Source organism: Primulina eburnea, chromosome 9 (assembly GCF_022965805.1).
Source record: "Primulina eburnea isolate SZY01 chromosome 9, ASM2296580v1, whole genome shotgun sequence".
NCBI classification, from domain to species: domain Eukaryota; kingdom Viridiplantae; phylum Streptophyta; class Magnoliopsida; order Lamiales; family Gesneriaceae; genus Primulina; species Primulina eburnea.
The window spans coordinates 1,957,201-2,013,909 of NC_133109.1; the positions used below are offsets into that span (position 1 = coordinate 1,957,201).

Sequence of the window (56,709 nt, forward strand, 5' to 3'; positions counted from 1 at the left end):
TATGGATTTTATATTGTCCATGATGTATCGAGAATAAATATGTGGCTAAATGGTGATAGTAAGACCTGTGTAGATAAAGTAGTGTAATAGAAGTTGGTATTGAAATGCAGAAAATGAGATGAAAAATATGACAGTTCTTACAGTTTTTCGCATTTATTTGACTATGAATCACATTGATAGGAAGTCAAATTCATTAAAAAGCTAATTGGAGTAGGGTTACAATTTTTATGTTTTGAGTTTTGTTCAAATCATTGTGGAAGACAGGCCAAAAGCGGCCTAAAATGTATCGTGTGTATCATCGTTCCTGGACAGAGACATTTTGGTAGAATGAGCATAACGCTTTACTCAGATATTCAAATGACATGAAACCAATTGGAGATGCAAGCTAAACAAAGAACTACAACTTTTATGTTGACCATTTTTGAAAATTCGGAAGGGAAAAATGAGTTTTCGGGCAAAGAATGTGGCGCTTGAACTGTAAGATTTGACCGCCCAAGCGCCACTGAAGTGTTCCTTTATTCTCGGGTAGAATGGTCCTCGCCTGAGCGGTAAAATGTTACCGCTCGAGCGCCCTGGACAAAAGTGTGAGTTAGAAACATGATTTTTGTGATTAAAATGGATAAGGATCGATTGTTTTAGCCATTTTCACCATTTCACCATCAAAAATCAAGGTAGGAACAAGGGAGAAAACAAGAGTTTGTCAAGTTCTTCCTTCAATTGATCATCAATCTCTTCTTCTTTCTCAAATTGAAGCTAGAATTGAATTCTCACTACAAGAGCATCTTAGGGTTGTAAATATTCACCTATTGAATGTTAGTTTTCATATGTAAAGGACCATATAGAGTGACTTTCAATCATATACTTAAGTATAAAGATAGTGATTGAATTATTGATGTATTTTACAGCGTAGGACCAATGAACTATATTCCATCGATGTTCTTACGCTTGGCAAGTAAGTTGACATGTTCTTGAAGTAATACATGAGTAATATTATGAGTTTCAAATATTACCTATTGATTATTGTTATATGTACTTTTTTAGTATGCTTATTGATGAAAACACAGAACCATATACCATTATTATGTATTAGAGATGAATGATCATGAATGTTCAAGAGATGTGTTATGTCATGAACATGAAAATGGTACGAAATGAATGCAACATGTTGTGATATGATATATAAGCTCGTTGACTTCATGGGTGGTTTTAAGTCCACCAACTTTATTGGCCAATATATATTCATGGATCGTGGGGTTGTCACAGGGCACCAGGACGGTCATCACAGTAGTAGCTATATAAAAAGCAAGCACGATAATAAAGGTCAACTAATGGGGCTCAAGTACAAAAAGAAACTTGTTTACATGTTATGGATGGAATTTATGATATTAAATTATTTAAGAATTCATTGTTGATCACGACTTTGATACGTATATTCCTTCTACGCATATTGATATGTATAAATGCCAACTTATTGAGTTTTATAAACTCACGTAGCTCATGTATTACAGGATCAGGTAATGAAGGTGAATAAGATGCTGGTTCAACAATGGACACTTGTGAAGTGTCTTAACTCGACAAGAACCTGGACATGATATTGAAATGGATTCCGCATATATGTATTATAGTTGATCTTACGCTAAGGTTTGAAATAAGTTTTATGTTGTCTATGTCTATACATATAACGGTGAAAGTGTGTGTTCGTATATAGAATGGATTGAGAAAAATTGTGGACGAAATATCTGTCTTGTGATCATATTGATGTAAATATGTTAATGTTTATATAAATAAGTTTTGGAATATATGTTATACTAATTTAGCTATTACTTAGATTATTGGATTGTCCGAAATATAAGGGCATCATGTCAAAATTTTTATAAACCATCAAATTAATGCCCATGGGTTGGATTAATGTTCGATTGGATTAATGTTCGATGATATATGTATATCTATCAAACTCTATTTTAATTATGAGCGTAATCATCATTAATCATGTCAAACATAGAACAAGGGTGTTACAACAACCTTCTACCTTCCCACTGCCTCTCTTAGGGCAAACTTTTCATTAGTATCTGAAATTACTAAAAGCTTTTCAGTAGTTGAATGCAATAACATGAATGGAATCAGTGCTTTTGAACCATTCAATAAAAACTTCATATCAACAATTAATTCGCATTCGCCAATTCCGACGAGGTTTTTCCCAGCCCTCCAGCATATGAGAATTCTCATGAATTTTAATAATAGCTAGAATTGTCACCCTCGATCCGTTCCATTCGTTGCAATTAGGAAAGGAGTCGGGAATTTCAATTCGCGTGGCATTAATTCGATATTTTAAAATAAATCATTATTATTAAAATATATATATATATATATATATATATATATATATATATATATATATATATAAATATATACTGAAAACAATATATGAATATGAAATATGTTCACGTAGTAAAATATGTTACTACGTGAACATATTTCATATATTTGTTGAAAATACTGGATCATACAAATAAACATGGACCATATAAAATGTTTGTGCTTATATATAATTGATAAGTGAATATAATATAACATATATACTTAGCGGTGAAGCAAAAAAAATTAAAATGAATGAATTAATTTATATTTTATTAATTATCCTGATTTATTAGTTAGGGTTTGTTGTCCGATTATTAGAATAAAACAATAGGCATAAATTCTGACAAACCAACTAGAATAAATTAATTAAGAACCATATCAAGGTACGATGGATCTAAGAATTTTGATATTGAGATGACTTAAAAGTTTTAATAATAAGGTTTTTGGATGGATATTTCTACATGAATTTTGTGGATGGAAATAGTTCAATCGTATTAATTATTTTCTCAAATCGTGGATGGAAATAGTTCAATCGTATTAATTATTTTCTCAAATCGTCATGTATCTTGTCTATCGTTAATTACTTTATTTCTCTAAATTTTTGTGGTAAAACATGATTCTGTTTCTGTATATGAGTACATAAATACATGTGTATCATCTTCAAATACCAAAAAGTATTCTTTATATCAAGAGCAATATTCCAAATATTAGTTCGAATAATAAATCGAAACGTGTCGTTGAAGATGTAGATGATAGTGTTTTGCACCACATGAAATTTAAATAAGATATGAATGTGTACAACTTTCGATGGTGGTGCTTATGAAAAATCAAGTAGTGTATCATTTTCTGACAAAACATCACTTTCTTATCATGTAGATGAATGTTCATTTCTAAACAAAAGCAAAGAAAAAATTAATGTTTGGGGAAAATAATTTTTTGGTATACTAACTTTGCTTATTTGAGTTTGAAAAAGTTTTTTGTGTGACTGTCCAACAGGTCTATATACATGAGATATGTCAATCAGACTTGAATAATGATATTTTGGCGTAAAAAACTGTTTTCATGAGTTTGGTTGGGTTGGAGATCTGATCCGTCTCACAAAATTGACCTTTAAAATGTTCTTACAGGAGTTTTTTTAATTGAGTTTTGGTATGTTAAATTTCAAATTTTGGTTGTGAGGGGCTAACCTTGATTTTTTTGTCTTTTGATCCAATTTTTCCGGAGTTCTGACGTGGAACGAGAAAATGTTGATGTGACAAAAAATGCTGATGCAATATCAGAAATTTTTGAATTGTCAATAAATTTGTATTATTATAATTTTTTTTAGCAATTATAGTCTTTTCGATTTATGCGGACTTTCTATAAACTTCGTGTAAAGATTTCGATGTTTAAAGCTCATATATATTTCGTTATTATCATAATTTGGTGGAATTTCAAGTGAATTTTATTTTGAATGTTTAAATTCCATTTAGTTTCACACATGAAATGTACACTAAATTAATCTTTGGATCAACAATTTAATTCAAAATTAAAGAGGACTTTTTCTATTTTGAGCAGCCAAAAAGTTATATTTATAAAAACAAATTACAAATGAAAAAAAAAATTCAATTTATATGAAGAGTACAACATCATGTGGTCCCATTTTCCACTTTGTCGTGCAATACTCATTTATCAACATATATTCTATTTTCAGTTCCAAGGCTATCTAGTCGATTTATTACAAAATTGACTGAATAAATCTACTCCAAAATTAGTCACACGAATTATTAGTAGGATCAAAAAGTTTATATTTTTATCGGGAAAATTGTTTTTTTCGTTTCTATATTTCGCTCTTCGTAATTTCGGTGATCTATTTTATAAAAGAGTTGGTGAGACCGTCTCACGGATCTTAATCTGTGAGACGGGTCAACCCTACCTATATTAACAATAAAAAGTAATATTCTTAGCATAAAAAATAATATTTTTTCATGGATGATCCAAATAAATATCCATCTCATAAAATACGATCTGTGAGATCATATCACACAAGTTTTTGCCTTTATAAAAACATAAGATAGTTTATTTCATCTAAATTTGACAACACAAAACAATCCCAATTTATAATGGGCCTGTTTATACAATAATGGAAATTGTTTTCAAGTTAGTAAATTTGGTTTCTTGAACCACAAATGGGTATCAAGCCCAACAATGCATATGAAATTCTAACACCAATTACAAGTCAATTTGTCTCTTTTACATTGTAAATTTAACACATAAATGTACCAATTGTCATCCATTGCAACAATTGAAATTTAGTTACATACCATCAAGGGTTGTTTGCTCCACTCCAAATTGGTCAGAAGCAAGTAAAGATGCAAGAAATTCTTGATCTTCGCGCTGTGTAATAATAAAACAAAAAAGGGTTATAAAACCTAATTCGATACGCACGCGTGCGCGCACACACACATGAGTCCATTACAAGTGAAAAGATAAATAACGAGTTATTTTTTCTATACGAAAAAAACAAATGAACAATGTATACCTCACTCGGAGAGAGAAGGGTTGCACTGAATTGTGAAGGAGCATAGTTGATTGTATCGCTGGCACCATTTTGCTGTTAGATGTATGTCCATCAGTAAAAATTGGTAGAAATAACAAAGAATATAATGTACTTTTATATATATATATATATATATATATATATATATATATATATATATATATATGTCTATATGTGTGTATATATATATGTATGTATGTGTATATGTATATTTGTATATCTGCACCAAGAAGAGAAAATTAAGCTTCAAAATGTACCTGTAACATGGACTGTTCCGAGGAGATGGTATGATGATCAAATGCAACAAAATCAGGACCAAACAGAGATTCTTGAGTTCCCCCTCCATTTTCCATTTCACCAATCAAGCTACCTAAATTAGAAGGACTGATCAACATTTGGTAATCTGCAATAACATCGGACAACTGTTTTCCACCATTCGCATCAGGTGCGAAACATGAAGAATCCCCTATAGACTCCAGCAATCGATCCAGGGCCGTATCATCGTTCGGAAAATGTTGATCAGCAGCATCGAGTATATTTCCCTGGAATTCAAATCCAGGCAGGGTTTCCATTCCGCTGCAAGGTTTCGTCCCCTTGTTTGTCTTACTCAGGCCTGACTCAGTAAGTTGCTTCAAATTCGACATTCTTAACCCGACGTAATTGGTCTGATAAGCGACAGGGTTGGATGGCTTATAATTTGTAGAAACAGTATCATTTGTTAACACATTGATCTCTTGGCGGGGTGAATCTTCATAAGTAAGGCTTGCAATATTGAACCCGGCTGAAGATAACAGTGATGTCTGGAAACAAGTGGGCAGGCTCCCTGGGAGATCTTCCAGGCCTGATGCTGCAGAAAGATTACTACTTTGAGCAAAATTGAGGCGTGACAGCTCGGTGTCCTGAATCAGGAGGCTTGAATTTGTGATGTTTGGTCTCAGAAAACCTCCTGACTGGGAAAGTATTCGGGACCGTTCAATTCCAGGTGTGACGCTGCTGCTGGAAGAAGCTGCCTGATTTTGGAAGAATATGCCATTTTTCGCACCTGGATTTTGATGCTTGTTGTTCATGAAATTGTTGAGCATTAGAATTGAAGGGTTTGTTCGTGATGATGTTAAAATCGATCGAAAGCTTCTGCTGAAGCCATTATCCATGGCATAATGAATTTTATAGTCTGCACCAGAAACCCGTCTCAGGAAGATCCTGTATTTCTGCATTCATACGCATGTAAATGAGGAAACAAGAAAAAATTTATAATAAAAAGAATAAATGAAATCAGAAGTTTTAAGGGAATATTTTTCCTTAGAATCAATTGTTTATAAAAAAAAAAAATTGAAGAAAATATAATTGTATCAGAAGATTCATCCATAATACTTTCATAACAAAAAAAAAAAACTAAAATATAATAGTTAGTAACTTTTTCTCATAGTATATTGTTCTTGATTAATTCTTAAAATAAATTATTTTTCATGCTCTAAAAACATTTTATAGATAATAATTATGTTAATTAAAAAAATTATTATACAAGAAGATCAATATATTTTATCATAAACTTGTACGTGAACAAATAAAAAATATCTCTGTTTAAAATTGAAATTAATACTCCATATCATAAACTTTGTTCAAGCTAAATTAATTTTAAAAAAATCGTGTTCATGATAAATTTCATTTCAGTTAAAATATAAAATTTGTTAAATAAATATAAACACTAATACGACTAATATTGTTTCATATAAATACATATTTACCTAAAATTAATCAATTATTTTGCCATTTTGGATAAATTAATAAATGTTAATATGTTGATCTTGTTTAAATTTGGTTAAACAAAGGCTAGAATGGATTTTTAATAAAACGATGATCCTTTGATTGTGAATTTGAAAAGTTTACTTTAAGGATTTGTAATAGTTACTGAAAAAAGCGTATATGATATTAAACTATCTACTTTATGGGGAAAATATCTTCATTTTTTTTGTATTATTAAATAAAAATACATGAACTTAAAATAAATAGACTATGGTTTTTTCCCTTTCATATATAGTTATTCAAAGGGGGAAAAGGAATTATGCATTAACTATTTATGAAATCATAAATATATGATCATATAATATAATACAATGTGATACTGTAACTAATTCTCTTGAGAAATAAAATATATCGAACCTGCAAATGACTTGCTATATTTTCTCTAGTTAATCCAGGCACATTCATTACCTCCAGGATTTTCTTTGGAACAGCCCCTGTACAAAATACGAAAAAAAGAAAATAAACATATATATCAGAAAAAAAAAAAATAAGCACATATATAATGTATGTATATTCATGTATGCACACTTATAATCACATGTATGTTTGTGAATTTCCATATATGATATATGTGTATGTGTGTATATACACATACATACATGATACATACATATAGATATGTATATATAAATATTTACTTACTATCAAATCCAATGCTTCTGATAGCGTCCAAGAACCGGTTGTGTAATGCATTAGTCCAAACAACTTTAGGCTTTTTTTGTGAAGACTCGGAAACTTCTCCTCTTTTTCCATCAGCAGGCCCTTCTTTTCTTGGAGATTTTCTTGGATCTTTCTTAATTTTCCCATCTTCATCAAGTGTCGATGACTCGGAAATATCGTTGATTTCATCGACAGATGTTTTTTCCTCAATAAGAACTTGATTTTTCTTGTTATAATACATGGATGCAAATTGCCATAAATCCCTTAAGTCATCTGCAGATACCGGCTTTAAGATGAAGAACGCAGCGCCATTTCGCAATCCTTTTAGTGCGACAGCTTCTTCATTATCTGCTGACATTACTGTAAAAGTGACACAATATGTTAAATCTATCAGATTTAGGACATGACATAGATAAAAAAAAATTATCAAAAAAATTTAATAGTTTGAATGTTAGAAAATTTTCATGTAGCTCATAAAAAGTACTATATATAATCTCAAAATCAAACATATAAAAGAAAATCAGATCGAATAAATGGCTCGAAGAACATGTTAAGGAATTAGGGTTCTCATAACCAGTTGTGCGATGTATCAACGTAATTAGTTACAAAATCTATGTCTGTGTGATTATCTTCAACCGATTCCACGGATTCGCTACGTAGCATATACAATTAACTCACAAACTACAGGCAAATTGAATTCTTGAGCAATGACTTTTTGTAACTCGAATCCATTCATATCTGGCATATGAACATCTGATACCACCAAGTCAAAGGCACCCCCTTTGATTCGAAGTGCGCATAAAGCATCGCTCGGGTGTTTGACTGTGACAACTGAAATTGAATATGTAATCAGTTAGAATGTTATTAATAAACTGATACTTCACAAAACAGAACCAAAAATCTTGATTCCGAGATATAAGAACTACTCAGAAGACATGCCTCATGGAACTAATTAAGACAAGTTTGTTTGTCTATGTTTGACATAATCTAGTGTAGATCACTGAATCTTGTGGAATTATTTTCTGTGGCCTGAGTTTTGAACAATTTTGATGAATCTTAGAAATAAAACTTGAAATATTTTCCGTATTTAACAACCATTTTTTCATGTTGTTTTCTCTTATTCTTCATGGAATTTATGAAGAAATTAAACAATGATTGATTAGGCCATTTCAATTACACGTCCACATTTCTTGAAGATTAAATATAGGTCTTCAATGAACTCCTTTGTAACCCTAAAATAAAGAAAAGATTCCAAATCCACTGAAAAATATTTTAAGTAAATCCCATTAAAAAAGAGAAACATATACCCAAAACAAGAAAATCGAATAAAAAATTCTTTCAAGATTTTTTTAAAAAAATCTTGAAAACCCCTCAAAGTAAAGGATATGTTTCATGAACTTCACACAGACAGACACACATTTATCCAACAATAATTCACCTTCATATTTGAATTTCTTGAGTATAGCAGCAACAATGGAGAGACATGTCGTATCATCATCAACGACCAAAATGCTTAGCGCATCGAACGATTTTTCCGACCTGGAAATGGTGTTGCTTATGGTAATAGTTTCACCCTCCATGTTAATCTCTTTCTTTTTGACAACAGCAGTTGACAAAAATACAAAGGATGATGATATATATATGTATATAGATATAGATATATAGAGGTTTTGTGCACTTAGTCAACTGTGGAGATATAAAAAAGGTGACACCAGAATAAAGCCTTCTAAAATCTAGAAAAAAATGTAGGTGTGTTTCTTGTTTTTATTTGAAACCCCTTTTTCATTTTCTTGGTTTCCCCACTCAATTTAACTTCCATTTGTAACAAAAAATAAATTGGGTTTTTAATTTTTTTGGTGGCTCTTTAATTGTATGATGTTATATATATTTAGTGAACAAAATCTGAGACTAATATTAGCATTTAAAGAAACATTCCATATAATAAGATGTTCATTTTTAAGCTTCTTTTCTAGGAAGATTTTATAAAATAAAATTGATTCTAATATCAGATATTTAAAGTAATTTTGTATTTATAAATATATAAATTAATTAAATGTCTATTAATGTGTTATTTGAAATATATATCATGGTCTTTCAAAATAATTTATTGGCGCCACTAATTGTCCTTAGACCTAGTTGAAAAACATTGGTTTTTGGTGAAATGGAAAAATTTTCAAATTTTATAAATAGTTTTGTAGAAAGTCTTGAGTAATTTTGCACGTTTCGCTTGGTTTTTATTCTTCACCCTTGACTTTAATAAAGCTTTTAAATCCTATAAGTTATTTTATATGTTTGTGGGTCAATTCATGACTCCCCTCAACTCCCAATTAATGCTATTTTTATCCCTTTATCAAAATCTTAAATATCGACAAAAATGGACAAAAGGTTACTGTTGACCCTTTAAAATATGATTAGGTGTTCTGTGCAATGATCTCGCGAGTATTTATTTGTGAGACGGATCGATTCAGGTCCACATTTACGGTGAAAATTAATGTTTTTCACTGAAATCATCATATGTTACACGATATTTCCACAACATAACTAACAAAAACTATTATTTTACCGTGGAAAACAATAATTTGGACATGAAATGTAATAATTTTCATGTGCCGTACACTTTTCACTCAAACCAACATATTTTACACAATATTTTTTCATAACATAACTAATAAAAAAACTAATACTTTTGTTGAAGAAATTACTAATTTGGATATAAAAGTAATATTTTTTTATGGGATTGGATCGGAGATCCGTATCACAAAATTGACATACGATCTCATATATATAAATATATATATATATATATATATATATATATATATATATATTTATATATATATATATATAATTTCTCAATATAATATATCGAGATGAATTCCGAGTTTTTTTACATTTCGTCAATATCTAGTAATTTTTTTTTTTTTGAAAAACTAATAGGTGCCAAACCTGATGAAGTGATTATCAACCGCAAACAATTAAAAAGTAAGCATATTTAGTTAAACTTCTTCACATGATCAATCAAGTCTATGAAATGAGTAGGTGTCTTGTGAGACGATATCATGAATCTTTACCTGTGATACGGTCTCACTAATATTTGTCTGTGAGACGGGTCAATTCTATCGATATTCACATAAAAAGTAATATTCTTAGCATAAAAAGTAATATTTTTTCATGGATGACTCAAATAAGTGATATGTCTCACAAAATACGACATGTGAGACTGTCTCACACAAGTTTTTGCCGTAGGAAATATATACACACACTTAACTCAAGGGATTTTTTTTATTTGCATTAAGATATTCTAATCATTGATCCGAAAATTTCTACAATAAATTGGGTATGTCGCTCGTATAATTCCATAACCACGATTATGCTATTTACTGGAATCATTTTACTAGAATGTTATAGGATGAAAATCCAGAAAATGAAATAAATCAATTGTCAGTTGTCGATCTTAAAGTAATCTTTTTATCGATGGATGCTCTTATTATACTCATAGTCTCCTGTCCAAACACGCCCTTATGTTAAACTATCCACAAGTATAACCTTAAAATCAGTTAACTACGAATTAGTAAAACTAAAGATAGGCCCAATGTTATAGGGCCTGAATTCTGGCCTACCATTTGGACATTACATTCCAGGGTTACAAGTCCATTATGCTCCAATTCAATTATTTTCTGATCACATCAACAATAATTTTGAACTTAAAATAAAGACAAAAACTTGTGTAAGACGGTTCTACGAGTCGTATTTTTTGAAAGAGATCTATTATTTGGGTCATTCATGAAAAATCATTATTTTTTATGCTAAGAGTATTACTTTTTATTGTGAATCTTGGTAGGGTTGACCCGTCTCACAGATAAAGATTCGTGAGACCGTCTCATAATAGACCTACTCTAAAATAAATAATTCATGAGTAATGACTTTCATGACTTAATTAATTGATTTATTTAATAGCCACCCAAAAAGATTTGAAAAATTATTAAAATTGCGATATACTAAAAAGATGCTATTATGGAAGGATAAAACATTAATTTTATATGAATTAATCTCAAAATTTTAAGGAAAATTTGGATTTTCGGTCTTATACATTTAACTCTTTATGATTTTGATCTTCAATGTCTTCAAATTTCTGCATTAATCCGCTATATTTTATTTTCTTGTAATTTTATTTTTCCGACATGATAGCCGGTGTTGATATGGTGTCAGTGTGTACAGTGTCACATCAGGATTCCATATATTAAAAAAATATTTAATTTTTTTTATAAAAAATGAAAGATACAATACTATGATTGAAATTTGACAACATATAATATCAAAATCGCAAATAGGTAAAATATACAAGCCTAAATAGAAGTTTTGCAAATTTTTAATTACTACCCACCATTTGTATTGCTTCAAAATTTAAATGATATGAACAATTAAATGGGGAGTTTGACTTTTTTTTATTATTTAGAAATTTAATGCCAATCCTCTTCAACTTATATATGTGAGTCAGACTAAGATCCTTAGTGGCTATTATAGGATTACTGATGCAAGTTAACGAGATTTAATTTATGTCATGGGTTTTATGAATAATTATTTTAAATTTACTCTCATTTAAAAAAATCAATTTGTTCAATTTTTTTTGTAACAATCTATTCACAGATTTAAACTTTATCAAACTCTTCCCATAAATCACGTGGAGGATTAGGATTCCCTATTTCGAAGAAACGACGTCCTCGTCGAGGCTTAACACATTGATCCATCGGTGTTGGGGGTGCCGAGAATCTAAAGACGGTTCTATCAAGTTCAATATGTGATTCAAATGCATACACTATTTTGTCTCACAACTTCGCAAGACCATTTCTACTAGGTGTTTATTTGTTTTATTAAATTCAACTAGTAGTTTAATTGGTACCAACGTTCTAGAAATCTTGGTACTTAAGTTTGGATGTCCTGAGTTCGAATGTTGCAGAGTCGAAAGTAATTTATTTTTTAGGGATGTTGATATTGTATGAAAGACGGCGCATGACAAAGCCCTGAGGAGGGAAAAGACCTAAGAGGAAAGCCCCTCGTCCACGGTCGATACATCTACAGTAGAAAAACCAACAGAAATTACAAGACTCTGTACAAATTCAACATAGAAAAGCCAGCCCCGTTTATGATTTATTCGGGTCGGGTTTCGACCCAATAAAATCCTATAATAAAACTTTATTATTTTTACTTGACACTATTGAGAACTTGTTTAATCCTCCACCCAAATTTAATACATGCTACTTACTGTTGAACTTTGATTTGAAATCGATACTTATTAAATTCAAATAGAATATTAGAAAGAAAGATACTTAAAACGCAATTGGATGGCAACTAATGATTATAAATTGTGATGCAAAAATAATAAAAGGTGGAGAAAGTCCTATCAAACACATGTCTTAATTCCGACAGCTAATTCTTAGGTAGCTTCAAATATTGTCACCACGAACCTTAAATTTAAAAAAAAAAAAAAAAAAAACAAAGCACTGATTTACCTTTCGCCGCGCCCACGAGTTTTCCGCGCTTCGGCTGCGTTTTATTTTCCCTTATAAACCATTTATCCCATGACTTTTTGTTCAAACATATTATCCAAATTAATCTTATGTTAAAATAAATTAGTTTGACCTTTTTTATTTTTATTATTATTTCTCTTTTAATTTTAATTGAATGCATGGCAAATCGAGGCAGGAGAGAAAGTCCAAATCAAATAAATCCTTTTATAGACCATGACAACTACTACTACAACTACAATGCTCCTCTCTCTTACACTTGTGACCAAGAAAACTCGTCGCCAGCTCCTCAGCCGCCGCATCACAGCGCCGCCGCCGTTCGCTCCCCGACATCCGGGCGCCACCCGACTTATCGTGGGATTCGTTGCCGAGGCGGGAAATGGGTGTCGGAGATTCGGGAGCCACGTAAAACAACTCGCATATGGCTGGGGACTTACCCCACCCCGGAGATGGCGGCCGCGGCGTATGATGTGGCGGCGCTGGCGTTGAAGGGGTCGGATGCGAGGATCAATTTCCCCGGCCTTGTTGCTTCGTACCCGGTGCCGGTTTCTCAGTCGGCCGGGGACATAAGGTCCGCGGCCGCTATGGCTGCCTCAGCTGCATCCGGGGGTGGGAGTACTGGAGCCTGGGTAATGCCGGGAAACGAAGGTTCGTCGAGCTTGCAGAGCAACTATGTGGATGAGGAAGAGTTGTTCGGTATGCCTCAGTTGCTGGTGGACATGGCGGGGGGGATGCTTCTCAGCCCGCCGCGAGCGGCGGAGGACGATGAATGGCCGGATAACAGTTCCAGAAACGACAGTCTTTGGAGCTACCCTTGACTAAACATGGATCAAGAAAATTAAAGAACCTGTGCCAAATTAAAATAACCTAACAACATCAAATATATAAAATCTATCCAGAATTATCTAGATATATATGATGTATAATATATGTATCGTGTGTCTTTGGAATTGGATTGCCATTAAAATGGACAACTCCGCCATCTTTGTGTGCGCTTTGTTTTGGTGTTCTGTGTTTTTTTCAGCATAAATGAGCTGAATTATGAGTTTTCCCCGCTTATGGCGGGAGCTTGCTTGCTTGTTTGCTTTTGCTCAGGTTCTAATTATCAAAATGAAAGCAAGTTCCTATTGCTACGTACTGGCTTCACACTGACTGCTTCTGACTGAACAAATTAAATAATAATTTAATCTTGAGTCTGTTTCATCCATATTTTTTTAGCCGATCGCTTTTAATCAATCTCTCCTCATAGTTTTCGAGATTTTAATTGTAATAAATTTCATAAATTTATCGAAATAAATTATGCACTCGCCACATACATTAATTAACTCATCCTCCAGACCATGAGCTGTTCTAATCTTCGTATAAAATTTAACACCTATAATGTGATGTTTGGTGTTGGGAGTCATCTTTAAATGAAGTAGGGCCGATCCGGGCCTTCTTTTCTAGGAAAAAATAATAATAAAATGGTCCCAACAATTCTTAATTTTTCCGTAGAACTTTCGATTTCCAGAAAGGCCGCAACAGTAATCTTCGGCTTAAGATTTTGCTTGATCATATAATACTAAGGCACCGTTTAGTGTATTTGAACTGATATATTTAAACTAGGTCTTGGTAATAAACCGTTTATTAGATATCTAAAGTTGATTCAAAGCGTCTTATTCACTTTTTTTCATATTCTGGACTGTTGGTCGAAATATGATATATTGATCCATATGCATGTCTAGTAATTATAATATTTAAAACTTTCATTAGCTCCCGTGTAAGCTCTTCTAAATTTTTTTTTTTTGGTTTTCGTCCTGTACTTCGAGATGAATTCGATGTTTGTGATGACATCTTACTATTTGATGGTTCACTTTGTCCAGATTTGTAAGATCTGATATTTTGTCTACATGGTAATGTTCTTAAGTTCTCAGTTTAGAACCAACACGAAATTTGAAAATAATTTCAGTAATAAGATGTGAAATTTGATTCTTTCCATTTAAAGAGTGATCTTATTGCAAATTTGAGACGACGAGACAATTCTCGAGCGCTAACGATAGTATGTAAATCTGGGTTTTCAATTGAATGGTTTCTTTTTGGATTTTTCGACGAGCTCTAACGATGATATGGAAATCTGCCAATGTTGTTGTTTCGATAACTCAACATACATGGAAATTAGATAAATTTCTACTCACTATTATTTCATGTAATTACTTTAAGCCAACTGTAAATATTGGTCGTTAAATATGGATTATATGACAAAAATATTTATAAAAATAAATATCGTGTAGGGCCGATTACCAATACCAACTAGTGATAATGTAGTGTAAAATTACAAGTTAAAAGTAAAATAAAAAGGCAGCTGGAAGCAGTAACTGCTCACATATAATAATGTTTCATTTCAAATAATAAATTCAACTGAGAACCATCATTGTGGGGTACAAAACTACAATTTTTATTTATTTTTTATTCTTTGACAAATACCAACTTTAGACCTAACAAAAAGGATATGTTTTTATATATGTATATACATATACATATATAATTGTAGTTTTGTACCCCACAATGATGGTTATATGTATATATGTATATATATTTCGTCAATCTTACTAATTTTTTTGTTCACCAGTAAGATGATATTTATTTATTGGATATACAGTTTTGATATGTTTCATCACAATCAATTTATAGAAATTATTTAATCGTGAGGGGCCGTATAACTTTATGAAACCTCTTTTATATATATATATATTGATACCTCATGGATGGGCACACTATCCATGGCCTATCTGTAACCCAAATGGAGGACAGGCACATTAAGGGCTATGTATTCTCCTATAAATATCATGTTTGAGTGTTTAATTCATTCATATTCACTATATTATTTTTCAGCTGCACCCTTAGCTGCTATCCACTCATATCCTCAATCTCTGACTTGAGCGTCGGAGGGGCTATTCCAGTACACTCTCCTGACCCCTTTCTAATGGTCTTATTCGTGATTTCAGGCTCAGGATAATTTGGAAATATGCGTCTGGACTAGTGACACTTACTGGAATCGTACCCTAAATTTCTCGTGAATGTCACTTGACCCCGCGACCTGACCAAGCAGGTCGTGGGGTTTTGGGGGCAACGGCCCCAAAAGCTCTTAAAAAACCAGACAATCATTCGCAAAGGGTGGATGGTGAGGAGGGGTAAGGGCGTGCTTACGCGAGGGCATGTTTGGGCGTCGAGGCGAGCTGTTTGGCGGGGGTGCGTTTGGGCAAGCGCACGTTGCGAGCGTGTGGGCTGGGCGAGCGTACGGGCTAAGCGTCGGGGCGAGCTGGCTGTGGGGACCCGGACGCTAATCAAGTTCTTAATCATCATTGGGACTAATTAATCAATTATAAAACAGGGTCTAAATTTTTTTAAAAAAATACAAAGCGGAAACGTAATGTAATTTACTCAAATTACATATTAAACATGAACATACATCTCAGTATAAAAGTACAAGTCCTGTACAACATACATTTATTCAACTAGGGTTTAACAACTAATATCAAGTGTCTAACCCTATCTCTAAACCAAGTCCGGAATCACCACGCTAAACTCGTCTTCTCTCATCCTCTTCTTGACCCTGATCCAGCCCCACCTGTTGTCATGCACACATACAAAACAAGACAACAGCCGGATACTCCGGTGAGAAATACATCCCAGTATAAACAATGTACACATGCAATTATATAGAAACATATACAAAAGCATATATCAGTTATCATTAACATGTAGTAATTCAACACACATGAATGATATAAAGCTGTAAATCAACATGTCATATCAGACTCAACTCAACCGACACGTCGTCTCAGACTCGACTCCACTCTATCCTAGGGATCCCGATGTCTGGATATAGGTAATTATATCGAATCTCAGTCGCTAGGAATGAATCAATCCCTATACGGCATCGATATAATTCATATATTCAGTATCTGGGCGAATCAGCCGCAGAATTGACGACTCAGTCAATAACCCGACGAATCAGCCGGTAATTAGGCGAATCAGCCCATAATCAGACAACTCAGCCTGTAATTAAGCGAATCAGCTTATGTTTAGACGAATCAGTCAATCACCAGACGAATCAGCCGGTGACTAGGCGAATCAGCCGATAATAAGACGAATCAGTCAATAACCCGACGAATCAGCCGGTGACTAGGCGAATCAGCCTATGACTCAACGACTCAGTAATCAATACATACAGTCAGTATCTAAGCAAATCAGTCAATGACTAGCGAATCAGCAGTCATTACATGCAGTAGCTATAAATCAATAGGCTACAAATATCAATCTTATCACACAGTAGCTATAAATCAATAGACTACAATCATAAGTCTGATCAATTGCAAATATCAATGCAATAAGTAAAAGTATGTGATTTAGGGAAACTCGAGTCAAACCTCACTCGAGTTGTGCAATCCCAACTCAACATTAATTTATACATTTCTTTCTGATACCCTGGCTCTGTCGAAGTCTCGAACCCCAAGCCTGTCAATACTCAATCTGACAAGAACAATATCGAGGAGTATAATATCAATACACCACTTGAATCAAATCTGTTCTGCTCAATACTTAACCTAATTCAATATCGATGGGATAACGGTATAATATCAATATACCCAACAATACCATTTCAATCAGATATTAATTCTAATATCTCATACTCAATAACAACTCAATTCTGATATCAACTCGAGTCCAAAACTACTCCGAAAATCATAACAATTCCATAATCAGTCCGTTTCTTAATCTGACTTCGATTCTATGATGTCTAATATGTCAAGAACAACATATATGAGTTCCATTCAATTCTGACAATGCCATAATTTCAAAGCATGTCAAAACGTAGTAAAACTTACGTCCAGTTGTAGCCTACGTTGCTAGGAACTCGATACCGAAGTCGGATTCAAATTCAGACGGACGGATTTCTCACAAAAGGCGTAAGGATTTCTCGTGCCAAAGCTTCGACCCTTTTCCTCAATTCTGAATGAATTTCGAATGGAATCACAGCCTATATATATCAGAATTGCATGCAAGAAACGTGTCTCGTTTTCCATGCTGCACGTCACACCGCGGGTGCGCTAACGTTTCGTCAATCTTATCTATTTTGGAATTGCATGACCGCGGGTGCGGTACCTGTCAAGACCGCGGGTGCGGTACTGCACCGCGGGTGCGGTAATGCTAACACCGCGGGTGCGGTCACCCTTCGGTAAAACTGACCAAGTTTCTGTCCATGCACCGCGGGTGCGGTACATGCAAGGGTGCGGGTGCAGTGTTGCTTCGGCAACACACTCTGAAATTCAAAATAAATGGCCACACATTATCTTAAATCGTATCTCAGTTGACCCTTTCGTAATCACGTTAAATTATAAGTCAATAATCCTTGATTAACAGTGATTAATTCTCGGGCATTACACTGGCGGGCGAAGGGCGAGCTCAGGCGCTGGGCGAGCGTGCAGGTGGCTGGACGAGCTCGGGCGAGGGGCGAGCGTGAAGGTGGCTGGGCGAGCTCGGGCGAGGCGAGAGCTTAGGCGAGGGCGAGCTCGGGGGCGGGGGGCGAGCGTGCAGGTGGCTGGGCGAGCTCGGGCGAGGCGAGGGCTTAGGCACGGCGAGGGCGAGCGTTGGGCGAGCGTGTGGGCAGAGCGTCGGGGAGAGCTGGCGGACGAAGGACGAGCAAGCGAGTCCGAGCTCGAGCGTTGGGCAAGGGGCGAGCATGCAAGTGGTTGGGCGAGCTCGGGCGAGGCGCGGGCTTGGGCGTTGCGAGGGCGAGCGTGCGGGTAAGGGTGAGCAGGCGAGGGCTCACGTGCGCAAGGGTGTATTCGAGCGAATGGGAAAGTGCTCACGCAGGGCAGTGGCTTGGGCGAGGCTAGGGCGGTGGCTTCGACAGGGTGAGGGCGTGCGAGAGGGTGTGGTGAGGTGGAACGATGGCTTGCGCAGGTGACGACATGGTGATGCTGAAGCAACACTAGGGTTAACGCGCAGGTGGGACGTGGGCGGGGGAGAGTTGGTGAATTAATTGAAGAGGAAATTCTGTATGAGTGGAGTGAGGAGGGATCCTATGTTTATAGGGAAGCCCATACCAAATCTTTCATTTCAAAGTAGGATTACAATGTTATTTGTTTCCAAATTTTTGGAGACTGACAGCGGGAGGGAGTAAATACACAACTCGCGCCCAATGAACGGAGGACAACACAATTAATCGAACTTCGAACCTACGATTCACTTCAACTCGGGAAGGTGAGACTGGTGATACCCCATGCATGGGCCCACTATCCATGGCTCATCCTTAGCCCGAATGGAGGACAGGCCCATCAAAGGCCCAGATATTCTCCTATAAATATCAAATTTGAGTGTTTAATTCATTCATATTCACTTTATTGTTTTTCAGCAGCACCCTTAGCTGCTCTCCACTCATATTCTTAGTCTCTGACTTGAGCGTCGGAGGAGCTACGTCAGGACACCCTACTGACCCCTTTCTAACGGTCTTATTCGTGATTTCACACTCAGGATAATTTTGAAACATATATCTGGACTAGTGACGCTTATTATATATATATATATAGAGAGGTTTCATAAGTCAGAACGTCAAGATTTCCTATTATTATACGGCCCCTCACCATTAAATAATTTCTACAAAAATCTTGCCCGAAGGGCCATTTTCATTAATTCATCAGGGGAGCCGACACGAACTTTGAAAATAATTACATTAATTCACGAGATAAATTTTATTTTATTGAGGTTTAATCTATTTCTGATGGGTTTCTCGAAACTGATTCTCGATTTTATCTGAAAATATGATTTAAAAAAAAAATTACAAAAAATATGTCGAGTTTAGCATGCATTGATAGAAATTTTCATTAAATTTTCTTAATTTATGATATAATTACGCCCATTTATTTACGTTAGGGTCCAATAATTGACATATGGACAGAGTAGTGTAAATATGATGTTTGAATTTTCGTACGCTTTAAAAGATTTGAATTATACCGTTACAATAAACTATAGATTTTGGTAATATCTTATGTAGATTTGATAAAAGACAAAAGTTTAGTCTTACAATTTATGTAATATTACATATTGGCATTTAAATTGTCACTTTAAATATTTTACAAAACTAAGCCTAAATGGTTAGTTTACATGGTAAAACTGTTCCGGAAGCATCAAATTAAACGATGATACGTCGAAAGCATACCCACATTCACTTTGGGTCATTAATATATAACTTAATTACTTTTATTTTATGGGTTCTCTATTTTTTTTATAATGATTCATTTAATGTTACATTTTATTTGTTTCCATGTTATTCAGTTGAAATTTGTGAAAAAATAGTTTACGTTGGTCAAAATTTTCATTAATGGCAACTCATTGTATAATTAATAAAAAGTTACAAAATTTAAAATAAAACAAAATAGCTAATTTTTAAAAAAATATTCTTATAAATTTTGAAATTTCTTTAGTAATTTAAGATCTTTTTTTCACTACTAATTAAAATGAGTTGTGAGTTACACCAACAAAAAAAAACTATTTCAAACGATTTATTTGAATTAAATGTCGTAAATTTTAGGACATGGGAACTTGAAGATATTAAATTTTCCTACATTCATAGTATTAATATGTCCGAGTATATATTTATTATTACACCTTGTCAAATTATGTCTTCTTAGCCTTGATAAAAAAAAAATTCAATTTAGAATATAAATGTCTTTAAAAATAGGATTTTTTGGTCAAAATACAATAATATACTAAACATTCACCACACAAAATCGCAAAAATTAATGCCTAAAATCGACATTTCATAACAAAGAGAGACTATTATATTACAGCCAAGTTGTCCTTTTGATTCCCCTTGCATTTTGACTTGAGCATTATGCAAAATACGATAAATAAAATCTTAAATATTTTTAATATATTTCCATAGATAACACTAAAAATGTACCACTAATTTTTTTATTATATAATATATAATTAGACATAAAAACGTGGATTTGTGTTTGCCAATTATTCCAATTAAAAACAATAATTTCCCTTAAAAATGTATATGGCCAAGAGGATTCCTCGTCGCCTTCAAATCTCAAGTTGTCCATATTCATACATTGGATGTGACACTAACAGCATCTTGTGGACTTTCTTTTTAAGAAATAGCATTAATTATACATAAGTCCCAAATTTTTATTGTAATCATAAAAATACCCTGATAATTTTTATAGATTTATATCATCTAGATTGATTGTGTAAGGCCCTGGGCCAATCACTTATGTATCCTGCAATCACAGTATTTGGACCCAGCTCAGCTTGCACTCAGGGGCGGATCCAAGATCTTAGTTCAGCGTAGGCAACCATATATTATAATTAATAAAGCAAAAAAGAGAGCAATAATTAATCGACAGCTAAAAATAATGTGTCATAAAGTTTGAACACAAGTTACGCACAGTCAGTAGCATTGATAATTAATGGGAAAAAGTCAGAAAAATGAGGAACAACGACGTGTACAAAATCAAAAATCAAAACAAAATATGATATAAAATATACGTTCGAAAAATAAGCATTAATTCATTATCGATTGGAAAAAACATAAAATTATAAAACAATTGAATGATCGACAAACATTGAACGAAACAACGAACTTAAAATTTGGTAACATTTTGGATTTTTTTAGAGATTATGAAAGATTAAGCAGTAATTAAAATGAATTGGAATTATTGTAACTCAAAGTATATGACGTTTGTGACTCGAGAAAAAAAAACATATACAGAAGGCTATATAGAGTGTATACTTAGACAAGTAAAAAATTGAGTCTAAAATTTGGGTCTACAAATTATTAAAAGAAAACTGGATCAATATAGACAACTAAACATGTAATAATAGCATACAAAAATTAAAAATTTAGACATAAATATATATATATATATATATATATATATATATATATATATATATATAAACATATAAAAAAAAATTGGCACAGTGTAGGCAGCAGCCCACACTGGGCATATGCTGGCTCCGCCCATGCTTGCACTTACTCAGAGAACTCACCACTCCTGGCAGTGGTGTACATGTCTCCCCAGATTTTGATGATCCATGTACTTGTCCTAGAGGTCATGAGATCGATATCTGGTGAGGCACGTACACCACTGCCAGAGATGGTGAGTTTTGTGAGTAAGTGCGAGGTGGGCCAGGTCCAAGAAATGTGATTGCAGGGTCCATAAGTGGCAGACCCAAAGCCTTACAGATTGATCGATCCGATCTATAATTAAAATAATAATTTTGATATAAAAACTGATATTTTTCATGCTTCGGGTTAGATCAAGTAAAAAATTCGTCAATACGATATCATATAAGTTTTTGTTACTCAGAAAAATTTAATTTTTTAAAAATAATATAAATAATTCATCAGATAAGTAAATAAGTAAGCACAGCAGCATTAAATACTTGTACCCTACCCCTACGGAAACCTCATTCAATTCTAATTTGGATGTGGTATGACCCACCCGTGAGCCCCACAGCCGGGCACCTTTTAACATTATTTTTTAATCTTTAACTGATAAATCTATTTTGGTGTAGTTTTTACACCAAAATAATACAGTTTCTGCACCAAATATAACATTCATCTACAACTCACTTACTTCAAATCTTACACTAAAAATTATATTCCTAAAATATTCTTTTTGTTTACTATTTATTTATAAATTTAACAATATAATTATAATTAATATTAATATTAGTATTATAATTATAATTTTATTTTTATTAATAGTTAAATTTATTTATTTGATTCTTACATATATTAACTCTAATATTTATAATACGAATTAATACAAATGCTTCATTATTAAAATTGACATAATTTTAATATAGATAATTTATTTTTAAAACTTAATATGAATCCAAATTCAAACATCTGAACAACTATATTCCTCCCACAAATGATCAATTAAAGCATTTCGTAGTACATAGCAAACATCTTTATCTTTTATCCTTTTATATCGAGCGAGCAATTCTTGAAATCTGATATTCTCATCGACAACCATTTCTACATCCGGAGTTGGTGCTTCTCTCATATCTTCAATGGGTGCACTAAGATCACTTTTTAAATATTAATAATTAATATAAATAAATAAATATTTTAAAAAGCAACAATTATATTTTTTTAAAATTTTTAGGATTAAATATCTAATTATTAAAATAAATATTATTCTATTATTTTATAATATTTACAATTCTTAATACAAATATTTATAATAAATACACATTTAAAAAAATTAAAAAATAAAATTAAAAAAAATGACCCCTGCGCCAAATTCAGGCGGAGAGGGGGTTGCGCTATTTTGGTGAAATAGAGCAACCCCATTGGAGCGTTGAAAGCTTTTCACCATTTTGGCCCAGTGTTGGAGTTGTCCTAACGACACTTCTCTCGTTATAAATTAATTTGACCGTATTTATCTTTTACGATTTTGATATGTTATGTTTTCAAAATTTAATAAAATGTTATTTTATAATTTTTATTCTTTAGAATTTAATTTTTTTGATAGAAGAATGCTTACATGACGATATATTAGATTAACACAAATGAATTAGATCAGGTCAACTCGTATATTCGTCGTTTAATTTATATCCGATATTATGTGTAACGATCAAATATAGAAAGAAAATGTAGAAATATTCTTTTGACATATCCCCTAATTTGTCATTATATTGGAGATTATAAAAGCAAAAATGAGTCTCATGTGAGACCGTCTCACGGATCATATTCTGTGAGACGGGTCAACCCTACCCATATTCACAATAAAAAGTAATACTCTTAGCATAAAAAGTGATACTTTTTCATGGGTGACCCAAATAAGAGATCCGTCTCACAAATAAGATCCGTGAGACCGTCTCACACAAGTTTTTGCCAAAAATAATCCCTCAACCTCTATAAATATTGGGTTTATGTTAATGAACAAAAATGATCATAGAAGGGAAAAAGCCCATTTTAGGAAATGATTTTTTTTTTTTTTAATTTACTGACATACATAAAATGTGATATAAAAATGAACAAAAACTCACGTGAGACAGTCTCACGAGTCAATTTTGTGAAACATATATTTTGTCAGGTTCACTCGTGAAAAAATATTACTTTTTATTATAAATATGAACAAGATTAACTCGTCTCAAGAATAAAGATCCGTAAAATCCTCTGACAAGATATCTACTCAAATAAATATATGTGTTTGTGAATAATAACATATGTATTATGTATAAGACGGTTTTAAAAAAGATTGACCAAAATTATTTGTCAAAATTTTCCACACAGACAGTCGGATGTGCATGGACGCATTGCATATTTAATCAGCATAACTACCTCACAATAAATAAACCAATTTCATAGTTGCAGTTTAAATCAAAAAGTCCAAAAAATAAGAAATGGATGAAGTTGCGTTATAACTTTCTCAGCGTTCTGCTCTTCTCATAGAACCTGAAGATAAACTTTCATTAAATTATAGAAAATCCTTAAACACAAACATTCTTGTTCCACAGTTAAAGTTCAATCTACTCATAAACCAAGAGAAACCCGCGTCGCCGAGCATTCCAAGGAAGCGATCTCGTGGACACGAGCAAAAAAAAAATTCAAAAAACTCCTAAATAAATGGACAAAGATAAGTGTCGAAAAATGAGTTGATACAGTTAATTTATAGAACAACTCGGAACGTTATTTTGTCTTCTTGGTGAGTACCAAGGTTCGGAACTCACTGTCATCCCTAACAAAACTCCACCACAAATAAGTAAGGGGTATCATGGTTGCATGCCAGATAGCATGAGCATCCACAAGTCCTGAGTACGGTGGGAAGTCGTACAACTCTAACATCACGGCTAGCGCACCTCCAAACACGACACCCCAAATCTTCCAACGTGAGGGGTGATTAGTAGTTCCGGCCCAGATAGCCCACACAACGAGCTGAAGCACGGCCATTGCCACACAAACTATCATGTTCCATCCTGCAAAGGAAGTGTAACTCTTATTTATGTTAAATCACAACTTGGAATCACGATCAAATCCAGGGAATTAGTGGAACGAGTTAGTGTACTTATCATCTTTTGCATCTATTGTGAACATGGCGACCCACACACACAAACATATGTGTGTATGTGTGTCATCATCTTCTTGATGACTTCCAATTAAGGATTGTTGCCTTGAAAAGTAGTATTAACAATGCATGATATGTGGTGGTGGGCATACCGTAGTCAAACTGATAGAAGTTTAGATATAAGATATGGGTTGCCACAAAAGCAAAAACAGGAGCTGCAACCATGACTCTGGCAGCCTCGACTGTCACACTGAAAGCTCTTATTATGGCTAGAAAAAGAGAGTATCCAAGCAATGCCACCGCAGACGAGTAGTCAAGCTTCTCTGTCAAATCTACATCTCTGCATATGGTGTGATGTTATTTAAACATGAATGTACAAATTAGCAAGTATCAAGAACAAGACAGCGACTGAAAACGTCCCCTAAATCACTTAATAAACACATGCCTGAACTACACTGCGTGAAGTTCTCAAAACAAATCTCAAAAAATGTCTCTAACACTTGGAAAATGTTTACCAACATTCACCATGTTTAACAGCATTCACCAAGTGGTGTTTGTTTTGTTTTTTAATTCATAATTTCAAGCAGGAGAGAAAATTATTTGTAACTTTTTGCAGTTGTTTATGAATGTTTCACCAACAACATTGTGGTGGTAAAACTATAACTTGTCATCGCATATATGTGATTCATTTTTTACATTATGTCGACCAAAAACTATAATTTAGTCCAGTTCATTATTTTCCCAACAAATTTTACAGTTCATTATAAAATTCATTATGTCTTGCAAAATTTAATACATAAAGTTAATCGGGCACATGAACTTAATTAGATTTCTAACTTCTTAACGAAAGTTTGCATCAACATCTCATATGTATAACTAATGTACACTGGTTCAAATGTAATAATGTTATAGGAAATAATTCTTGCCTCGCCAAATTTATCATGCATTCAGAAATATAAATCCCTCTAAAATTAAAACTCGTCCTTAGTTCACATGAGCACAAGAAACAAAAGGAGGAAAAGATGCCGCTCACCTAGCGTGGAAAACCGCACTCCAAAACCAGGCATTCATCGCAATAATGGCGTAAATATGCCACAAGCCTGTATATTCATAGTAAGTGGTCTTGTTTGGCCTCAATGCTAGTTTGTAATTTACAAGGATAAAAAAGGACACCCATCCATGGAACTGTACAGCAAGATTAAGAGCAGAGAGAGCCATAGAAACTGGTTCCTGATCATATATAGATAACAGATCAGCTAGAAATAGAGGGCAACGGGAGCTTAAAAAAGGGAATAAATTTACCTGAATTCCATAAATACGCCGAAATGGCCATTTCCCATGGTACTTGGAAGGCTGGTATCCAAGTTTCTGTCTCTCTTCTTCTCTAGAGAGCATGCAGTGGTAACGGCAGTCACCAAGGCAGTCCCATTGCTTCCACTGTACATAAAGTGGCTCCTGCAGATACCATGGGCCATCAATACTGTTTCCATCTGAAGAAAAATTACAGTGTTGAAAGCATTTCTCCCCCGCGCATCCGGTCTTCTCACATTTCTCGACACATTCCCTGGAAGTTCAATTCAGTTTAAAGAATTAAAAGGCATGGCTTCAAGAAGCTATGAATGAACAACGGTTGTTAATATGCCAACACACACCGCATGCAGAAGCTCGAGATTCCTAATTCCGAATGCAAAGTAAGTATAGAATGTTTTAGGCTCTAAATTATTTATTTGGTATTATAAACATATGTGTATTAAACCATTTGTACTTGAGCCAAAAAGCTCAAGACTGAAATCCAAAAGTGACCAATCGAAATGCAAGAACTGGCCTCATGTGAAGTGTGAACTGAATATAAATACCCATGCAGCAGTTTTGATATGATTAAATATTCTCTTTGTATTCATTGAGATCTTGAGCCAAACAACACAACCATAAAGTACAAGTTGAACACGAAGAGTTCTTTTTGAAACTTCTTCAGGAGTCTGTTATAGTCTGTCATAATTTATTCAGATAAAAAATCACCGAATCCATGTGAATTCACTCCTTAATCTCATTTTTCTTTTCACATTAGCTCGCTACTCTAACATTTAGGCAGCACTTAGAACACGTAAGGCACACCTAGGTGCATGGTTTGTGCCTTGAGCAGAGTTGAGTGTTTTAAAGGAAATAAATGACTATTGTTAATAGCCAATAAACATATGCATAGTTATTCAGGTATTCTTAACTGAATTTATTGTTCAAGAAAAGAGGCAATGAAAATACTCCTTCCTTCGCTCTCATTTATGGTTCCCAACAAAGAGCAGGTAGATGCATCAATGATGTATGACCAGAAGTTTTAGGAGGGGTAAATTTATAATGAATGAAAGATTGTTAAAAGATCAAGCAGAAAATGGCAGACAAGTCTATGTTATGACTTATCACAAATTCATCAAAGAATATTTGAATGGGTCTCCAGGAAATGATGAAATGCCGGATCTAAATTTCCAGCCAACTTACTACTCGAAACACTTAAGCAAGTGGCAATCTATTCAAAAACGTACATTTTATATAAACATTTTTTTGTCAAGCCCGATTTGTGGTCAGTCAATAACCCGAAAATCCATCCAAAAGTTTAACTGGTGTTGTAATGTAGGACACACTGCTTTGTTTAACAAGTATTCATTACTTGACAAGATAATTCAAATTCTCTGCACCTCCATCTACCCACAGTTACTATAATTGCAAGATGCACTAAGGCATACAGGTATTCTAAAGCCTAGTCACAAGGCAAGATACACACTTTATTTAAGTAAAGCGTCTTGAGATGCTAAGATAACTAAATGAGTCAAGAGAAATCATCGCAAATAATCGAAAATGTTCTTTATAAATATTAAATGACAATAAAATAAATATTCATCACCGTACAAGAAAATGAATTCCTATCTTTTTCAACTTTTTTGAATTTCTTATACCTACATATCAGACTTACTTAAAAAATGCCATGAATCCTTAAACCGCACCAAGAACACCTTCGCAGGAAACAGCCACACCAACTAGTATAATTAGATTTACACTTCCCAGACTCCAAATTTATCACTCTAATGAGACAGCCGCAATTTCACCAGCAATCTGCTCAAGCTGACCCAGAAAATAGCCCCACTTTCCAAAGCTCCAGCAACTCTTATACTTACAAACTATATAACTTAGTTCACTGATTCTACTCCAAACTCAATAGTCCAAACATTCAAATACTAAAAATAAATTCTGAACACCAACCAAGAATATGCAAACAATCGAAACACGAACGAAAATCAACGTTTAGGACACAGAAAAGAAGTTTATCAACACAATCTTTATACATCTTACTGGTAAATCGGATCAGCATCACCGGGGCTCGCGCTGAGCAATCTTGTAAAGCACGAGAGGAATACCAAGAAAAGAGCAAAGCAACGTCGTTCCATCAGCTTCGGACCCACCCTTAGCGCCATGAACCGGAACAAAAGATGTCAAAGTCAATTCCCTAACGGGCTTTCGAAAGATGAGATTTTTGCACAGAAAAGAACAAAGATTTGATGTTGAAGGATGAACGCCCCAACAGGGTCGGGAAAATACTGCATCAAGATTGGATCTTTCGACAACTCTGATATTTTTTGTTTTGTTTCTTGGATTTTTTTGGTTTGTTCGAGTGCCAAAGGACGTGAGGGCAACGAAGGTAAAGAGATGTACGGTGCAGGAGATTGAAGGACAGCTACTACTGGATCCTCTACAGTTCTTTGTAATGCTGTACATTACAATTGACCTTTTAGGCGTTTTTTATTTGATTGGCCGATCAAGATTAATTAATCTCGGTAGCCCAAACTCGTCGGAAAAAAGGTCCCATAGTTTAGCTACACCCACTTCACAAAACTTTTTACGAGAAGATTTCATATAATTTAATATTTAATAAAAGTTTTTTAAATTAATTAATGTTTTAAAGATTTCATAAATAATATGTAATGTATCTCTGATTTCACGAATAGAAACTTGAATATGAAAAATGGAAAATATTGTAAAAAATGAATTTTTATAATAAATTTGAAGTAGACGAATTAAATTATTGTAAATAGAAATACTGTTAGAGATATGAAACACAGCACCAACCAAAAATGGCAGCTCACTTCCTCACCCAGAAATCACCGAAGATCAACCTTAAACTCGCCGAGAATCTCAATCCTCAGAGAATTTCCTCGTCACCCACTTCGATTTCTTGGTCAAAAGCTGGTCAGAGGTCAAGAAAATCGTCAAGAATTACCGGCAACGCTTATGTTCGGGCGCATTCGACGCAGTCGTCTCAGAAAATGAGCCAAGAATCGAGGAATCCGAGGTTGTGGAGCTCCGGCCCATTGATGTGATAACTCTCACGTGTTCATATTAGCTAGCTGATCAAACAAGATTCTACCATTTGCATTCTCCTCAAATGAATTGAAGAGTGCTTTTTCATGTATTTAACTAAATAATTGAATAATGAATCTTGTATAATTTGTCATCAATTAATTTGTAGTCGCAGGTGGAGTTTTTCGACAGGTACAAGGTAAGCATGCATGATTCTCAATGTCGTGTTTTTTTTCATTCATTTAGTTATTCAATAATTGGCGATTCAAGTGATCTTAAACAAAATATGTTTAAAAAGAAAAACAAACAAAAAAACAATCTTTTAGTGAACTGCATTCCTAGTATGTATTTACAATCTTCAGATGAAAATCATTATCTGCAATCACTAATATGGTGGCTTTGGTAACTAATACTTGATATTTATTGCTCGCTCAAGTAATTTTCAAATATACTTTTCTGTCTTTTACATGTTTTCAAATTTTCTCTACTTGACATATTCTACTTCATTTCCACTGCAATCCACTTGTTTTGGTAGCTGACTCTGGCATGCTTCTTTTAGGTTGGTGAACTAACTGCCCTGTTGACATCTGATTTGGGTTCTTTGAATGACATTGTTAGGGAAATATATCAAGAGATCGAGGTTTCAGGGCATTTTCCGAGGCAAGCTGCTCTACCCTAGTCGAACGTGATATTTATGTTAAAATAAATAGAACTTCTCACCTTTGTTTGATTGGTTGACAGAGTTGGTATAAACATTCTTGACTTTTCTGATTATATTCCGATTTATAAAGTTCTTTCCTCGACTTTTTTGCTTGGATTTTTTACTAACAAGTGTTTCTCCATTTTTTCTCCCTGATTATGGGGTTCTTTCTTTGATTAGGGTTACCTTTATCGAATTGGAAATATGTAGACTTTTAGGTGGACTTCAAGTTTCTTGCTAGTAAAATAAACAAAGTGACACTATGTTCGTACCTCTCTTCTGTAATTGATTGATCATGTTCACTAATAGACCTTTGAAATAAAGTATGTCTTCATATTTCTATTCTTTTGCTTATACTTTTTCGGGCACTCCACCAATAAACTCGATATTTCTAGCTACGTATAAGCGGACGACTGTGAGTGTATTTAAAGCATATGGATCAGTCCAAGCCTCTATAGCTGACTGTGTCAATGAGACATTCGCTGCCGTACATACAGCATGCTCTTGATTCCTTTGAGTACCAGTGACGTGTTTTGATTTTGTTTTCTTCCCTTAGTAGCACCTAGTACATAGTTTATATGATAACGATGTTCGTACATCAGTTAAGATCATTTAGGGGAGAAAAACATCAAATGTCAATTTTTGGAAGGCAGGTAGGATCTGTTCAAATTATTGTTATGAATGCTGCCAAAAATTCAGGTGCACTGAGGTACTATGGGTTGAATTTGACAGGTTCTTGAATACGAGAGTAGTGGTATAACTCTAGGGTTACTTAAGTCTGTCAACGAATCTCTAACTAGGGTTGCTGTTTATGTCTCTTTAATGGCCTTGTATTGTTTTGGAGGAAGCAAAAGTAAAATCTTTAAGAATTCATCCTTTCTTGTCAGTTGAGTCACATTCTGCTCGTTATTACACTAAAAAGTTGGATGCGTTTCTTGTAGGGTGAACTAGCTGTGGGAATCGTGGTTTCTTTTATTTGATACACTCTTACATTAACATTTGCTGTGAGTATATATGCTCATCTGTTTTTTTTTAGCCTTCGGATTTCTTGATTATAAGTAATGTAGTCTAGGTTCAAGGGGTGGTAAACACCTATGGAGATCTTCGTGGGGCTTTTGCTGCAACAGAAAGAACAAACTCTGTTTTATCTGGTGCCCAAATTGATGAAGCTCTAGCTTATGCTTTAGAAAAAGACTTGAAAGAAGGAAAGCGCATGACTCAAATCTTGTAACTCTTTTGTGGGGTGACACAAAACAAGAGCATTGGATACATGTCTTCGTTAAAATCTGCTAGCGACGTGCGTAATTTATCATTCTCCGGTGACATCTGCCTTGAAGTTATGGATTTGTTTATCATCAATATATTGTTCATGCTATATTCACACCTACAGTTGAAATGAACTAAATCGAGCTGAACATGCTCTTTTTTTCATATTCTTGCATGAACTTGAATCTTTTTTATACTGATCGAAGCTCAGTTTGAAGATCGAAAAATGAATTGCTTTTAGCTCGAGTTCACTTGAATAATTAGTGTTTGACTCCAAGTTTGATTTGTTTAAATCTAGTTCTGTGATTTCAAATGCCTATCAAATAATAGGTTATCTTGTTTGGAGAACTCATGAGCTGACTCAATTCTTCTGCACCCCTATTTACACCTTATCATACCTCAATATCTTTCAATAACAAGAATTTTTCCTTAAAATCCATAACTGCATGTTCGTGCCTGAGCATACTTTTATGCTGGTAAAATTCAAACTCGTCGACTCTCAATAAATTCTGTTTCGTTTTTCAGAACTTTATTTTTCTTATCCTTTACGGCCTGATGTGGAAATACTTAAAGGACTCAATCTCAAGTTAAAATGTGGCACGGTGACTGCTTTAGTCGGCCCTGGTGGTACAGGCAAAAGTACAGTTGTTCAGCTCTTAGCTCGCCGTTATGAGGTTAGTCCACTGTATTAACTATACTAAAATAAAACTGTATATATGCAAATATGCGTAAATAACTAGAGAATGAGCTCTGATTATTCAACCAACCAGTGGTCGCATAACTGTTGCTGGGGAGGATTTACCATCGTTTGATAAAAGTGCATGGGATCGTGTCGTTTCCATAGTGAATCAAGCATCTCTCCGGAACTTTTCTAATTTAATTTTCTAAGTTTCATCTGATTTTGGTCAGGTGCCTGCAATTTTATGGTTACATCTTAGTTAGTTTGAATTTTAAAAATACTTTAAACTGAGTACAGGAATCTGTCCTATTCTCTGTCGTTTTTCTGAAGGGTTACGACTGTTAAGTGGAGGACAAATACAGGTATAACTGTTAATTCATTCACTCTCTCTAGCACGCACTCTCACTTGTTATGCTAATGCTGAATGGATTGAGCTTGAGCCTAGGTTCTAAAATTTTCCGTTTCAAGCTCAAACTCAAGCTAGCTTAGGTAAGATTTTTCGAACTTGAGTTTCAGGTCCTGCCTCGCTTAACATCCACTCACATTGGAAACATTTATAGCATTAATCCACTTTTATTTTCCAGAGGATTGCGATTGCAAGGGCCCTTCTGAAGAATGCTCCAATCTTGATTCTTGACGAGGTATACATATCTGTGTCCCATTTTTGCTTCTTCTAAATTAGTCTTTGAAAAACATATCATACAGCACCTTTTTCATACGTTTCTTGATTTTGCTGCAGGCAACGAGTGCCTTAGTGAACTCCTCGTTCAGGATGCCTTTAATGTCCAAATGAAGGGACGAACGATGGATGATCGCCCACAGATTGAGCGTGGTTAAGAATGCCGATCAAATTGCTCTGTGTTCGGATAGGAAGTTTTGGAACTAAGGATACACCTTGAGTTGTTAGAAAAGAATGGTCAGTGTGCTTCTTTGGTTGGCACTCAAAGAGGAGTGATCATTATTCATTATTTTATGTGTTTTTATTAAAACTAGTATCTCACAAATTAACAAATATGGATACTTAAATTATTACTTAAAATTATTGATATAACGAATATGTTTAATTATTATATAATTTTTATACATCATTTATCATTATATTCAAATGAGGATAACAATTCTGTCGTTAAATTGAATTATTTACCACTGTATTCAAAATATTGTTTGAAAAGAAATGTTATTAATAAAAATTAAAAATTATATATTATTTATCTAACTAAATAAATAAGTATTTTTTGAAAAATAATAATAAATCATTTATTAGACGAAAATTTTAATTAATTTTTTTAACATTTTAGAAAATATTTATACTAAGTTTAATTAAATAATAAAAATATCGATGTATGAATAATTAATATACCGAAAATTCAATTTTTCACTAAAAAGTTGAAAAGTGTAATATTATATAAAATTTAATGTTTAATTTTTATATTTTAAAGAGTATAGAGAACTAAATATATAAAACTAACATAAAACCCAAAACTGTAACCGAAATTAAATAAAATGACATCATCAATGCAAACATTTAATGGCGTGTTATTTACATGTTATTTTTAAAATACACTTCATATACATATTTTTTACTTTAGAATGTCTAATATGTACTCAAATTATTTTAATTATTTTTATAAACATATAATGTCTTTTATATATTTTTTATTATATATAAAAATATTAAAACTAATCCACAAATTTTTTTATAAGATAATCTCATTAGCCAATTTATGAAATGAATCTTCTACCGGACCGACTTATGAAAAAATATTCAAAATTATTATTATTCATTCAAAATATAGATCTCATCGATTTGTCCCACACATAAGACTCATTCAAACTAATTTAGATAAATTTATTTTTTTCTACCTAAAGTAATTTTTCGTGAATATGTTAACCAACAATTTAAATAGATTATTGATTTCTTAAATTCTTTTAAATTTCGTGGTACATATTTATTTATTTATTTAGTTTATGAATTACAAAAAGAATTATAAATAATTCTATAAATCGTAATTATTATATATCATTATATATTTAAGTTTCTCGAATAAATTTGTCTTTTAGTGAAATAATAAATATTTATGATCTTAGCTTTTAATGTAAATTATTATTTTGACTACGCATATAAATATATTAATAAATTTTGTTTAATATTATTTCAAAATCAATACATTTAAATAAATATAAGAGATTATTTTAAAATAAATTAACTAATGACATTGAAAACTGAAATATTATTAAATATAACACTAATTCACATTTATTTCTTTTTAAAACATGAAGTATTTGGTAGGTACATAAAACACATCTATGCTTTGTTCAAATTCGAACGATCTCAAATATAAATGGAAAAATATTCAAGTCGGTTGATTCACTTTCAACATTACATACACCTACTTTGATGCAAGCACAAACTCATAATTTTATTGTATTTTTGAGAAATAAAATTCACATTTCCTATCAAGATTCCTCATAAAGTCTAAAATTTTTTAGCTTTCTCCATTTTCTTGTTTTTTTATTGATATGTTGGGTTTCAAAGAGGGAAAAGCAGTTGCCAGTGTTGAGTTTTTAGGTGACAGAAAAGAGATTTCTGACCAACTTGGAGATTATACAATTCATGGTGCTTCTTTAATGTACTTTTCCACACTGTGGAGTGCACAAAATTAAGACATTTCAGACCACAAAAATCAGCAAGAGCTTCTTGGTATTAAAATAAAATATCCATGTGGCTTATACATTGCAAACACACAGTGGCAACACATCACAATCCATTTCAACTACCAACCCACAAATTTAAGTTCCCAGATGTAAAAGAAACTGAGGAATGACACTTTATTTAGCAAATTTTGATAATTTAGTTCGAACCAAACAAATCAAGTTTGAAGACGATTGTCAGTCTGAATCGCGTTATAACATAAGTAGTTAAACTCATACTCGAACATAAAGAAATCGAGTGACATTTGTTTTGTTTATATCAATATCATCATCTCCCAAAAAATACGAATTTCGTTCATTTATGATTACATAGTTTTTGCTGAAATAGACATACACATTGTCAACCAAGATATGTATAAGTTTTGATAGTAGCTTTAGTGTGCTTAGGTGGAATGAATAATGGGGAGGACCATGCAAGTGGGAGACCATTTACTTGAGCCAACTGCAACCATTTGCGTGGTTTAATGGCTAAGCTGTAAATCAGGAAGAAATGGAAGATTCGTAGTAATGGCAATAAAAGAACCAACTCCATTCTTCAAGGAAGAGTTTTTGACACACCTTGTAGAAAATTACAGTGAACTAGCTAGATGAACTAGTTCTGTACATGCGGCAGTTACTTGGTAATAAGAATTTTCTTTAACAGCGAAAACCTTTCATCAGCAAAGGAAAACATTACTCACACTATCTTGGCTCGACTACCCCTATTTTAGCTTCCTGAATCCTAGTTGGTTTGATCTTTTAACAAACAAGTGAGGATCTAAGTGAGTGGGCTGTCGGGAGATGAGTGCATGATGCCCATCGAATCACTGACTCTGTCACCATGATATCAAGCTGCTCGAATTCACCAAGGCTAATTGTGTGGTTCCTTCTGCTGTGAAGGCCTAACGTTCGAGCCCCGTCAGATGCACTCTTTCTGACCTCAACTGCTTTGAAGTCCATGTCTCCATCTGCAAGGAGTATAGTAAGAAGAGACTGGGGGTCAAGGAAAACTACTCTAATTTGCTAATGTATCGCATTGACTAGTATAAATACAAGATTCTGTTTCCACAACTGGACTATGGCACATCATACCGATACCCTCTTAACATTTAGTTTAACCATATTGATTCTAGACCCACGTTAAGATTTGAAGCCTGAGGGGTATAATTGTAGGGAGTTTATCAGTCACAGCAGGGTGTAATTAGACCAAATCTTAGGCGGGTGTCGTGCAATTTACGCATAGTGTAAGGAGACTAAATGATTACCTCGAGGAATTAAATGAAGTACTGATGAATTTTCCGTGGTATCCAAATCATCATCCTCCTGTCTAACCGCAAAGCTCGATTTGAAAAAAGCAAAGCTTGGCAGTGTGATGACAGGCATAGAAAATTCCATGGTATTTGTTCCAGCACTACGGAAAGAAAATCCACAAGTTTCCGACAAAGGCGTAGACAGGTCTACCATGAAAGAAGAAAGCGACGACTTGCACGTGAATGTTGGTGACATAATTTCGCAATTGTTGGGCGATCCAATTCCAAAACTAATATCTTGACTTCTTTTCATGACATGTGGGGAAATACGGCTATTCTCAGAATCCAGTCCACATTGTTGCTCACCACTTTTACTTAGATCTCTGAAAATTGGCATTGTATTCTTCACCCAAGAATGGTCTGTAAAAAATCGTCGTAGAAAGATCTGAGTTCACAAATGGTTATAAGTTTGGGTAGCATATTGATCCTTTCAACAATCATATCACAATAATTAATTCAGATCTCATGTTTCCATAAACTCGCTTCTCCAAATATCTAATATAATCTTTAGTATTCTACAAAAGGATGAATTTTCATAAAAGGATAAAAATATCTGAGATAGTAAAACCATGAGGGAAGAGTAACAATAACCTACCTAGAACCTGCTTTGGAGTAAACCGATTCGACGTATCCCTACAAAGCATTCCTGTTATCAATTGCTTTGCTGAATCAGAGATGAAATCCCATGGATTCGACTGAAATCTCAAGTCAGCAGCCCGAACAGCATCAAAGATCCGGGACTTTGTTTTCCCCCAAAACGGTGGTATCCCACTCAGAAGAATGTATAAAATCACACCAGCACTCCATACATCAGCAGCCTGATCATATCCTCCAGCAAGAACCTCTGGAGCTATATAGAATGGACTACCAACCGTACCATGTAACTTCTGTCCTGTTTTCAAAAAGAAAAATAAAAATATCAGGAATTATTTCTCAACATAATAATAATCGGCAACTCGGCAAGAATTAACAGGGAAGCCAAGTAAGTCGGCACTCTACCTGGTTTGATGTAGGTTGCAAGCCCAAAATCAGCCAGTTTTATCGGTGAAGAAGAGGATTTTGTTGCTAAGAGGATGTTCTCCGGCTTCAAATCTCGATGAACAACACCCTTATCATGACAATACATCAACACTTGCATTAAGTGTCGGAAAAGCACCCTGGCTTCTGACTCGGAAAACCTGCCGTGCTTCTCCAACTTGTGAAAAAGCTCACCTCCAGCACAAAGCTCCATCACGAGATGCACGTAATCTTCTTCCTCGTAAACTGCTTTAAGGTCAACCACGTTAGGGTGCCCCGATAAAGTGCTCATAATTTCGATCTCGAGTTTGATACTTCGCACATCTTCTTGAGTGACTAACCGATCTTTTGAAATAGACTTGCAAGCTAGAACCTCACCACTAAACTTATCGATACATTCCCGTATGATGCCAAATTGTCCCCAGCCCAAATGTTCTCCGAGATTATACTGATCGCTCAAATTCGCAGTCTTGTGGGCATCTAAAATAGTTTCCCTCAAGCACGCAACTCGATAGCAATTACATGAACTAAAGAGTGATTCAGTTTTGCTCTTGGCAACAGCCATACAAAAGTTCAACCTCAAAACGATCACACAAACCCTATCAGGATCTCAGTTTTTGATATCTGAAACCTCAAATTATCACCTAAACTGCATCAGTTTTCTATGCCCCAACCAGAAATTTGATATGGTCACAAGAGGTTTGATATATTCATCGTATCAAGCTTGAAAAAGCAACAGGAAAAACCCAAATCCAAAGAGTCTTAATTTCCTCACAAATTACCTGGATCTGAAAAGTTCATAAAGAGCAAGAGCATATAACCACCGAAAAAAAAGTGAACAATTTCACCGAACAGAAGGTAAAAGAACAAGGAAGACTTAAGCGTAGCCTTAATTTATTAAGATAGCAAAGATAAAAACTCAAACTGAACTACTCAATTAACCAAACTCTTGGAGCATTTAGAACATTGTAGGACACGACACAAACTAAATCAAGTACAGAAAACCCCAAACCTGAAACATCCCAAAATTCCCATTATGAGACAAAAGCTCAAATGGACCGACAAAGAAGAAATTTGAAAAAAATAAATAATAAAATAAAATTTCCCCCACCCACAAATCTTCACATGAGAAAAGATGAAAATCCAGAAAAGCCCACAAAAACTTGAACTCAAAGAAGCATTCCCAGATCCACAATTTGTCCAAGAACACGCCAAGAACCAAACTTTTTCAGAATTACACAACGTCAAGATAGAGAAACACAGACTGCAACCAAGAAATCTAACCTTGAGAGAAGGAAAGGCAAATAGTCAAAAAGTCAGCAAAAGAGGAAGATGCACAATAGGTGTGAGCTGTGATTCCCTTCTTCCTTCCCAACTAAGAAAGAAGAGAGAGACCTGTGGGGCGACTTGCTCTGGCCTCCTCAGTTTTCTCCAAGATTGTTATGTTTGAGGTTCGAGCAATCATGTTATTGTTGGTCACCATTTCATTCTCCTCGTATATTTTTGGAAGAAAGTATAATTAAAAGTTTCTTTTTTCCTTAATTTGTCTTGTATATGTGGGACATTGTGTGTGCTAATTCAAAATGATGTCTTTGAAAATTAGCTCACCGAGACAACTCAAAGTGACGCGTTTTTTAATGGTATTCTATCAACCCCACGAGCACACAACCTTCATGCCACCTGAGTTAGAATATGTATATTGTTCTACCATAGTTACAATTTTATCGTGAGACGAGTTAATACTTAAAATGAAAAATAATTTTTTTATCATCAAAAAATAATATTTTTCATGAACAAGATTGGATTTGAAGATACGTCTCACAAATTGACCAAAGATGTCATTTTACGTGAATTTTTTTTATTGGATCAATTCCTACATTGCGAGCCATAGTAAGAAGATTTCATAGAAAGAAAGCATTCGTCGTAAGCCTAGTGACTTCGTATAATCAGTGTGGGATCGCTTACCCTTTCTGTCAAATAACTTAATTGTCTTCTTTTTATGGGAGTAAATCTACTTGTATATTTACACATAAGGGCATCTCCAACCCCTGCGGACGCCATTTTTGGCCCAGAGGTATTCTCTAAAGAAAGCTGCACTATTTGCAAAATAGCGCACCTTCATTTTCCTCTGTCCGCGACAAATTTGGCGCAAGGGAAGATACTTTTTTTTTTTTTTTAAATTATAGATATTTATATTAAAAATTATAAATAGTATTTATATAATAATATGATATTATTATATTAATTTAATAATTAGATATATTTAAATCATAAAAATGGAAATATTTAATTATAAAAATTTAAAATAAATTTATCGATCGAATAATATTTAAATATTCAAGTCGCAGTTATAAAAAAATTTATCGATCGATATAAAAAAAAAAAACAAAGACGCTCGCTATACATTACGAAATTCTTTAATTGATAATTTATAAGATGAATATAGTCGTTCAAATATTTAAAGATGTATTTGTAACATGTTATTTGATTTTATGTCAGGTATTAATTTTATTTCACCAATTTTAATTATTTATATTTCAATTCATATAATATAGATTTCAATAATATATTTAATATAATTAAATCAATCATTTTAATAATATTATTGAAATTATTAATAATATAATATTAATTATATCAAATACAAAATATAATTATATTTTATATTTTATGCAGAAAATGAACTATTTTAAAATAGAGTTTTAGGTTGGAGATGACCTAAGTCTTTCGTTTCAGGATATACTCCTATTCTTTTATTTCTTGTGGTATAATATTGATATATGATTTGTAATTAAAATGCAATGTTTGGTTTACACTCAGATTCTTGTGCCTCTTATTTTCCACTAATTTATTTCCATCGACAAAATTAACCGTTTTTTGAGTTCATCCATCGGATCAAACATTGTAAGATGATATCTCTCCATGCTTATGTTGTTCGCAATTTTGTTTCCATCAATAAGATTTCGTATCATATATGTTAAAAAGAATGGAGCTCCTCGTTACTCAATTACTAACTGTAATCGTAAGAGTGTGTCTAATGTGAGATCGTCTCACGGATCTTAATCTGTAAGACTAGTCAACTCTACTCATATTCACAATAAAAAGTAATACTATTAGGCTATGTTTGGTGTGTAGGATAGGATAACTAATTGGATTGATGACAAAACTTAAGGTAAGGATATATAGTGTGTAGTGATGAAGAATGTTTTGTTTGGTAAAATTTTAATGAGAATGATAATTTTTAAAATTTTTTTTGTTGAGACAAAAATACCATAAACTAACATTGATGAAAATTTGGTATATAAAATGATATTTGTAGTAATATTTTCAAAATCATGTGTTCATCTATTAATAAATAAATATTTTATAAAATTTTAAAGTATATATTATGTATTTATTTGATAATTTATCTTTTAATAAAAATTAATATGATTTTGTATTTTATCTCATTTTTTCTCTATTTTTTAAGCGTATAGGATGATATGTAGATTTCTAATTATTTTTTCTCTAATTTTTTTTAAAATTTTATTTAGTTTTATCGTGAAATTATTTATGTGATGTGTGTGAAAATTAAAAAAAATGAGATTTTTGTGGGTAAAATGGTAATTTATGTAATATTTTAAGAATTGGATTCTCAATCCTCCCAAAACAATGGGATGTCTTTTCACCCAAATAAAGATTTTTTATCATGTGCTTCTTGATTAATTGGACCCATAAAAAATGAGACAAACATGTGTTTAACAATATATCTTTTGTTTATCACCCAAATAATATATCTGTCTCACAAATACGATCTGTGATACCGTCTCACATAAGTTTTTGCCTAATCATAATGCAATTTAAATTATTTATATGTGCTAATATCATTTATATTAGCGATCGATGCATACGCGTTGCATGAATATAAACATAAATATTATGAAATTTATATGCACGATAAATATTTATTTTAATTATATTAATTTAAAAAATCATTGAGCCATAATTGAAACTGGTAATGAAATGTAAAAGATAAAGGAGATATTTATAGGAAAAACAATTTGAAAAATGAAGATCCTTACATGTATCTAAATAATTTATCTGAATATTTGAAATTAATTTAAACAGAAATGTGAATAGTAATAAACTGTTAGAAAAATGTAAGGACATTAAGTTGTATTTTTTAGATTATGAAAAGAACTTATCAAGAAGTCAGAAATTCAATATTTTTATGTTTTTGTCTTTAAGTATGTCACATAGAACTTGTTTAGTTTGGTTTATCTGATCAATATGATTTACAAACTATTGTACTTATCTTTAGGTTTATTCAGAATACATAAATAATAACAGTTGTGGATTCCAAAGTTTTTTTAACAAAAAACTCTGCAATAAGGAGTTTTTACTATGCTATACCTTTTGGAAAAATTTAGATACATCCTATATAGACTTGCACTCGAATACACATGCCAATGGCATAAACAAAACTCTCGACTGACTTGAACAAGATCTTCCTCAATCATAAAATGAAGTTTTTGGCCCGAGAGCACATCACATGGCATCTTCACTAGACTTGGAGCTATTTAATACTCAAATTCCTGAAGTACTCAGAGTGTTGAACATACAATCAAGCCAGCTATCAGAGCTCAGATATGCTTTTCGAAGATCTAATGCTAACCGCAAAGACTAGTCTAAGCCATCTTCTTCCTTGTCTTCACAAAAGAAACCACTTGATGGAAGTTCCGGTAGTGGTGGTCATTATAGCAGCTCAAGTGGTGGACACAGACTCCGATACTTTTCACATCAATCTTTCAGAAAACAATAAAACAAACAGGAGATAAATTTTTATTCATCGTTTTCATTTGTCTTTAGTTAACTATGCATCTTTTTAATAAAAAATTGTTTATTCATGTTATGTTCATTTTTTATCAATTAAGCCAACAACTTAGATTTTACATCCCAAAAAATGGAGAAATTGTTAAGATAAAATTTAAATATGAGTTTTGATGATCACAAACTAAATTGATACCGAATCAAGTTAAATTGCTAAATGAAATGAACAAATGAACTAAACCAACAAGACTATCGTTGAAAGAACATCACTTGTGCTGATCAACTTCGCTGACATAAGAATAGGCAGACAAAATTCTTATACAAAAATCAAGCTGTCCAACTCAAATGTTCTGCTAAGCATCTTACAACAGCTCGAGTGGAATCAACTTGTTTCCATTTATTTCGTGAGCAGAACAAATCAATTGTTAGATTGATCTGGCGACACTATGAAGACAACATAAAATTAATTCCAAGTTTACTCTAAGAGTTGTTAGCAAAGACATAATAAAGATCGGTTGGTTACTTTTTTTTTTCCAGTTATTGTACAAGGATTTGAATTAATCATTGCTATATTTGAAAACGCGACAATGACACGTGACGTTTTTGGTTTGATTGTCGGCTATCCAGTATATCTGTGAGTACCATATATATTTATTAACATTGATGATTAACACCTATAAAAGGGGAAGCATCAAGAAATGCAGAGATTGATGTTACATTGATCTTCATCATGCATCATAATATCGCACAACATCTTTTACAAGATTCATTCTCAATCTGTTTTTGAATTGCACAAAGTTCTATCAGATCGATTAAGGATTTTTTTGTGCATCTTGTATTCTAACTTATATTTGTTTACACGAGTTGTATTGTATAGTGAGAATCACCGTAACTGTCAAAAGCTTGTTTTGAACAGATCCAGTTAAGAAAAGAGTGAAGAGCTTGTTTTGAACAGATCCAGTTAAGAAAAGAGTGTGCTAAGAGTTCCGATTAGGAAAGAGATAATTCTTAAGTCTGAGTGATTTTGTATAAAGTGTTGTAATAATCAAAGTCTTCTAATGAATCCTGAAAACAAAAGAAGGGAATACATAGTATAATTTTCGAACTTCCATAAACAAATTCTCGCATTTTCTACTTACATTCTACTTTTGTCATGTCTGTTATCATGCGTGATGTTGAGCTTCTAACTTGCACTAATATATTCACTTATTATAAAAAGAAATATTTATTAGTATTAGTATATTTACTTACTATATTAAATATTTGAAAATAAATAAGAAATAAATACGTAATTAAATGTAAAATCTTTTAATTTGAATTTGATTTCTTTTAAAAATATAAATTACATTTGAAGTGTTCATATTATTTATATCATTTTATTTAATTTCAGTTATTATTTTGAGTTTTGTATTTTTTTTCTATATTTAATTATCACTGCTTTCTATAATATCAAATAAAATATATTTTTTATATAGTATTATGTTTTCCAATTTTTTAAAAGTTGTCGTGAATTTTAGTATATTGATGATCCGAAAATTATTATTATTATTTTGTTGTTGTTGTTGTTATTACTACGTATGTTAATTAGAATTTCATTATAAATATTTTTCAACCTTATCTGAAAAATAATTAAAAATTTAATCAAATTTATTCATATAAAAATGAAAAAAATGAATTTTTATAAAATATTTATTAATTGTTTAAAATTTTGATAGAAAGATAATATATTTGACTTTTTAGATACATATTTCTATACTTTTATCAGTAATAGTTCAACTCAGTCAAGAAAAACTAAGTCAATTAACGTTAAAATATTGTTATCATCATAATCAAATCAATAATTTTTTTATAATAATATTTAAAATTTAAATATATGGTTTAATAAAATTTAAAATACTAATATTTAACCCTTGATTGTACTTGTTATAGTATTAATAAGAATATGCCACTAGTTTTGCTTTAAAAAAAAAAGAAAAAAATGTTCAAAAAAAGAAAAGAAAAGAAAAAAGAATATGCCACTAGTAAGTAATTTGGATGCTCTAAAAATACATCAAAAATTTCTCATTTATAGATATTAATAAATTTATTTAATTAATATAAAATATAAATATATTAATTAAATATAAAAGTACTAATAAATTTGAATTGTAAAGCTTACGCTAAATCTCTTAAATTCTCTTCTTCCTCTTTCGCAATCCCCAATATTAGGGTTTGTAATTCAACCATCTCAAAGCCATAGCTTTCATATTTCTGATTCACCCTAAATTATTCAATTTTCCAGATCAAGACAATTTCGTAAATCCAATTGCACGCGATCTTGTAAAAAGCCCTTATTCATTTCAGTTAACCTGATAGATTTTTCTAATTTTCACTCTGTATCGAGCTTCTACCGTGTGATTAATCATGGATGTGGATGGAGGAAGACGAGTTTTCAATAGACTAGGACCATCGTCTTCGAGCGATGGTGGGAGCAATAATAAGCAGCAAAAGGTCTGTTTTTATTGGAGACAAGGGAAGTGCACGAAATTCCCGTGCCCTTATTTGCACAGCGAGTTACCGGCCGCGTCGAATGGGAAGAGGACGGCGCATCAGGGGTTTGGTACGGATGATAAATATCGAGCCGGTGGGGGATTGAGGAGAAGTGGAAACAATAATTATTTTAATAATTACAGTAAAGTGTGGGGTAGAGAGCAATCGCGGCAGCCTGCTACTGACGACAGGACGACGGTGAAAAAGATTGATAAATTGTGTAATAATTGGAAGGCGCAAGGGAGCTGTAGATATGGGGATACTTGTAAGTACTTGCATCAGTGGTCTACGGGAGATTGCTTTTCGCTTTTGACGCCACTTGAAGGCCATCGGGAGGTTATCTTTACTACGTTGCTCATGATTAAAGTATCGTGATTTGTTGTGAATTGGGGTTTGAATTCATTGTGGGATTTTTCTTTAGATCCCGGAGTTCTTTAGTTTGTCTATTTTTGGATGTGTTGCCAAACTCAACCGTGATTTTATCTTGATTAAAAATGAAAAATACCCGAGTTAATATGATTGATATTGCTGTTTTTCCTTAGAAAAAATTGTGTTCGTTTGATGGTTTTACGTGTAATGGATGGATTGTTTTATTGCATTTCGTTGACTTAAATTCTTAGTTACAAGTTATTGAGTCAGCATTACTTGTTGCGATATGTCATAAATGTTGCCTTACCTTTATCTTTAAACATACATTTTTCAATCAGGTTGTTACTGGGATTGCTTTGCCCTCGGGGTCAGATAAGCTGTACACTGGGAGTCAAGATGAGACTATTAGAGTTTGGGACTGCCAGTCGGGTCAGGTCGTTCACATTTTAATTTTTTGTCCTTAACAGTTGATCTTACTTGTGTTTGGAGACCTAATATTTCAAGCGTAGTCTGCAGCTTGCAGATGGTTGTTTACGAGATTTCACAATTTAAAACCAAAAATAAAATAGAATCAACTTGGCACATGTTAATATGTTCGAGATCCTCTGAGCTGAGTAAAATTGGGAGGTATTGTACGTAGATGAAGACTTAATTCACAAGATACAGATGAAGGGATAGAAACTGTAGGATTGGGTTGGTTCATATAAACTTCTATAGCTCTTGGGTCAACTTACATCGCATATTTCAGATATTTTCCAACTTACTTTGGTCTTTTGATTACTGGATTCTCAATAACATTGAACAGTTGTACCCTACAGCTGGCAGGCGTAGTGAATTTAGGTGGTGCTGTTGGATGTATGCTAAGCGAAGGGCCTTGGGTATTTGTTGGTTTAACTAATCTTGTCAAGGTAAGATTAAAAACTAAATGCAGCAACTGCAATTAACCTTGTTTTGGCTCACCGTTATATTACTTTGTTTATTACTCTCTTGTTTGTCTACATTAAGGCCTGTTTCCACTTGCTTCATCAATGTCCTATTATTTTAGTCCCTGGCTTTTTGTGTGCGGTGCTAGGCATGGAATATTCAAACTTCTGCAGAGCTCAGTTTAAATGGACCAGTTGGCCAAGTCTATTCCCTTGTCGTTGGCTATGAGTTTCTCTTTGCTGGTACACAGGTATTTTAGCCTCTTTTTGGGATAACAATATCTATTGCTTTAATTGTATGCTATGAATACGCATGCTATGTTGCTTTTGATGTGTTAATGAATTGTCTGCAGCTTTTTTTTTTATCCATGCCCAAATATTGTCAGTATTGTCTCCTGATTTTAATTGCTAGAGGGATGAGCTATGACAATGCGCATGAACTGAAAGTGATTTTTTGCTCCTTACATTCATAGACAGGGTTGCTCTTCCGTACACCACTAGACCCAATTAATCTGATTGTGCGTATCTACTGCAGGATGGGGCAATATTGGCATGGAAATTCAATGTAGCTGCCAACTGCTTTGAACCAGCAGCATCTCTCAAGGACCACACTCGTGCAGTTGTGTCGCTAGTTGTTGGAGGTAACAGAATGTACTCTGGTTCCATGGACCAATCTATCAAAGTGAGTTAACCTCGCGAGACAGGTTCATTAAGTTTCGTTGCGACAAAATTTCCTGCTAAATTTTGTCCTTAAAATCTTGCTGTGCTGTGTCTGTGTGTGTCGCTCTTATTTTATGAGTGTTATATCTTATATGCTTTATGTTCAGGTATGGAGCCTGGAAACTTTACAGTGCCTACAGACTTTAACAGGGCATTCAGATGTTGTGATGTCCGTTTTATGCTGGGATCAGTTTCTTTTGTCAGCTTCATTGGACAAAACTGTCAAGGTTTGTATTCTTCCTAAAATTTGATGCTCCTCCCATCTGTATCATCTGACTTAGAAATATATCTGTAATAGATAATTGACTTGTCTTTTTGTTGATTTCCCTGCTTTGCCTAGGTTTGGGCTGCTACAGAGACTGGGAATTTGGATGTAACATACACCCATACAGAGGAATATGTATGTTTTTATTTGTTGTTTACACTTATTTTCTTCTTCTTCTGAATGGAATCATTATGTGAGGACAACTGCAACCTCATCTTTATGTTAATGTATTACTTTACTATATTATTAAGGAAGAGCACCACTTAATAATCATCTTGGTCTCTTGGTGTGTTTTTATGTATTCTTCCTAAAGCCTATTTAGACAACCACCTTTAATAATTTTTTATTTTTATTCCCATTTTTCAAAACACTTCATTTAATTAAAACATACCCAATATTAGTTTTTAATGTTTAAAATAATAAAAAAAACATGTAATGATTATATATTTATATCATATTATTATGAAAAAACATAAAATAAAACTCAAAATGAAAAAATAGATAAAGAAAAATTATTTTATATCAAATTTAAAATATATGCATCCAACGCCTGCCAAAATTTGCTAGTATGTATCATAAGTTGGTCAGAAGAAAGCTATAAATTGTCTTATCTTGTAATTTTTGGAATTATTATTCATCAGTTAATCTTGTTATCAACGCTAGGTTTTTTAACTGCAGGGTTTACTCACACTCTGTGGGATGCATGATTCAGAAGGCAAGCCAGTGTTGATGTGCTCTTGCAATGATAACTCCATCCGAGTTTATGATTTACCATCGTGAGTCCATATGCTGATACCTGTCTCTCGTTACATGATGATCCAGGCTTTGATTTTGTATGATCACCCTGAATTCTAGTTGACCCCAACTCTACTCTAAAAACTGAGGCTTGGATAACAATAATGAATATTATCCTGGTTGTTTTTCTCTACTAGATTTTCCGAGAGAGGGAAGATCTATTCCCAGAAAGAGGTTCGCTCCATTCAAATTGGTCCTGGTGGTTTATTTTTCGTCGGAGATGGATCCGGCCTGGTGCGAGTATGGAAGTGGTCAAACGCAAATGATTCTCCAGCTGCAGCATCATGAGATGCAAATGATTAACCATACATCGAGTCTCTTTAATTTTGTCTCGGTGTCTTAATTTTTCCGCTGTACAAGTTGAAGAAAACAAACGTCAGATGAGAGGATGGCTGTTTCCATTTCCCATTTTTATCCATTTTTTTTGGTCCTTATTGGTAGTTTGATTAGAGGACGGTTGAGTAATCTGGATGTTGCCTAAATGTAAGGTGAATATAGAAGATGTGTTTGGTCTTATTCAGGCTTATGAATTTGAGCCATTGTAATTGTTAGTCATGAATAATTGATGCTTTCCTCATCTTAATTTGTCTTGCTTACCAATGTTGGATGATACTAGGAGAAAAGAAAAGTAGGACAACACTAAATTCCGCAGATAAGGCATGGTCGACAATAACCATTTTTCTCGATTTTTAAATAAACTTAATATGTAAATATAAATTTTCTCTCGAAATAAGTATTCGACAAAAATGCGTATGAAACGGTCTCACGGTCGTATTTTGTGAAACAGATATCTTATTTGAGTCATCTATGAAAAAGTGTCACTTTTTATGTTAAGAATAATACTTTTTATTATGAATATCGATAGGATTGATTCATCTCACAAATAAAAATTCGTAAGACTATCTCACAAAAGACCTACTCTAAATATTCTAAGTAAAAAAAAAAAATGATTGCCATTGTTTAAAATGCCCACTGGCAATTGGCAAAACCTAGCCATTATATGTGTAAAGATGAAAAATCACATGGATATTTTCGTTGGTACTTTATTTATATGATATATGGAAAAATAACTTCTTAACTTAATATTACTCATCATATGACCTCCACTTAATTCTCATGACTTAAATGTTATATAATATTAGTTATTTTTTTTATAGTATAAGGATGATATTGTTCCAAATTTTCATAATTTATATATATATTCAATGACATAAAAATTGAGGCACATAATTTTTGCAGTATCACACAAAATGAACTAATTATTTCAAAAAAATATATATTCGTATTTAAACTCCTATAAATTAATTGTGTGTTTAAAATAATATAGTGATAGAGAATATCATCAAATATGTTATTAGGACTAATTTTTATAGTTTACAATTTTTTTTTTAAAAAAAAAGTGAGATGCAGAATCAAAAATAACAATATAAAATATGTGTTATGTGCGAATGCTCGCGCGTACTGCATGCCAGTATAACGACACGAAAAGGGGAGAAACCAAGATGGAGTCTAGTTCTTTTTTTTCCTCTTATTGACACCATTTTTACACAACTTTCTACAGATTAAACATGACCTTGATAGCATTACCCCCACGTGCACTCGTTTCGAAGGCGTCTTCAAGCTCCTTCTGAGAGAATCCGAACCTGTGGGTGATCAATGGCTTCACGTCTATCTTTCCGCTCCTCAGAAACTCTATGCACAAGGGCCATGTGTTCTTGTACCGAAATATTCCCACCACGTCGATCTCCCTGTAAATTTTAAACTTGACCACATCAATTATCCTATGCGCCTCAACAAGAAAGATAAAATGAAAAGAAATGATGGATAGATGCATTATTTTGAGGATAAAAGGGATGTGTGATCAGATACCTTACAGCAGCGGGGGCGAGGGGGATAGTCATCTCAGAGTGCCCCATTCCCACAAGGCAAACTTTGCCACCTGATGAAGTGGCACCTAATGCAGTCGACATGGTTTTGGTGAATCCTGCACAGTCAAGAGTAATGTCGATTTCTGCTCCCATTGCTTTCTTGATTTGCTCAACTTCTGCTGATACAGCCTGTTTAAAATTAGCTGTCAGATGTTATCGCGATAGAATGTATGAATAGAGTCACACGTCTGCTAATGTACCAAAATCTAGACGTAACAATGTATACTCAAATCTTTTAAATCATAAAACATCTCAAGCATTCATGTTTCAACCATTGTCACACATAAACAACACAAGTCGGAAGAGGTAATTGCCTCTGAACATTATGCAACTGACATTTTTCAAGAATAACCTGAATAAACGAAATTCATTTGCAAAACAGCGAGAGATACTAACATTCATGTTAGTTGAAACTTTGACAGTTTCATCAGCTCCAAGCTCCTTCGCAACAGACAGTCGATGATCATCGACATCTACAATGACAATTCTTGGAGATCCAAAAGCACGTGCAGTAAGCAATGTTACGAGTCCTATTGGTCCTGCACCCATCACCAGCACATTGGTCTTGGGACTAACATTGGCACGACGGCATGCATGAACCCCAACACTCAACGGCTCACACATTGCTCCCTCCTCCAAACTCACATTATCAGGGAGTTTAAAACATAAGTCTGCAGGATGCACAATCTGCAGTTGTGTCAAAACACAAAGATTAATATCATCACTCCACCATTTCAGAGCCAATTTGAATAAAAAGATAGCAGAAAGCTTAATTCAATGTTTTATTTGCAACAGATTATTCGATACTATATATATATATAGGACAAATCCCTTGTCACAGTAACAAGGGCTGCAGATTGCAATAATGGTGCGATGCAAAAAAAATTTAAATCATAATGGTCTAATACATAAACAATCATCAAAAAAAAAAGAAAAAAAGAACATGGACAAATATTACTCCCGGATACTGTATATTAAATTGGAAAGAATAAAATGGAAGCAACTTTACACAAAACCATAACGTTCAACACACCTGATTTGCAAGGGAGCCATGAACAGGGGGAGTAGCAAAAAACTTCATCTCGGGGCAAAGATTATACCGGCCTTCCTTACAAAGATTACACCGCCAACAACTGATCCCTGGTTCGACCGCCACCCGGTCACCGGCAACTAAATGCTTCACCTCAGTCCCAACTTCCTCAATAATACCAGCACACTCATGCCCAATTACCATTGGCTCTTTCACAACAAAATCTGCTAATTTCATCTCCTACAATTTGAGAAAGCAATGACCTTTAAGATTGTTCAAATTAAACAATTTAATGAATTCGTAAATAAAATCTGATTCCCCGTCAATTCGAGCATCACAAAGACGAGATATCCACACATCAAAAAGCCAAAAGACTATGTTCAAGTCACAAACACAGGCAGACCCCAAGAACAACATATCTAGGTGAAATTCAATATAATATATATTACATGTGCGTAGTGACCGAAAAATTCTATTTTTCCAGAATAGGGAAAGGGTTTCACCTTGAGATAATGAACATCACTTCCGCAGATACCCACAGCTTTCATTCTAATTCTAACATCATGAGGACCTACGAACAAACAAGAACAGACAGATTGAAACACGTAATCAAATAGTACGTGCATACACACTCACGGGAATTCCCCAATCATAAAACTGAAATTTGAAACAGATCAAACAGAGAAAAAGATCAGTGAATACTAAAATACCAAGAGGTGGAAGCTTAAAAGGTAGAATCTTGAGATTGTTAACACCAAGAAGCCAAGCTGCCATGTTCTCTTCTTCACCATTTTCACGAGACATCCCACCTTTGCCCATTTCTGATATCTGCCTCTGCTCGGATGAATGAAGATACAACAAAGTTTAGTGCAATATTTATTGGATTTATCTTTAAATAAATAATAAAGAAAGATGGATTCTTTACCCGTTCGTCACTCACTGCCAGCTTTCATGTCGTTTGTGCGTTGTTCGTTTTCAGCATTTACATTATAATTGATGATAACGATGGTAGAAGATATCTATAATTTTGAGTCAGCCACTTGCTCACATAAAACCAAACATCTGCCTTTCATAAAATCAAACATTTTTATCTCCATTTGTGCATCCGTATGCGCCACGTGTTTGTATAATTTATTTAATTTATATTTAAATAATAAAAAAAATCTACTTCAAACGCTATGTCCTTTGGTACGACCATACATAATATAGAAATCACACTTAAAAATAATGGACAATTAGTTAGAACAGCTGGTGCTGTAGCGAAACTGATTGCAAAATAGGAGAAATCCGTCACATTCAAATTACCTTATGAGGAGGTCCTTTTGATATCCAAAAATTGCTTAGTCGGACAATTGTGGAATGTTGGGATGGACCAGAAAAATTTGGGTAGAGCCGGATCCAAGCGAAATAATGCAAACTCATATTGTAATTTGCAATTATTATGTTTAAATAAAGGTGATATCATAATATAAAAATCAATGAGAAATTAAGTGGGGTATATTCAATCTAGAGATTTAATGACTTTTAAATGATAAATTTCCGTGGATTTAGTAGATTTTTATTGACTCTTATGAAATCTTACAGATTTGTGAACAGAATTTCATAGACTTTTGTAGACTTTTTGTGCAGATTTGTGAACAAAATTTCATGAACTTTTGTAGACTTTTTGCAAGATTTTGATAGATATTTGCAAATGTTTTCATTGATGATGCAAATTTTGTACTTTTATGATATATATATATATATATATATATATATATATATATATATATATATAATTTCTTTGAACTAAAAATTATTTAACATAAATAACATCTTCACTTTGAAATAAATTTACTTATTTAAAAAGTGAATATGTTTAATATGGAAAAAAATCACAATTAATTTAACAAAATCAAAATTTCAATCCCTATTTCTATTCAACATGCATAAATGATTAATCAATAAAATTTTAATTTATAAGCATATATAAAAATTTAATCAATATCGATAAATAACTAATCAAAACATTATGAAATTTAATAAATTTTAAGCAGTTTTTTATGAAAAAAATCTAAGATTCGTTATTGTCAATATGATCAACGTCACTCCACATTCGATTTGCTATTTTCTCGTTATTGTTCTTCAGTGTCAAATATTTTATCAAAGTTGTTATCCTCGTAAATTTGTTCTGATGATAGTTGTGGAACTTCATTATCTGTTTCAACTTGAAATTCATCAGATCGACACTCCTTTCGAAGAAAATTGTGCAATTCAACACAAGCCAATACGAGCTCCGCCTGTGTTGTATATGGAAATGGAGGAGCAGTTTTGAATATTTTGAACCGCGATTTAAATATACCAAATATCCTCTCAATGACGTTTCTCAAATAGGCATAACGAAGATTGAATAACTCTTTTGCATCTTAAGGGTGACAAATTTGGTCAGTGAATTCTTGGAGAAACGAACACCTCTAAAAGGAGCCAATAATTGACGTCGATTTGCATATCCACAATCCACAAAAAATTTTTTACCTAACAAACAGTATTTATATAATCAAGAAATTAATAGATAATATATATAATCTTAAAAATTACAAAATTTTAAAATAAGTAGCATATAGAACAAAAAAATACCTTGTAGCACCTTAAGCCCGTTATTTCTTGATAAACATATGTTAATATGTTTGAATCATGGGCATATCCTTCCCACTCACTGAGCACATATATAAATTCTAAATTAAAGTTACAAGGTGCTAAAACATTACGAGAAATTGTCCCGTGACGATTACGATAACTGTTAGTATTACGTCCATACACTGTTGCTGGAATATGAGTTCTATTAATAGCCCCAATCCATCCTACAACAAGAAAAACGGAATAAAAATAGTGGTACTAATAATAATAATATCAAAAAAATAATTTCATTACTTAATTTAAAATAAGGATAAAATCTTGTACTTTCTCTTATTCTTTCTGGCACTGCAGACCCAGGTTTGACCATCATATCTACTGCAATGCTATTCAATGCTCTCAACACATTGTTGAAGTTTTGGCTAGTATTGTATTGTGATCGGCCAAATATTTTACAAATCAAGCAATATCGAGTATTTTGACCGACAACAAATAAGCATTTCTTCAATACAAATGTATCTTGTATCTTGCAATAATGCTTTTTCTCTAAGGATGTTGCACAGTTTTAAAAATACGTCAGGGTACATTTTATAGATTTCTCGAAATTTTGTTTGATCTTCTTTTAATATTTTATGAATATAATCATATCCACTTGAAGTTATTGGTCGTCTATTTAAGGGACGATGGACATGTTTGCAATTCATGTTAATTATATGCTTAGTTAGCATATAGATGATCCCAAGAATTTTCCTCAACAAATAACTAACAATTTCGTGTAGTTCTTCTTCAAATTCCTCTTCTTCCATTTGATCTTCTACTTCATATATGTTGATATATGACATTTAATGAACCACCTGATATCAGACAAAGAGTTAAAATAAAAAATCTATGAATTTGTTGAAAACCATCTTTGTAAGACTCAAACTTATATAAATAATCCAAAAGTCAAGAATTTGTTAATACTTTAACAATCAGAAAACATATAAAAAAAAGTCCAGAAATTATAACATAATATAACTCATTATGATCATGTCCTTAAAAATACATATTCATTTAATTTATAGTCTATACATCCCAAACGCTCTTCAATTGTCATTTTCAAGAAATCCATCTTCTTTGATCTGGTGTTAAGCAAATCAAGAACCTTGTATCGAGTATGGTTATCCAAATTTGAGACATCGTTGATAGCATCCCAACAAGTGTCACATGCATTTCCTATTAATTCTATCTTAACATCTACATTCTCAAGAATGTGAGATATTTCACGCATATCATTTGGGTTTGTCTTCTTGAATGTGCTTGCTTTTGCTTCAAACTCGGCCCTATCTCGTTTTCTAGTTGTTGGTGGAATCTCTAAAGTTTTGGGCTGAGAGGATAATGGTGAAGCAGAGTCCTCGAAAAATGGAGGCTTGTATGAAGATTCTTGTTTGTCACTTTGCACGAATTCACCACTATTATAATCAAAGACATAATCATCTAATAAATTAGTTTCCCTATTTTCTTCTATCTCAAATGTTCTTGCATCAGTATTATCTCCTAGTCCAATTGAGTATTTTCTAGTAGCATTTTTGTTCCAACCGTAATTCTCAAATCTTCATAATCCTCAAAAGTGTCAGTCCGATAGTGTTCATGTTTAGGATGAGACTGATAAAGAATAAAAAACATAAGGTGTTAAAACTAGTCATAATTATAATTATAATTATAATATAAATTTTATTATTATAAATCAAAGACTCTTACTTTAAAATAATCCTCTCATACTTCGTCTTTAGCAGTGAATTTCTTTGTCACGGAATCCCATCCAAAACCAGAGTTATGACGTATAAGCTTACAATAATTGTTGTATCGTTGTTTGAACCACTTTAAACGACTTTGATATTGTGTAATAGTCTTTTCGCATCCAAGTTTTTCATTTAGAGCAGGAAGTATTTTTTTATCTACGTTTTTTAAGTTAAATACTCCATTTTTATCACGTCATCCTCGCATTGCAGCATCAACCACGAGTTTTAGCAATTCATTACTCTATTCAGTCGTCCACACATTATATTTTGCTTGTGAATCTCCCATAGATAGTATTATTTGCATAAGATATAAAAGATACGATGATAAGAAGCTAAAAAGCGTAGACATTTTATTAAGTATTGATCAAAAGAAGCAAATAACAAATAAGTCTCCGACACAAAATAAAATCAATGGTTATTCTTTTCACATATACATAAATTTCCATGAGTGTTTCTTTTTATTTTTCTAAGTAAAGAATTTATTAGATTTACAAATTAATTATCCAAAAATGAAAATTTCAATCAGTTTTCATAAAAAAAAAAAAACAAATAAAATAAATAATAGAGTAAAAAATCAACAAATTTCAAATTCTATTTTATTGAGTTGGGACTTGGTCATAAAGACGAGGGGAATTGGCTTTTAAATTATGAATAAAAATGTATTGAGTTTATAGAATATATCAACAAACTTTCGAGAAAATTGAAATTAAATTGCAATACAAATGTATCAAAATCTGTTTGAAAACAAACTTCAATATAAAAACAGATTTATAAATGTTTTTTCAAGAAAATTTGAAAATAAAACTCAATACAAAACAAATGCTTGTATTCATCTATACAAACTCAATACATCATATCATTTTGGAAACAAACTTTAATACAAATGTATTTGGTAAATTATGAAAACAACTGTGAATTTAGAACTATTATTTTTTTAGTATTCCAACGTTATAAGAACAATCAAGTAAAAAAATTATTTATCTATCGCACACCGTTTGATTCAAACGATAAACATCTATACCAAAATTTGGAGCACACACATAAACAGATATAAACAAACAACGAACGAAACACAGAAAAAATACGTAGAAATCATAATATTTTGTTTTATCAAATCAATAATGATTCAAGAGAGGAATCATACCTCTGAAATTCAAGGAACCCTCGACTTATCTTTAGAAAGGAGAAAAGTGTCGTCTTTGAATGAAGAATAGAGATATATGGGTGAGAAAAATATTTTATTTGATTAAAAGTCTACCAAAATCTTTATGATGAATTGAAGACAATTTTGAGTTTCTATAGTTGTACCTAGAGTTTTAAGATTTGTACATAAAGAATTATATTAGAATCATTGTAAATCTATGGAAATATTGGATATATCCTATATATTTTTATAGATTTTGAAAAAGTTAAGATTGAATACCACTAGATTTTTTAAGACTCTGGAAAAATCTAATTTGAATACCACTAAACTTTTATAGAGTTTATAAAAGTCTATGTTCAATATCTCTATACTTTTAAAAACTCTACAAAAGTCAATAAAAGTAATTAAATTTCCAAGATTGAATACACCCCATTATATTATAATTTAAAATAATGAAAAAGAATAACATAATATCGGATCATGACAAATATTTGTCTCTATTACAAATATTTTTAATAAATAGTAATAGATGATGAGGGAACAATCCCATTCATGTAATAATAATAATAATAACTTCACTTTTGAAGGCACTAAATTCAAGTGTGTTACTCTCTTATGTAAATATATTGATCTATTTATTATCTTTTTATTTTAAATAAAGTATTGGCATCAGGATTGTACAAGTTATTCAAAAGAGTAACAAATATGCACTCTATTAATTTGAATGATGTTCAAAATTATTGTTTTCAGAGTATCGTATTGGATCAACCGAAAGAAAAACATCAAAATAAATTGTCTGTCCTCGCCAGCAAATTATAGATGGAGATTACATCT

At 32.8% G+C, this 56,709-nt stretch overlaps 5 protein-coding genes and 1 long non-coding RNA gene across 14 annotated transcripts; 3 read left to right on the plus strand and 3 right to left on the minus strand.

Annotated features, from left to right (window-relative positions):
• Positions 1 to 12,969: 12,969 nt before the first annotated feature.
• On the plus strand, positions 12,970 to 14,018 carry LOC140842153 (ethylene-responsive transcription factor ERF024). The gene has a single exon (XM_073209961.1). It carries the CDS (start codon positions 13,047 to 13,049, stop codon positions 13,701 to 13,703), a length of 657 nt encoding a protein of 218 aa, XP_073066062.1. The 5' UTR covers positions 12,970 to 13,046; the 3' UTR covers positions 13,704 to 14,018.
• Positions 14,019 to 24,345: 10,327 nt separating this feature from the next.
• Positions 24,346 to 28,692, minus strand: LOC140841067 (uncharacterized). Its single transcript, XM_073208236.1, has 5 exons — positions 28,302 to 28,692; positions 26,262 to 26,523; positions 25,993 to 26,189; positions 25,112 to 25,299; positions 24,346 to 24,870 (listed from the first exon to the last, which is right to left on the minus strand). Exons 1-5 carry the CDS (start codon positions 28,421 to 28,423, stop codon positions 24,584 to 24,586), a joined length of 1,056 nt encoding a protein of 351 aa, XP_073064337.1. The 5' UTR covers positions 28,424 to 28,692; the 3' UTR covers positions 24,346 to 24,583.
• A 336-nt stretch (positions 28,693 to 29,028) lies between these two features.
• LOC140841068 (uncharacterized) lies at positions 29,029 to 32,999 on the plus strand. 9 transcript variants are annotated; one of them, XR_012120083.1, is made up of 5 exons: positions 29,029 to 31,303; positions 31,798 to 32,124; positions 32,249 to 32,313; positions 32,397 to 32,592; positions 32,691 to 32,999. It is a non-coding gene; the product is annotated as an uncharacterized lncRNA (long non-coding RNA). The 9 variants fall into 9 exon arrangements; XR_012120081.1 differs by having other exon boundaries at positions 32,249 to 32,592; XR_012120084.1 differs by having other exon boundaries at positions 31,798 to 31,946; positions 32,249 to 32,592.
• A 2,160-nt stretch (positions 33,000 to 35,159) lies between these two features.
• On the minus strand, positions 35,160 to 38,469 carry LOC140841069 (calcium-dependent protein kinase 26-like). Its single transcript, XM_073208238.1, has 5 exons — positions 38,254 to 38,469; positions 36,952 to 37,757; positions 36,548 to 36,844; positions 35,908 to 36,312; positions 35,160 to 35,610 (listed from the first exon to the last, which is right to left on the minus strand). The coding sequence occupies exons 2-5, from the start codon at positions 37,532 to 37,534 to the stop codon at positions 35,402 to 35,404; spliced, it is 1,494 nt and encodes a 497-aa protein (XP_073064339.1). The 5' UTR covers positions 37,535 to 37,757; positions 38,254 to 38,469; the 3' UTR covers positions 35,160 to 35,401.
• Positions 38,470 to 43,932: 5,463 nt separating this feature from the next.
• Positions 43,933 to 47,962, plus strand: LOC140841070 (zinc finger CCCH domain-containing protein 48-like). The gene is made up of 9 exons (XM_073208239.1): positions 43,933 to 44,643; positions 45,015 to 45,110; positions 45,495 to 45,584; positions 45,749 to 45,850; positions 46,135 to 46,281; positions 46,427 to 46,546; positions 46,660 to 46,719; positions 47,263 to 47,360; positions 47,517 to 47,962. The coding sequence occupies exons 1-9, from the start codon at positions 44,182 to 44,184 to the stop codon at positions 47,665 to 47,667; spliced, it is 1,326 nt and encodes a 441-aa protein (XP_073064340.1). The 5' UTR covers positions 43,933 to 44,181; the 3' UTR covers positions 47,668 to 47,962.
• Positions 47,963 to 48,779: 817 nt separating this feature from the next.
• Positions 48,780 to 51,345, minus strand: LOC140841071 (sorbitol dehydrogenase). Its single transcript, XM_073208240.1, has 7 exons — positions 51,263 to 51,345; positions 51,048 to 51,171; positions 50,841 to 50,908; positions 50,341 to 50,577; positions 49,704 to 49,994; positions 49,249 to 49,436; positions 48,780 to 49,127 (listed from the first exon to the last, which is right to left on the minus strand). The coding sequence occupies exons 2-7, from the start codon at positions 51,154 to 51,156 to the stop codon at positions 48,935 to 48,937; spliced, it is 1,086 nt and encodes a 361-aa protein (XP_073064341.1). The 5' UTR covers positions 51,157 to 51,171; positions 51,263 to 51,345; the 3' UTR covers positions 48,780 to 48,934.
• Between the last annotated feature and the right edge of the window lie 5,364 nt (positions 51,346 to 56,709).

What these genes read in the sequence shown, in the direction of transcription:
- LOC140842153 (XM_073209961.1), top strand. Translation starts at nt 13,047, where the DNA reads ATGGCAAATCGAGGCAGGAGAGAAAGTCCAAATCAAATAAATCCTTTT.
- LOC140841067 (XM_073208236.1), bottom strand. Translation starts at nt 28,423, where the DNA reads ATGGCGCTAAGGGTGGGTCCGAAGCTGATGGAACGACGTTGCTTTGCT. An exon ending in GATGCTGATCCGATTTACCA is followed by an intron (nt 26,524 to 28,301) that starts GTAAGATGTATA and finishes TTGAACTTCCAG; the next exon opens with GGAATGTGTCGAGAAATGTG. An exon ending in CTTCTATCAGTTTGACTACG is followed by an intron (nt 24,871 to 25,111) that starts GTATGCCCACCA and finishes CTTCCTTTGCAG; the next exon opens with GATGGAACATGATAGTTTGT.
- LOC140841069 (XM_073208238.1), bottom strand. Translation starts at nt 37,534, where the DNA reads ATGGCTGTTGCCAAGAGCAAAACTGAATCACTCTTTAGTTCATGTAAT. An exon ending in TGCAACCTACATCAAACCAG is followed by an intron (nt 36,845 to 36,951) that starts GTAGAGTGCCGA and finishes TTTTGAAAACAG; the next exon opens with GACAGAAGTTACATGGTACG. An exon ending in ACTTCATTTAATTCCTCGAG is followed by an intron (nt 35,611 to 35,907) that starts GTAATCATTTAG and finishes TACTCCTTGCAG; the next exon opens with ATGGAGACATGGACTTCAAA.
- LOC140841070 (XM_073208239.1), top strand. Translation starts at nt 44,182, where the DNA reads ATGGATGTGGATGGAGGAAGACGAGTTTTCAATAGACTAGGACCATCG. An exon ending in GGGACTGCCAGTCGGGTCAG is followed by an intron (nt 45,111 to 45,494) that starts GTCGTTCACATT and finishes TGTACCCTACAG; the next exon opens with CTGGCAGGCGTAGTGAATTT. An exon ending in CGAGTTTATGATTTACCATC is followed by an intron (nt 47,361 to 47,516) that starts GTGAGTCCATAT and finishes TTTCTCTACTAG; the next exon opens with ATTTTCCGAGAGAGGGAAGA.
- LOC140841071 (XM_073208240.1), bottom strand. Translation starts at nt 51,156, where the DNA reads ATGGGCAAAGGTGGGATGTCTCGTGAAAATGGTGAAGAAGAGAACATG. An exon ending in ATGGCTCCCTTGCAAATCAG is followed by an intron (nt 49,995 to 50,340) that starts GTGTGTTGAACG and finishes ACACAACTGCAG; the next exon opens with ATTGTGCATCCTGCAGACTT. An exon ending in AAGTTTCAACTAACATGAAT is followed by an intron (nt 49,437 to 49,703) that starts GTTAGTATCTCT and finishes AATTTTAAACAG; the next exon opens with GCTGTATCAGCAGAAGTTGA.